This window comes from Canis lupus, chromosome 1 (assembly GCF_003254725.2).
Source record: "Canis lupus dingo isolate Sandy chromosome 1, ASM325472v2, whole genome shotgun sequence".
NCBI classification, from domain to species: Eukaryota; Metazoa; Chordata; class Mammalia; order Carnivora; family Canidae; genus Canis; species Canis lupus.
The window spans coordinates 27,573,551-27,645,639 of record NC_064243.1 but is presented as its reverse complement, the minus strand read 5'-3'; the positions used below and the strand labels follow the sequence as shown (position 1 = coordinate 27,645,639).

The following is a 72,089-nucleotide window of genomic DNA, read 5'->3' as shown; positions in this document are numbered from 1 at the left end:
TTTTCTCTTTCTCTCTCTCAAGTGAAAATAAATAAATAAATAAATAAATAAATAATAAATTTTTAGATGCCTGCTAGGCTGTTCATTTTTCGATGCATTCTTTGCTTTAAAAAACAAAAGGCAACATCCCTAATCTCAGCAGAAAAACACGCATGCAAGCATTTAGCTTAGTTTTCAATTATAAATGCTGTCCCTCTTGTAAGTACTCTTAAAATAATGAAGTTAAATCACTCCAGGGCTTATAAGTAACATTAACAGAGGCCTTTCTTCCCCAGAGGGATAAAACTGATTAAGGAATCTGTAAGTAGTGAGAATAGCAGAGTCATGAATACCCCATTAAGAGGCAATTTGGTGCTTCACACTTTTCCTCTGTTGACCTCTACTGTAGGATTGTTGAAAATTACCTGATACTCCTAAAAAATGATTACCCTGATTCCTTGAAAAAAGGAGATGGGTTTACATAAAATTCCACCACCTGTTCCAGTGTAAACAGCAACACCCACCCACAAGCCCAGTCCTGGCAGGATTCAAGGAGAACCTTTGTGTTTTGTTTTCCCAACAGCAACCACAACAGCCTCCCTGCAATGGCAAATGGGTGTCAGTCAGTGGGTGTTCATTAAATATTGTTGACGGACTAACTTTAGACCTTGAGTGAGATCTTCTCTTCCTTTTACTCTGGCCATGATCACTTTCACACAGTCCACCTGGGCTCCTTCAAGACAAGTGAGCTTCTGAACGTAAGCAATGAGAATGAGATTTTCACTTTTGAGCGTAAGACAACTCTTAGAAGACTAAAAATTGTGTTTCTTACGATTAAAGAGGAGAGGTCAAGACAACCCACTGAGAACCATTCGTTAAACTTCAAGGTTGCCTGACCTTATTTTGACATCATGTATACCCTCTTATCTGCCTCATGATGAGAGTTCTTTGTCAGCTCATGAAAAATATTTTGACTACGGTGAAAGCTGATCTATCTTGTTTTGCTCAAACGGATTGGGAAACAAAATCATGTGAAAGTCTGGGGATAGAAAAGAGGCCTAAATGGATTAAGGTTGCTTTTAGTTTATGAGTTCTATTGATCTAAGTCACCATCTATAAACTAGAAATGCAAGTTGCATTTAATTCCAAAAGGTAGTTTAAACACATGGGGGGTGGGATTTTCAGATCTGTTCCTGAATGTTTACAGACTGCTTTGGAGTCTCAGTTCTGGAGAAATTATAAACCAAGGCCAGTCCCAGCCTTAGAAATAGGTACGGTACATTCAGTAGGCCTCTTAGCTTTTGTCGGCCTGTGCCAGAGTGTTAGGTGACCTTCCTGCTATTGACAGCCTCGGTGCTGTAAAGGAATGAGTGTCGGAGATCATCATTGGGTCCTTTGATAAAGAGGGCTGATCTAGAAGAAAGAAATCCCAGTCGGCCTGAGGAATCACGTAATCAGAGAAACCACAGAGGCAGTGAGGCTCGTAGCCACTGGCATCAAAGGCAGAGTCCACTCAGGTAACAAAGCCACCTTTTCCAAGTCAGCCGATAGGGATAGGCAGTGAATGACCCATAAAAACAGGCCCGATACTAGGTCCATTACATAATTGGCCCTCTGTCACTCAAGATGAGTTCCACAGTTACAGTTTGTGTTCCACGCCCCTTTCTGCTGCTTGACTGTGAGTGGGCTTGCCGCTTACAACCGGCAGAAGGATGTTGGTTTTCCTAAAGAGATTTTAGTGTGTGACCAAGGGGACAACAATTAAAAAGTAAGGGTGATACATACATCTTTGTTCTTTATTCCCATTGTGGCATTAAAAAAAAAAAAACCATTTTAATTTAATCACCTCCTCACTTGGCTGAACACCAGTGACATTCTGGAATCTTTTATTCAATTCTCAATCCCTCATCTGATGATCAGGAGCTTGGTAGATCAGAAGTTACCACTTAATCTTTCCTTTCTCAGACTTGCATCTGACTATGTGAAGGTGCTTAGCAGAGAGACTTCATGTGGGTGCTACAGTCTCACATTTATTAATTCATGAGAGAAACTTTGGTTGATTCTTAGAGCTGGAGGGGCCTGACAGCATCAGTGTTTTCTGTTTTTTTTTTTTTTTAAGATTTTATTTATTTATTCATGAGAGACACAGAGAGAGGGGCAGAGACACGGGCAGAGGGAGAAGCAGGCTCCCTGTGGGGAGCCCAATGTGGGACTTGATCCCAGGACCTGGGATCTTGATCTGAGCCAAGGGCAGATGCAGGTGCCCCATCAGTGTTTTACATTTGAAGAAAGTGTGGGACAAAGACCCCAAGGAGCCCACCAATCCCTGTAGACTGGGAGAGCCCAGAGGTTAATGCTGCCTTCCTCTGTGAACCCATGGCTGGACATGTACATCCACGTCCTCCCTCCATCTTGGGATTCTCTGCCACAAGACCTCAAGAATTTGAGAAACTAATGAGATGTACTTTCGTTTTCTCTTCAAACTAGAAATGAGAATGGGATGTCCTTTATTCTGTGTTATTTGTTTCTTTCTAAGAGCAATGCTAGAGTTTTCTTCCTCATAAGCAATTAAATGGCACCTCTCCGGCCGAAGAACAGACTCAGTATATTTTATTTTATAAAAGATATATTTATTTATCTAGAGAAAGAAAGAGAGAGTGCATGTGTATGAGTTGGGGGAGGGTCAGAGAGAGCGAGAGAGAATCTCAAGTAGACTCCCAGCTGAGTGAAACCCGAAAGGGCTCCACCCCAGGACCCAGAGAACATGATCTGAGCTGAAATCAAGAGTTGGCTGCTTAACCAATGGAGCCACTCAGGCATCTCTGGCCTCAGTATATTTTAACACAACCACTGCCAGTGTATTTAAGCCCTTAAGGGTTCTTAGCCTGGGGTTTCCGTGAGCTTGAGGAACAGTTTGTCATCTTATGATGAAGCTATCATAAGTCTTCTCCTCCAGGTCAGGTCTGGAGCAGTAGGCCTCCTTCCAGGGGAGAGAATAGGTTGGTAATGAGATGGAGTTGTCAGGGGAACTCTGCTGATCTTTGCAGACAGACTAAGGAAGAGGGAGGATGGCACAATGCAATGGGCTGCTGCCCTGCATCTCTGCTGTGAGATGTGGGATGGAAAATGAGCTTCAAGCTTAAACAATTTCAGATCCCCAGATCAAGCTGAGCCTCCTCCTGGCAGCCTGCTGAGAAGCTGTTACTGCAGGCAAATGCAATTGACACATGACTATTTTGGGGAGGGAGGGGGGATCCTCTTACTTCACTTCTGAAGTGTAAAGGCTTCTTTTATAAAATCATCTTTGCCAAAGGCCACATATTTTAAGATTCCATGTATGTGAAAAGTCCTGAATAGGCAAATCCACAGAGCCAGAAAGTGGATTCCTTGGAGAAGGGGAATGGGGAGGCACTGCTTTGGGGAGGGTTTCTTTTGGGGAAAAAAAAAAAAAAACCACCCTAGATTAGACAGTGGTGATGGCTTCACAACACAGCAAATATATATTGAAATGGTGAATTTTATGTTATGTAAATTATATCTCAATACAAAATTAATATAGTTTGTCATCTTTTTAATTTTTAAAAAAAGATTTATTGATTTGAGAGAGAGTACAAGAGTGGAGGGGAGGGGCAGGGAGAGAATCTCAAGCAGACTCCCTGCTGAGCACAGAGCCTGATCTCAGGAGTCTGATCATGACCTGAGCCAAAACCAAGAGTTGAACGCTTAACTGACCGGCCACCCAGGCGCCTTAGCAGTGTATCATCTTACTGTATCACTGGTCAAAAGTGTCATTGGGGGTGATAGGTCCTGCAGCTCCAGCCATTGATTTTCACCTTGTGCATCATCACTACACCCCACCAAGCTGGGTACTATCATTGCCCACATTTTACAGATGAGGGAATTGAGGCACAGAGAGGTCTGGTGACTTGGTCAAGGTCACACAGCTGGGGCATGGCCGAGCCAGCTTCCCTACTAGGTAGTCTGGCTCTAGAGTTTGCATCTGGACTCCAGGGCTGTGATCCTACCTGGATTCTAACAAGGTTACTCTAGGATACAAAAAAAAAAAAAAAAAAAAAAAAAAAAAAAACCCCAAAAAACAAACCCAAATGACCAAAAAACAAACAACCCAACCCAACCCAACCCAAAACAAAAATCTAGAGAGGCTACGTGAGTGTAGGAGCTCAGGGTGGCCCACTTCAAATGTTGCCACAGGCGCGGCCTGCAGCAAAGGTTATCTACCCAAGTAGATTAGCCCACCTGGCTGACGTGCCAACCCTGCAGCTAACGTCAGCCCACTGGGGCCACTGTTTGCTCAGAGCTGGGGCACACAGGCGTCTCTGGCTGCAGATTGGCCCATGCCGACACACCTCTACCTCTCCAGATATCTCTCAGTGGGTGTGATAGAGGCAGCTTGGCTCTCATTTCTGTTGCAATACTGGTAAGCTGTCTCAACATGATTGAGCTTGAGGGTTAATGTGTGCAAGTAACACCATCAAATTTAGGTCTGAGGTAGGAAATAAGTTTTAAAGCAATTTTGAATCCTGCTTTATGGCTTTAAAATCACATACTGCTCTTTGAATGAAAGAAAAATGAGTCACCTTAGATATCTTAAAAGGATCCTGACTTTAAGTCGATAATATATAGAAATAATGATCTAGCTACTTTCCATTTGATTGAATACTTAAGGAAACATAATTTAATTTCCAGTGTTCTAATTTATCTTCAGAATCTCTTTCTTTTGTTAACAAGTGAAATGTAGGTACATACTTAACACCCAGAGCTCTAGGCCATGTGGACCAAGAGGTGAGATGGAGTAGAAGAACAGAACCCATTGTCTGGGTTTGAAGCTCTCTGCCTGGGCACTTAGTGCCAGCATGCCCTTAGACAGGTTTATTGAGCTTCTCTGTGCTGCTGTTCCCTGAGTGTGAGATGGGACAATCACAACCCCTACCCTATAATAGTACGAGGTTTAAATGTCCTAGCAAGTGCCAAGCACATAGAGAACAGCTAGCACAAAGCATGTACCATGCTTAACACTCATATTAAATCTAGATGTTTCAGTCTGATAAATGAACATTTAAAATGGCAATAGCAAGTCATATATTTGTCCCAAGCATTATGTGTTTCAGAGTGTGTTTTCTTCATTATCTCAATGGATTCTAATATGGTTCCTATTGGACCCACAGAGAAAAGTGACAGGTATCTGTTCAAGATCACTGGGCCTCAGCTGGATCCAGAGGTCAATTTTCCACTTTTAAACCAGTTTTGCATATTTTTGAAAAAAATCTTTCTATATAATTTATCATTAAGTTCTTAGAACATTTTTAAAAAGGAAGACATGTGTCAAGAGTCAAGAATACTTGAGGATCAAAAAAAGAGATGTATTGTTTGAGAGATGGAACCTGAGTCCTAGAACGACAGCTTGTTAGTTAGACAGCTTCTCGAGAAAGCCCCTGTGCAGTTGTACTTGTTCATGGATCAGATTGTTCAAAGTAGTAGGGGGATTAGGGATAATCAATGTTAACTCTGCATTTTATGGATGTGGAACCATTTCCAGAGAGCTGATGTGACTTTATTAATAGTGCTAAACAAGTAAGTATAAACTTTGAGAATCCAGCACATTAGTTTAGTTCCAAATCTGGTCTCCTTTCCATTTTAACAAATTCCGTCTCATGGGTGAAGGAACTTGCTTGGACTGCATCAGGATGAGGCAATACCTCCTTCTCAGCTTCCCTGTTCATTCCTCTGCCCATTCCTAAGCACCCTGCTGTAACGGGCTGTCCAGGTGGAAGGGCTGCAGGAAGCAGGATGCTTCCTAAGGCCTGAGATGTTCATATACATGCAGCAGGTGCACTAACAATCCTTCTCCCCAGGGCTGCCAAGGAATGAACTTCTCTTCTGCACTCAGGTCTTTTGTGGCATCTTTCCTGCCATCTCCTGACAGATATGGCAATGTGAATCCATTTTCCCGCTTATAAAACAGGTATAATTCCACCCATTTCGTAAGAGTAAAATGAGATCATAAATGCATGTGACTTAGTACAGTGTCTGTAAAGAGTTCGTTTGGCTGATACTATTATTATTATTCAAGACTGCTCTTTGGATTCATTTTAATATGAGTGGGAACACTTGTCAGAGGCAGTGGGGACAAGAGATTGACTCCAGGCTCTACATTCCTTGGGCTTGGGTCTCAGGGATTCCTCTTCTCTGGTTTACCCAACATCAGTCTCCAGCATCCTCAAGTCAAGACTTCACTAGCCCCTTTCTGCTGAATCCCGAAAGTCACTGGTTTGGTTTCTCTTCTGAGAAGGTATGATAAGAGCTATAAGTCATCCTGAGCCATAGTTGGGCAGAGAATTGCACAGGCCTCCTACTGAAATGAAACATCAGCAGGAAGACACTGAGCAGCGTCCAGGACCAGTGGCAGGGTAGGTTCCGTTTCCCCAGGCCACACGCTTCCAGCATGCTGCCCTGCGGAGGTGGAGCCCCCCCCGGACCTCCCTGCAGCGGGAGGGAGGGCACATGCTGAGGCCTTTCTCAGGAGCGGTGTGCAGGTCTCTGCTGAATTCTCCATGTTCGGTCACCCGGCCCCCCATCATCGACAGCATGCGATTGTCTTGCCTCAGGGCTAAGAGTGTTCGGGACTTTTCACACTCCCCTGTGTGGTCCGCTTACTTGCTGGCAACTCCCACAGGCAGTAGGATCCTCATCGGTAGAGATAATTTCTTTTTTATTTATTTATTTATTTATTTATTTATTTATTTTTAAATTTTTTATTTATTTATTTTTTTATTTTTATTTTTTTTTAAATTTATTTTTTATTGGTGTTCAATTTACTAACATACAAAATAACCCCCAGTGCCCGTCACCCATTCACTCCACCTTTGCATCTATAGCTCCCAGCACACAGTAGGTGCTCAAGAAATGCTTTTAAAATAAATCACTGATTAGACAAACTTCAAAGCAAGGGAGGCATCCATGAACACGAAGTGAAGGATGAACCTCAGTGAACTTTTCAGGCTTAGAAGCCAGGACCCAGCCTGACCTGGCCTCTGTCTTACTTTGCATACTGCTCTCCTGTTTGCCCTCTGTGGAACAATGACTCTGATCTTCTTTCACTGCCCCATGCTCATCATGTCCTTTCTTGCCATGCAGGGCACACAGTACAGTTTGCCAGGTTGTGTAGCACACAGGCCACTCCACCAAAGGGTGTTTCAGCGTTGTCCAGGAGAAATGTCATGCGAGCCACAAACAGAGCCACACGTGTAATTTTACATTTTCTTGTAGCTCCAGATTAAAAAACATGAAAAGAAGAAAGCAACAATAATAAAATCTTTTACCTGAGCCAATATATTTAAATGGTACAACTTTAGCCTGTAATTGATAAATATAAAAAGAATGGAGGTATTCTGTATTTTCACGCTAAGTCTTTAAAATCCAGAGTGTATTTCATACTTAGAGCACATCTCAACTTAGACTAGCCACATTTTAAGTGCTTAGGAGCCAAACACAACTAGTTACTATAATATTGGGCAGCATATGGGCCACTAATGGTCCAGATAATATAGAATTGTATAAACAGAGTTTCTGAAAGGTGACAGTAAAAAATCTTGTTTGAACAAAACTAGCAAATCATGAAATTTTTCAAAGAAGCAAAGGGTCTTGAGGAGTGATATCTTTTTTCTTATTTACACAAAGACGCTTCCGGCCAGTGGTAGACTTGCTACCACAGGGCTTTTGCACATGCTGTTCCTTCTCCGTGGGAGTCCATCCCACTGTGATCAACATGTGCTCCTCTTTCTAGTAAAGCGTCACTCTTTCCATGAGGTCTCTTTTTGTTCCATTTTCTCTCAGTCCTGTTTCTTTGCCTCATCACGCTCATTTGCATTTGTGGTAATATATTCATATGTGAGATGTTTGGCTAATTTCCGTCAACAACACAAAATAGTAAACTGTAGGAAGGCAATTCCTCTTTTGTTTTTGCTCACCATGGAACCTTCAACTCTGAGCACAGCACTTGGTTGCTTAGAAGGGGTCCTAAAGAGGAGCTGAAAAACTGCCCGGCTGAGCACCTGCATCAGTGTTAACCAGCCCCATTGGTTTTAGATGCTCACGTTCTTATACTTCCAAGTACATCTTATTCTCTGCCTTCAAGATGGAGCCGAGACTAGAAGGTCATTCAGGGCCTCTCCAGGGAAGAAAGCTGACCATCCCCTCTCTCATTATTCAAGTATATTTCCTGTTCAAAGTATGTGAATTCATCTGACCATGTTCCTCTGTATCTGTTCCCAGTGCAGCCCACTTATGTCTCTAGAGCTGAGTGACCCTGAGTTTTATCTGGAACTCATTCAGGAGATTTCCTCTTCAGTGGCCACTTTAAAACAAACACATTTTAAAAGCAGGGTAGTTGGTAACACAGAAAGCAGCTCAGGTGATAAGACACTCTGTGTTTTGAAACATATAGGATTGTGCAAGTTCTTATCTGAAATCCAAGAGCTGTCAAGCTGGGAAATTTACTGAGTTGCTTCATATTCTGTCTTCTCCCTTCCCATCCTCCTGGGATTCTCACCAGTAAATAAAATCCACACGTAGGGCAGTTAGGAAGAAAAGCTATAAAATGAATAATGAAAGTAAGGCAAATGCTTGCTGGGCAATTAGCGTTAATAGTATGTGTTTAATGTTAAGTGTAGTGATTAAGATTTGGAATTCTGATGTCATTGGACTAGGTAGATTCAAATCCTGGCCTTGGCATCCATTAGCTGTGTGACCTTGGGCAAGTTAATCTCTCTAGGCTCAGTTTCATCATTTGTAAAATGAAGGATTAAGAAAAAAGAGCTTACCTCATAAGTGTGTTGTGATCCTTGAAAGAGCTTCTGATCATACAGTGCTTGCATAATGTTATTCAAGAAGTTATACCTAATTTTTTCTTTTTTTTTTTTTGTGAAGGAGTTTGCACCCATGTGATATATTAAAGAGCTGGTTAAGAATGACACTTCAGGAAATTATTGTGCAGACAGAGCCTAATTTGAGAGGAAACAAGCAAGGTCCAGTACTCAGTAATACTTGGATTGTTCCTTTAGACTTCTTCATTTAGGCCTTATTGAAAAACAATGTTCCAACAAAACAAGACCTTCTATGAATGAAGTAAAAGAACTGATGGCATCAGGGTGTAGGGCTAGATCTCACTGAAAATATAGAAATATTTCATAACTTGGGAAGTGTTCAGGGCTCATATTGACCAGTCTATTCTAACCAGACTCTCCTGTGCCTAGAAGATAATCTGGCTCATCCAGGGAAGTAGAGCAATACAACACCTGCTTTCCTGCCAGGCCCATCAAGATGCACATAAAGTGGTTTCTCCCAGAGAGATTGCAAGGAAGCTGCCATAAGGGTGTTCCTGCTCAAGATTTCGTCCCTCACAAACCTGGCAAAGTACCTACAAATCCCACCATTAGAGACACACTCCTTTGTATTGACGTGTTGGGATCTGCCACGTTAAATGAGAATTTCCGTCCTCTGCACTTAGTACACTAAGCCACCCCTAGCTATTGCACCTCGGTTAGTCTTTGACAATTGGCAATTGGGATGGTGGAAAGGGCATAGAGTTTTAGGTTAGTGATACTTGACCTTCAAAAAACTGTATTCTCTCTAAAAATTGTCCAAGTCACTGGGGCTTGTTATTTCCTCACTTATAATGAGGGGTGATGCTAATACGCTGCTCTATAGGGTTGTCCTGGGGATTAAATTATGTGATGACTTTGGCATAAGGAACACAGAGTTGCCTATAATAGATGTCATTACCCTGAGAAATGGAGAGGTAAATTATGATGGAAGAAGGCAAAATCCAGGGTAGCAACTCCAGCCTGGACCCGGAGCTCTGGAAAATGGGAGATAGCATGAGGCCATGGGTACTTGAATGGGTGTGTGTGTGTGGGGGTGGGGGGGACGGAGAGGGAAAGGCAGAGCACATGACAAGGGGAAGAGGACACTGAACACAAGTGTCACCAGACTTACAGTGCCCAAGTATATGTAATAGAGTTAATAGAATGGGGATGATAATGACATTACTTTAATCATGAGGAGGGAGAAAAAGAATGTACTCCATGTATGGAAAGAACTTGATGTATGTCACAGTTATAATGTATAATCCAGATATTAATTTATATTCACTTATTTATATACTTCTTGGAGAGCTTGCTCCAGGCCAGGCACTGTTCTGAAACTGGGGATACATGCAGAGGTGCGCATTACAGCCAATTAGTTGCCAGTGAGCTAATCGGAGGGAGATGGACAAAAACCAACAAAGAAATACAAAATATATCAGATGATGAATGCTAAGAGAAACACCAAGTAGGTAAGGATACGGGGAGTGCTGAGGGGTGGTATGTTAGATAGGATGGTCAGAGAAATCCTACTCAATAGCAATTGAATTAAAAAAAAAAACCCTCCTTATTCATTTCCTTTGATGCACCTTTCCTGAGTACCTACTATGTGTTAGGTAGTTTGCTAACAGATGGGAACATAATGGTGGACAAAACTGACAAATTCCCTCCATTTCATGAAGCTTTCATTCTTTGGAGGGGAGAAAGACACATGTAAACAAATGAATAAGCAAGGTAACTTCATAGAGCATAAATGTGTAAAAGCAATAGCCAATAAAGTGGTAGAATATGACAGGAGAGGGATTTTGGGGGCAGGTAGGATAGGAGAAGTGGGTGCCAGCATAAGGCAGAATTAAAAACTCCAGACAACTTTAACATACAAGTGTGCAATAAAAATCATAACTTATTGATTATATATAATGTGTGTCTGTAGCCTTAGGACATCTTTAATACATCAGAACATGTTAATAAAATTTCAATCATAATTTGCTTCTATGTGAGAGAATATGAAAAAATTCTGGAATATTTTATGTATATTCCTCTTTCTTATGATCTACCCATTGATGAAGCCAATTTTCCCTTCTTCATTGTCCCCGATGACTTGAGTATTTATGGTTATCACCCATTTAAAATACCTTAGAGGTCAACATTCTTCAGATATTTCACCTACACGAACAATATCAATACCCTACCACTTTCTCTGATCACTAGCTAAATGAAGTATGCTTAATAAAATAATAGCTTAGGGCATTCTGTTTAGTTCCAGAATTATCTCAGGATTTCTACATGAAACATGGCTACCCTCACTCTCTTAAAATGAATGCTATTCAGATCTATTCTCTGATACTCTGACAATTTAAAAACCATTTTGTAGCAGACTCTAAAACAACAATCCTTCGAAGGTCTTTTCTCAATAGAACTGGCTATAGAGCTGCAGAATGTATTTCTTCTAATCATCTTTGAAAGTGACTCAAAGTCTCTTCTTAAGAGGATTCATTTGTAAGATATTTGTCCCCATGACTTGGTCACCTAAAGACTTTGTAGTTTCTCTATCCCTTTGCTCCTTGGCCTGTCCTTCAAAAGCTTCTCTTGTTATCCTTCATTTCTCCTCTCTTTGGGCTTTATTTGCTCTCCCCGATGAACAGAGCTCTTTCCATAGCTTCATGTCACAGTAAATAACATGCCATTGCTTCCCGCATCTGGGACTGCAGCCTGCACAAAGTCATCTATCAGTAGCCCATTGCAGCTCCGCATGGAGAGTCCAGAGCCTGAGAAACTCTACATCTCAAATGAAACTCTGATGTCCCCTCCAATTGATTCTACTTCCTCTGTATGAGTTTCCCCTGTTCAGTCACTTCAGCTGGAAATCTAAGGGTCATCTTCAACCCTCTCCTTTGTTTCCCCATCAACCGCAGGGGACCCTGTCCTGCTGTCCTATGTCTTTATCATCCACATGGTCTGTCCCCTTCCCCCACCATCCCACAGCTGTTGTCTCCATCCAGCTCTATTCAATCATCCTGTGCTTCTTATAACTGCATCTTTCTCACCAGTTTAGAGCTTGAAATGCAAATCTGATTGTTTTGCACTTTATTACTTAAAATTCTTCCATGACTCTCCATCAATGACTATAGATTGAGGTCCATACTCTGTGGTGTGATGTAGAAGACGCTCCTCCGGCAGGGACATTCCTGCCAGTTTAGACTTGTGCTCTGCCCTTGTGTCTTGGTTCCTGCAATCAATTGTCATTGTGTTCCAGGTACTGTGCCAAGGGCCTTCTAAATACTCTTTCACTTACTTTTCAGTTAATTGTACTTAATTTTCACAACACTCCTATCAGGTAGATACTACTATCACTTCTATTTAATAGCAGGCATAGCGTTCCCAAGGTCACATAGGTAGAGGATTGAACTTTGAATACAGGACTGACTTGTAGAACCTGGGTTTATAACAATTTTTCCCTAAATGATGTCCATTTCACTTCATTGTAGCTCACTTGTTCACCTGCATGGTGCTTGCACAAGCCCTCTCCCTTGGTTGGCTATGCCTTCCTCTGACTTGTCCTCAGGTTTCCTTTCAGGACACTCCCCAAGCAGTGCTTCCACAAGGAATCCTCCCCAGGGGATACATGTGCCCATCTTTGGCTTCTAACTTGCTACCTCTTCTCCACGGTAGCTCCCACAGCTCTTTATGGTGCTGATGTTTTACACATCTGGCACCTCCTCTCAGCTATAAATTCCTTGAGAGCAGGAAGCATATTTTATTTGTGGAACTCCTGTGCCTGGCATAGCACCTGAAACATGCAGGCACTCAACAGTGTTTGTGCAATGAATGAGTATGCAAATGAACAAATCGAGTGTGGGAACAGGGGCAGGGCTGAACTCACCCACCAGCTGCACTAAAGTGAACTGATGTAAGTCTTTACTTTTTACTCAGTAAATTCCATCCCTGGATTCCTCTAGCACATGAATTCATTCATTCCCTCACTCAATTTGGCTTTGAATATGCACTGAGTACTGTTAAGTCCCAGCTAAACTCTTGGAATGAAAAGGTGAAGAAAATTAATTCCTATCCTTGAAGAGCTACAATGTAGAGAAGTGAAGCAAAGTGGTTAATAGAGGATTATAATACAATGAGATATATGCCAACAAAGGGTTTTTATGTAATATGTAAAGAGCAATTTTACATATTAAAAGGGAAGCCTTTACAAGAGAACATAGGAGGGGCACCTGGATGGCTCAGTTGGTTAAGCATCTGCCTTTGGTTCAGGTCATGATCTGGGGTCCTGGGATTGAGCCCAGGGTTGTCTCCATGCTAGGTGGGGAGTCTGCTTCTCCCTCTCCCTCTGCCTGCCACTCCCCCTGTTATGCTCTCTCTCTCTCTCTGAAATAAATAAATTAAATCTTAAAAAAAGAGAACATGTGTGTTGAGTCTTGAACGATGTGTAGACGGCAAGTAGAAAAGGGATGAAGGGATGACTTCAAGGTTGTGGAAATGCTTAGAATGAAGGACATTTGAAGCAACACAAACAGGAATATAAAAGCACAAGGTATACAGGTTTATGGAGGGTAAGAGAGGGCTCTTTCCAAGCGGAGGGAGAACTGGAGAGGCAGCCAGGGTTCAGGTGTAGATAGATTTGAGGTACTCGAACTGGAGAGGCAGCCAGGGTTCAGGTGTAGATAGATTTGAGGTACTCCAAGCAGCATGGGCTTGCCTCTGGAAACCTTGGAGAGCTAGAGGGGAAGTGTGTGCAGGTGAGTGAGGGATCAATGGTGTTGGCTTGTAGGATGGTCACCTTAGGATCTGGGTGGAGAATTGATGAGGGCCCGAGTTAGGACTGCTGCTAGATTGTGGAGAATGGATGGGTCTGAGAGACACTCAAGGGTAGGACAAACAGAACACGGTAACTGAATAAATGTGGGTCCAGCACAGAAAACAGATGTGGAAGGAAAGTGAAGGTTGGTGCCATTGACTGAGCTTGGGACATGTGGTTTTATTTCTTCATGAGTACTAATCACCCAGAGACAATCATAGGCTGAAGAATTTTTTAAAAAATACTTATTTAATTGATTGAAATCATTCCCTTAAAACTATATATATATATATATATATATATATATATATATATATTATCTTTTGCATGTGTTGTATTTTAAATATTTAAATACTTTGGTGTTAGGGATCTGTTTCAACAATCCTTTGGACCAAGTCAATCTCTCTAAATAAATGGTTCTTTGACCCAGGTTAGGGACTGGATGCCTTCACTGGGAACAAGAAAGGTCCGAGCACACAGAGCTGCAGCCCAGCTCTCAGTGATGCCAACTGCAGTATCTCTACCCTTATTTATCAACACCCGGCTTACACTGCGAATTTCAGAAAAAGCTCTGAAGCTTTATTATCTCTGAAATCACCAGTCTAAATATCAGTAACACATGCAATACATTTTCTTAAATATAAGTGCTTGGCTGCAGTTCTGTATTACAGGGTGTTTCTTTGTGTGGTTCTGTTTGTTTTCATGTATTGTTTGTTTCCATCTGGGAAGATGTAGATCATGTCAGAGGACACAGTTGGTAAATCTGGTATGTTGTGCCTGATTGCTCTTAATTGCCAATAAGATTGTTTTCACTGTCACGTATCTCTGCTTCCTGATAAACAGACATCTCACTCACCATGATCCAGGTTTCTCCCAACTGTGGAAACAGAGGACAACACCTGTACCCGGAGTGGCCGCCTGGCCGCGCTGCTGCCTGCAGCCCATCTCAATGAAGTCAAGAGTAAAAGCCAGCCATGAGTCAGCTGAGAATTAACACAAGTTGTTGTTTTTGAGTTTTCCAAATATTTCCCAACTCCCATTGTGAGTTTTTGTGTTTTGTACTTAGAAACCCCTGCCAAAACCTCCCCCAAAGGCATTCCTTCCTGTGTCCTAAATCATTTAGACAGAAAACAAAACTTCTCATAGGTCATTCATATCAAGGAGGTATGTTTGTTAAAATATAAGGAAATGACTAGAACACACATATACTTTTTACCATTTTTGGTTTCACAAATTAATTTTTTTAGAAATAAGAACTTTGCTGGTTGCATTTGTAATCTATTCCTGATTTGCATCTTTAGGACAGTGTTCAGATACTCAAAATGTATCTAGAATGAAATGCTCCTGTGAAGTTAGTAGACACAGATGTTGAGGGCAGGTTGAGAGAACAAGAGAGGATAGAAAGCTAGATAAGCTCAAATAGAAAGTACAAACATATACACATCGCCATTTTCCTAATATACATTTATGTCTGTTTATATATGTGTATTGTCTATAATATGCTGTTTTTCCTGAGACAGAAATATATATGTATATAAATTTTCTTTCTTTTTTTTTTTCTGCCCATGGACAGACTCTTCTTGGGAAAACTGCTCTGCTTCTATCCCTTTTGTTAAATATCACGAATTTTTAGTACGCCTTTTTCTCATTGATGATCATTACATTCTTTAGATAATAGCAAGACAGTTTTCCTTTTTTCTACCTATGCTTATGAGCACTGTATTAAAATTGATTCTAATAAATCATGTGTGCAAAGTACTAATCTCATTTTTCTTCCTTTTTATTACTGTGACCAATGGGATGGTATAGATACGATACCTTCATGCCCCAGAGAAACAGAAAACAGAGGTTGTCCCTCCTTTGCCAAGGAGATTGATGTCTTAGTTGATATCACAGTGGGACATATGGGAAAGCTGCCTTTCTCCTGTCCCACTACTCTTCCCTGATTATCAGCTCAGCCGTGGTTGTGATCTTGTTCCTTTCATTATTTCAGCAAGGGAATGTTAAGCTTTACTAACTCCTTATTCAAAATGTCCTTGAAGAAAGACAATGAAGTGTCAGAAAATAATAGATTCACAACTTCTCCACAAACCTCTTAAATGTCCTTGGAAATGCAATTGTTTGACTCAGTTTCCCTCTCTCTTGGGGAGAATAGGAATTACAGGCATCTAAGGTAAGCTAGATTCTTAGATGCCTTTGCTACCTAGAATGGTCTACACATAATGTATCTTTTCTATAATGTATCTTTTACATTTCATATTGTCTCACTAAAGTTCAAAATATCTATTAAAACCACTAATAACATAATTTACTGTTAGCTCTTGGCTTTGCAACAAGCCAGTTCCATCCTGCAGCAAAAAAAAAAAAAAAAAGAGGGCGGGGAGGGAGTTGTTGTTCTAAATGATAGGAAGTTTATTCATTATTATTTAAAATCCATGTTTCATTTTTTTCTTTGCTGGTTTTTAACTTGAAATCTGTTTTGTGATATAAAGAATATGAAAAGATTTAGAAGGAAAAAAATCTTTGAATACACTACTCCAAATATTTTAAACCCCTTTGGTATGCACAGATAAAATCCATTGTAGTTTGTGTGTGGGATCTTGGTTATGTAGCTATGAATTATGTAAAGAATGTTTATGCAACATAAAGAACAATTGTCCAAAATATGAATACTTGTTTTCTTCCTTTTGAGTTGTAAATTCATTGGTGTTGCTGTCATGGAGGAATACTTTATTGACCATAAGCCTAGTTTTCTGCCTTGCGTTTTGGTTAGAGTTTTGGCTCACATGAGCAGATCAATTAATGAGTTTCCCCACATTCAACCTGTTGTTCTTGGGAACAGTGTCAAGTGTGACAAAACAATGACCCCATAGAACACAAACTTCAGAGTGGCCTCTATGACATCTGGGCTGCCTCTTGTGTCAACAAATGTCTAAAATTATAGCATCTAATTGATCACTTTTCCACAAGGGAAATAGTATAGGAAAATAGCCCCAGGCTCTGAAAGCTGCCAGACCTTTCACTTTGGTTGGCCTTTTTTATATATTAGGGTCCAGCTTAGCTCTGTACTCATACTACATTTTTTGCTTTTCCCTTTTAAAATATCTCATTATATCTATGAACTAATTAATAGGCCAGTTGAATTTTTTACTGCCCATAGAAAAGATTTGTGGGGTGGAATGAACACAGAGTAATATCGCTCTGTTTTTGTCTCTGTCTGGGGGTTGAAGAAGGATCCACTCATTAGTGATAAATATTAAGTCCTATGTTGTGTTTAAAAGAACAACTTAAAAATATACAATGGAATAAGTTTGATTTGATGAGAGCTTAATATGAAGAGAAGTTCCCTCTGGACTGGAGGTGGGTTACCTGTCAAATGTGAGTGAACAGGATGGGGAGGCTATCCGTTCTGCAGGACTGGCCTCAAGGTACATTGAAGGAAGCATCATCCAACAGTTATGACAATCCTTACGGCCTCTTCAGGCCTTCTGACAACTGTCTGTTTGTAGGCCCTCCCTTTCAAATAAGATTTGCCCGAAACTTAGAAAGCCCATTGAAGAATGACCAGGATAATTGGATCTCAAAATAGTGGCACTTGAGTGATGAGCCAGGAAGGATATAATTTAGGATGGTGCATAACTGCTCTTGTAAATATTTGAAGGGTACTGTGAGAAAGGGGTCGTATATCTTCACTGTGGCTTCAGAGAATGAAATTCTGGCCAACAGGTAGAATTATAAAAAGTATATTCCAGCTTAAGGAAAGGAAGCTATTTCGAATGGTCCAAGCTCTTCGAAGTGGGAGTGCTACAGGATCTAGGGAATTCCCTTCACTGGGGGTGAGCAGAGAGAGGATGGCTGCTCCCCTTGTGGAAGGGGGGTGGGGAGTCCCAGTAGGGACTGTACTGGATGCTCTCTGTGGAGACTCTCATCACAGTCTGAGTCTGTTACAGAACACAAATTCTCTGTGTCTCTAAATGTGTAAAGATTTACCTATAATAGGCACTTTACAAAAATGACGTAAAAATGTCCATTACGAAGGCATTGGTTAAGTGCTGGGGTTCTAGAACTAGGCTAGGTGGGGTTACTATTTAGGAGACAAGGTACTTAACCTCTCAATTTACACAAGTATAAAATGCAGGGTAGTAGAATGCATCTCATAGGGTTGTTGTAAGGAATAACTAAGACATATATGTGAAGCTGTTAGAGCAGGGCCTGACACAAGAAAGCTCTCTCTATGGGTTAGCTGCTTTTATGTCATCACGGTACTTGCATATACTAAGTTAACCCTGCATCTTAACTGAATTCAGATAGCCATAGATTCTGGTTGTGAAGTCCTGAAGAATGAGAGTCTACTAAGAAGGTTCTTTGAGTTAATCCTTAGTAGTTCTTGAGACTGAACACAGACCGACTAACCAGAGAATTTTTTCTGCTATTAGTGGACAATGATTTTTCTGACTAAATAGATACCAAAATGCATGATACTCTGGTTCAACTAATTGCTTTCCCAATGAGCCATAAACTGTCTAGTTAATATGTCTCTGTCCCCTCTAAAAAATCAAGTTTTCCAGTTTTCCCAGGCTGGTTAAACTCCTAATTATTATTCTAGTAACAAAATTGGAGCCTATTCAGGAAATCAGTGTGAAATAACTTTGAATTTTAACATAAATAAGTAAATAGTGCCTAATTTTAGAGGTAAATGTATATTTAGCACAAGCATGTGCTGCAAACATAATCCAACAGAGGCAGAAAAGGACATTTTGGATCAAGGGAAAAACGGTAGCATGGTAATGGGTTATTAACTCTGCATCATTTGCCCACTCCCTTACTAATGTTTAACAAGGCTTTATTGATCACAATAGCCTTGATTTGTTCATGGGAACAGAAGATTACATTGTGGGCACCAAACCAATTCTTGTATACAACATCTGCCAGCCAAAGACTTCATTAATAATTGATTTTTGGGGAATTGTACAAGCCCATATGGGCCTCTTTTTTGCCAGCATGTTCCATCATAATATACAGATTGATTTACGAATAATCACAGGATATTAGTTCTGGAAAAGACCACAGATTGGAATTTGGAGGAGTTATTCAGTGGCACAGCCAGAATCAGGTTTTTCTGACTCCTTTTGTAAAGTCTTTTTTTTTTTCTTTTGTAAAGTCTTTTACACAAAAAGTATGTTGAATCTTTCACCAACAGACTCTGAACCTTCGACGCACATATAAAACCTTACAGCTCAATGATAAAAAGCATGTCTCCAAGAGGCTCACTCCAGATGACCTGTAGATACTCTTGACTACATCTTCTGTGAAGTTCCCCCATGAAGCTGAATCTCTATGCCAGACACCATGAAGACTGGGTTCAGAAATTCTTTGTTTAGTGAGACACGCAGAGTCCACAGTTAGTATGGAAAGGTCTCAGGTAGCCCAATTTGCAGTGCAAAACTTTCTCCAAAATTATATAACACTCTTGCCTGGAAACTAGTTTCCTACTCATTAACACCCAGGACATCAGGTAGAATTAGCAGATCATGATTTGCCCAGATGTCTGGCTAATAGCCTGCACATTCACCTACGGGGAAGGCCACAGGTATGCCCCAGAGGTTGGAAGGCTCTCCTAGCTCTATCTTCTAGTGTCTGATGTCTGATTTCTAACCTTTTGCCTTGAATGCTTAAGGATCACATTTCTACCTTGGCCATTTTAATTGCTGTTTTCACATGAACTGCCTGCTTGGTCTTTGGTTTGGCTCTGGTCTTCCTCAGTTCTATGATTTGTGGGTCAGCACCAAGTCACTCCTGGTCCTGCAGGGCCTGTGTCTGGCAAGCTGAACTCTTGCTTGTCTAGGAGGGGAGTTCAGACATTCAATTTCTTCATCACCAGTTGTGTGAATATATCATGACTTACTGCCCAGGGCTGTGGCTGCTGCTGTAGCATTCCTTACCTGGGGTCCATCTACGACTCTGGCTGGTTCTGCACATAGCTGAGCACTCAAAACTCAAAAGCACCCAAGGGGCATGGTCTCCACCTTCCTGTACTTGATAGTAGCTCCTATCAGCCAGATATGAAGATAGAACTCATGCTGCCAGGGGCTTACCAGCACCTTCCAGTTACAGGGCAGCCAACTGCTTCAGGACCACAAAATTCCATAGCTTACCTTGACAAGAGATGGCCAAAAAGACCAGCCACAGGCTCCCTCAGGGGTGCATAGATGCACTTCCATGAAGCCTTGAAATAAAAATAGAATGCAAACTGGAACCACAAGTAAAACCTTGGGAAGAGGATCCCTGGGTGGCGCAGCGGTTTGGCGCCTGCCTTTGGCCCAGGGCGCGATCCTGGAGACCCGGGATCGAATCCCACATCGGGCTCCTGGTGCATGGAGCCTGCTTCTCCCTCTGCCTGTGTCTCTGCCTCTCTCTCTCTCACTGTGTGCCTATCATAAAAAAAAAAAAAAAAAAAAAAAAAAAATTAAAAAAAAAAAAAAACCTTGGGAAGACCTCCTGAAAACTTTGGAGAGAGTGGCCCAGTGCTCCAATCTTCCCAGTTTTTCCAAAGCTCACAACATGAGAATGCAATGATTGCTTTTTCTTGATTCCCTTTTCCCCTCCTGGCATGGCTATTCCCTGCTCCTTCTCCTCTCACAAGGGGTTTTCTTTCTGTAAGTACTCACAGCCTTCTGACACCCGTAGTAGGGACCCTTTGCCATGCTGGGTGGCCATTCTCTACTGGGTAAGGGTCCCTTTTTCATTGCTTAGCCCTTAGAGGTCTTCTCCCTTCCCTGGCTCCTGCCCTGGTCACACCCTGGTTCTTAGTCTCAGGAAGAGGTGTGTCCCACCGCACTGAAATAATAGAGTTGGGTGGCATCATTGACCAAGGTCAGATTTTGTTTCTACCTGCCGGTAGGCATGGACCCCACTACCTGTGTGAGGAAACTAGTGGTCTGTGGGAAGACTATGTTGCAAGGTTTCATCATAAGCTGCCCATGCTTCAGTCTGATCCCTGCAGTGGCCCAGCTGTCTTGTGGAGAATCATCCCCTTGCCTTCTGTCATCAGGGATGCTTCTGTCTCCAGGCAGCATCCACTATCACTGAAACCATCATGCCAGGGGATCCTGGTCAGACATGTCCCTCGTAGGAAAGCATTTCTAGTTGTAGAGCAAGAAAAATTGACCGGTTGTCCCAAGTGCTATTGTGAAATGACACTAGTACTATGGTTGGATTTTCTGCTAAGTGGATATACTCTTCTGAGTCTGATATTGATGCGGTCCATAAATAGGTGGGTGCCAGCTCACAGAGGGGGTTCATCATGCTCTCCATCCCTTAAAGCAAACATACAACTTATGAGGTTACTTGCCCTGGAGCGTCCTAAATGCCTAATATTTGGCATATGACCTCCTGGTCTGAAGGGCCATGATGTACTTGAGAATGCCTTCCTAACATTTCATAAACTGGGTTCACATAGTCTCTATCAACCATTGCAGGAATTCACAAACTTTCCAAAAACAGCCAGATAATAAATATCTTAGGGTTTATGGGTCAGTGCTTTCTTTCTTGTAACTACTCAGTTCTGACATTGTAGAACAAAAGCAGCCTTAGGTTCTTAGGTGACTCAGTGGGTTGGACATCTGCCCTCAGCTCAAGTAATGATCCCAGGGTGCTGAGTTTGAGTTGTGCGTGCACTGGGCTCAGTGGGGAGTCTGCTTCCTCCTTTGCCCCTCCTGCTCATGCTCTCTTGCTTGCTCTGGCTTTCTCAAATAAATCAAATCAAATCTTTTTTTAAAAATCTTTTTTTTAAAGTGGCCATAGAGAATATGTAAATGGTGGGTGTGGCTGTATTCTTATAAAATTTATTTATAAAATCAAGTGGTAAATAGTTTGCAAATAACTAAGATATTACAATCCTCTTTCTGGTTGCCCCTGAGAAATATGCTAATCAGATTTAACTGAGTAGAGTTTTGGGGCCATATTTTGTACAGGTAAGCAGGCCAATATAATGGTAGATAGGCAGAATGTCAGCTGTTCCAGAATGGCCTAGGTCAATCAAAGACATCTAATAATTTTGGAAGCTGGGAGATTCATCCCTTTGTCTCTGTGCCCTAAGGACTCTGGTTCCCTGTACTCCTTTCCCTTAGTCTGTTTACATACCAATTCTTCTGGGAGTAGATCAGTAGATTCAGACTCTAGGCTAGTTTAGCTTTTTTTTTTGGGGAGGGGGCTATATATCACCTGTAAGTTCAAAGAGAACAGGATGTTGATCATTGTTTAACACAGTGCGAGACTCATGGTAGATGTCCATTTATGTTTTGATTTTTTTTTTTTACAGTTGTTCAGTTGAACTCATTCCTCATACATGCTTCTCAGAAAAGGCTGTCCAAATGAATGAGAACTATTCTACTTCGCAATGACACTCATCTTGTCACAGCCACCCTTGAGGTGTGGAGGCTCCACCTTGTAGTGTGCTATCACATAGGGCCAGGGCTACCAATAGGCACAGAATCTCACTACACTCAGTCCCACATTCTGTTTTGAATGCTTATAGTTTTCATTCTTATTTGTTAGGCGGTGAAAGCCACAGAGCAGATACCCTCTCTCGGAAGGCCAGGTGTGAAGAAGAAACTGCAGCTGAAGCTTCCGTGGTCTGGTTCTGTTTACAACTGACGGAGGTGAGCCAACATGGCCACAGGCTGACATCTACATGTTCCCGGCTTCAGGCCTGTGAGGCAGCTCTGAGAGGGGTAGAGTGCCAAGGGAGCTGCTTTTAGTAGAGTGGGAAGCTGGGAGGCAGCCTGGCTGCAGATTATTCTCACCTTCCTGTGGTCCCACTACTTTTCTAAGAGAAGAATTTAGAAACGACACATCCAAATCTACAAGTTGACTCTTGAGCTGGGCCAACAAGGAGCCATGTAAGTTCTGCTCTTCTTTGTGGTTTGGCAGTTTCAGAAGCATGGCAGTCCATTTTGTTCCTTTTCCCATTGGGTATTTATTTGATGAATGGAACGTCAGCCTCAACATAATATACTATGGTAACAGCATTGGCCAATGCACTATATCATACGACTTTAGTTCTTAGCTCTATGTGAAATGTCTGGCATTCATTTGGAGAAGAATGTCAGCTCAGACACATATCTCCTATTGTCTACTGCCAAGGTATGGAAAATGGAGTAGAGCTTTGTAAGATCTGAAACTTCAATGAGCATAGTTAATAAGAGAAACAATAGCAGGTTTGGCTGAGTTATCTTTTAGTCAAGATTTTAGTAGGTAGATTAACTATTTGTATAAGCAAAACAGAAATAGAAAACGCTAGCCCTAGTTCAGAAACAAAGTTCTTGAAAAGAAACGTTGACCTCTTAACCACCAGTTTATTATTATTTTTTTTAAAGATTTTATTTATTTATGAGAGACACAGAGGTAGAGACACAGGAAGAGGGAGAAGCAGGCTCCATGCAGGGAGCCAGACATGGGATTTGATCCCGGGTCTCCAGGATCACATCCCAGGCTGCAGGCGGCGCCAAACCACTGCGTTACTGGGGCTGCCCTTAATTACAGTTTAGAATTAGTTGACAAGACTGTCCTGTAATGATACTAGCATTCTAATTTTTCCTCTAATACCAATGGGACTGGTATCTTCACAAAACCAAGAGAAATAGACTTTTCTAGAAATCCTCACACAGCTGTGCTTTTCTGATACTTAAGATGATTTTTCTAACTCCTTTATTTTTTGGCTAATGGTGATTTACATTTGACCTATTCTCCTTTACCGTATCTTTTAGTCTGAAAAATTTCTATTTCTCTTATGACTGCTTTTAAATAGGATGCCTATCAAATTATTTTTTCATTTATAAAGCCGGCACATGTTGAATGAGGATGATATGATGAGAAGGGACCATTGTGAATATTTAAATGTAATTTCAGAGGATTTATACAAGAATGAAATTGGAAGAAAACCCAGAAAGTTTCCAATTTTAAATTATTTTATTTTCCTAATAAGTATTTCTTGCTTTTGATTAGCTCTTTATTAGAAAGAAATGGATTGAGACGCAATAGGTCTGAGTTTTTGCCCTAACATGACAAATAATTTATACTCAGAGTCTCAGCTACACCAGCACTTCAATGAGGGTGCCATTTTAGGAAGAAAACAGCTTCAAACATGGCTGGAATAAATAATGTACTTTGTTTCTTGGAGACCTCAAAACAGTCTTTTTGTTGTGACACATGATGTGATGGTATCTCATTGCATATAAAGTCCATGTTCCCGAAGATAGCATCTAAGCATCTTTGTGTTCTAATTCTTAATTCCTTTGCCAGATCGCTTCCCATTTGTCTTCTTGGGCTCTTTTTTTGTGAATATAGTAGACTCTTTGCTGACCCTTTATCATACCATGTATTTTCCTGACTCTGCACTTTTGCCCTTGCTCTTCTCTCTGCTAGCCTCAGCAGAATGATTTTTCCCCTTTGAGCTCACTAATAACACAGCATTTATCATATAGGGCAAGTATTTGTTGATGAATTTTATTTTTCACCTCCAAAGTTAGGGTCCTGAGGGTAGGGGACATGTCTGGCCTCTGGAACCCTGGTACATGGTTGAGAACATGAAAGACGGATGAAGAGACGTCCTTGGCTGAAACTAGTCCATATACTTATTCACAGAACTGTCCTGAGGCATACCTATAATTATTTCAAAGGCAACAAAAATGTCCTTTCTCTGTCAGTAGGAGGGGAAAGGCAAGTGTTATATCAGGATGCCTAAATGAAATGCATAACCTGGATCTTGAGAAGAAAGGAGAAAATTTCTCTGATTAAACACATCAGTTGGCAGAAGGCCTGAAATCATGGGTAAGAGTGTTATTTTGCTGAACACTTGAATCAAGAAACACTCAAAAGGACATCAGCCACCACAGGTATGGTACCTGAAGTGGATATTCCTGATACCTGTTGAAAGCTTGGCATGAGAAGCCTGAAAAGTACAAATGGGCAAGGAGGTGGTAGAGGAGTGTCCCGCTGATAAATGCTTGGGCTTTGGAAAATCTAGGGAAGGGAAAAATATCTCAAAGTGTTGTCTTGGGCAGTCAGGAACAGCAGAAATGGGTGAGCAACAAGTTGTGAGGGAGGGTTGAATGGCAGCTCTTCTAGATGACTTTGATACATTGCCAGTAGATGATGCTGTTTCCTCATCAGGCAAATGCAACCTGTCCAAAGGAGGCCTCACACCGCAGGAGCCAGAGTACAGGGTCTGTCCCAGTGCTGCGCCTCACTCAGAGGCCTGGAGGGAAGAGACCTCTGAGTTTTCCAGGGAGTCTTCATTTGTAAAACCAAGAAATCCCAGACTGAGTGATTTTTGAAGCCTCTTTGATTATTTTCTTTTTTTTTTTAAGATTTTATTTATCTATTCATGAGAGACACACACAGAGAGAGAGGCAGAGACACAGGCAGAGGGAGAAGCAGGCTCCATGCAGGGAGCCCAAAGTGGGACTCAACCCCGGATCTCCAGGATCAGGCCCTGGGTGGAAGGCGGCGCTAAACCACTGAGCCACCCGGGCTGCCCGACTTTTTGGATATATTGTTTATCTTTAACATTCAAACCTTAGAGATGCCTTCTATGCAAGCATACTTTTTTTTTACAAAAATATTAATTTTTATTTAACCAAATCTCACTTAGATAATTATATGTTAGATCAAATGCACAATGGCACACCTGTGTGTATTGGTGTACTTCCTGGACCTAAACAACAATCTCATGCTAAATCTTATTTCTGTGAGCAAGAATTGTAGACCTAGAAAGAATCTTACAGGCTGTACCGTTCTATCCTTTACTTTTCCTAGTATTTAAGCATTGGCTTCTTGGGAATGGGAAGGGGGATCCTTGTCATTTTTTGTTATTCCTTTTTGGAAGCTGCAGTTCTAGAACTCTGGACTTGTCTGCCAAGTCAGCTCTGCACTACATCAGCTCTTCAATGAGGGTGCCATTTTAGGGAGGAAACAGGGCTTTCATGAATTCTGAAAGCCCTGTTAAAACATATGGGCTCAATGAATAAATGACTGACATAGAACTTCCAGCTATTGTATTTGAACTACTTTTCTTGCCTACTCTTGGAACAGGAGTCTAGAAAGACCTTTGCTCTGTATTTGCTTCAGATGTTTTCAGTTACATGGGAATTCAACTCCAAGGCAAGAATATGGTGGTAGATCAAATGCTAGAATTGTGCACCTCCCTTCCCCTAATCCAGAGGAAGTATTCAGCTCCACGTCTCTGCCTCCTGCTTACCATTGGTGAAACCCAGATAATTTTAACAGACAGAAGGGCTCGCTACTCTTCTTGGCGAGTCTTGAAAGTCATTCTCTGCTGTTTCTTACAGTGATTGCAACAACGATTCATCATAAATAAAATAGCATACCCTGAACCTATGAAAAAATAGTTAAAACCCTCTCTTAGTAGGACAAGACAATTGCTGACTATTAGAATTGGGAAAATAGGGGGGAAAAAATCAAGGTTTGAAAACTCATATGCTCCAGTTTATAACTTACGTTAAGTGGACGATATGCATTTTTATCTGAAAAAGATGATGGCCCTCAATTTTGTTCTCCCAAATGAGGACAATGTTTAGTAAATATTTAGGTTCTCTTGCTTTAAGAAGAAAGTCAGAATGGCAGTGACCTCTGAATGCCCCAGTGACCCCTAATAACCTCCCAGTGACCCAGCAAATCATCTCAGTAGATCTGTTCGGCTGCAGTGTTCAGAGTTAACAAGGTTTCATTAGGGCAGAAAAAAAATTTGCCTTTGCTTCCAAACATGAGCTGAGAGCTCTGATAGGGCCTCCACAGGGGAACAGATTTCCCTTTTTTATCTTTCTGCCTCCCTGGTGTGTAATCTTGTCTTTTGAAATAGTGGCAATCAGAACAAATTACCTAAAGAGTGGGGAATGAAAAGATTTCACAGTCGTTCGGGGTATTTTTTAGTTTTCTTTAACAATTGGTACCTTCTCTTAGTAATTGAAAATGATCCAACGACTCTATATGTACTTGGTAATGCTTTTCTAAACATGTGAGCTGGAGAGAACACTTAAGGTGACAGAGATTGTTTCAACCAGCACTCAAAGAGCTCTGGAAAACCAGCAACCTGCCTCCTGGCCTGGTTCTTTCCCTGAACAAGGACCCAGAGGTTGGGGACAATGACTTCTATGGTTGGGAGGGAGTCAGAGCCTAGAAGAGGACAAATTTCTGTGGCGCTTTTTGGCTCACATGCCAGATATAGAGTTCAGCGTGGTTATCGTGTTCTTTGCAATCTTTTTTTTTTTTTTTTTAAGGATTTTAATTTATTTATTCATGAGAGACACACACACACACACACAGAGAGAGAGAGAGGCAGAGACACAGGCAGAGGGAGAAACAGGTTCCTTGCAGGGAGCCTGATGTGGGACTCGATCCCAGGACCCCGGGATCATGCCCTGAGCCAAAGGTAGACACTCAACCACTGAGCCATCCAAGATCCCCTCTTTGCAGTCTTGAGAAAAGATAAAGAGCAATGTTACTCAGAATCCATGCCCCGATTCTTGGTTGGTGCCCCTGTCTTCCCAGGACCTGGGTGCCTGTAAGGAGGGCAGCCTGAGCGCACCTCTGAAACATGGAGAGTTCACCGAGTTGGCAGTTCCAATCATCACACTCTGACCTCACATGTATGCTGGAAAACATGTTCACTTCCAGAGTTTCAGGGAGATGAAGAAGGTGCCCCAGTCCACTAGGACTAAGAAGGATTTGATACACTGAGAGGAGAAATTGCAAGATTAGGGTAGAGGAGGAGGTGCTGACATTCCTGGGGCATGCTTGGAGGGAACACCTGCCACCTTGGATGTTGTTTCTGGAGGTTTAGAGCTGATAAATGAGACATGTGTGGACAAGCAAACAGCCAGCCATGTGAAAGGTCACCTTCTAGACAAAGCAGCAAGGCTTCAGCTTCACTCAGAAGACCACGAGAAGCTCTAAGAAGGCAAAGTGGTCACTTCGCTACTAGAGAGTCGGGTGGAGAAAGGTGAGCATCTTGTGCCTTGCAGATATTCCCATTGATGGATGAAGAAATGAGCAAAGATTGTAAGAACCCTCTCTAGGGCTTGAAACCTTCTGAGTCTCATGTTATCCAAGATGAAGGTGCTTGGGGGATATCAGTAAAGTCTGGGGAGACTTCCAGAGGTGATAAGGTCTCCATCGTGTGTAAGTGATAAGGAGTTAAACAAGAAGACATTTTCAATAGCAACTCAAGAAAGTGAATACCAAAATCAGTAATTTCTAATGGGTAAGGCCGTGAGCTCCTTGAGCTTGAAGGATATGATAGCCCCAAGTGGAGGTATGTGTAAGTGGGAGTCAGTGCAGGGCATCTCTGCAGGTGTATCTAATCAAAAGGAAGCATCAGGGAGCTGCGTGAGTGCTGGGTTGAGGCACAACACTCAGCCTTAGTGGCTGAGAGACTGGACGCCTGCCAGCAATTCAGTCCTTAGGAGATGGAGTGCAAGGTGCACAGCCTAGACCTTGTTGTGGACTTCAAGGTCAGAGCAGAACCATTTTTATCAAGGATACTAGACCAAGTTCAATATAAGGCCCATTCCGGTGCATGGAGCCTGCTTCTCTCTCTGCCTGTGTCTCTGCCCCCCCTCCCCTCTCTGACTATCATGAATAAATAAATAAAATCTTTAAAAAAATATATATAAGGCCCAATGACCTCCCTTCTCCCTTGGAACAATGCAGAAAGTGTAGTTACTCCCTGAGCTGCTTTATTTTTATTTTTTAAAAAGATTTTATTTATTTATTTGACAGACTGTAAAAGAGCACAAGCAGGGGGGATCGGCAGAGGGAGAGGGAGAAGAAGGCTCCCCCATTGAGCAGGGAGCCCCACTCTGGGCTCCATCCCAGGATCCCCCCACCCCATGATATCCTGAGCTGAAGGCAGACGCTTAACTGACTGAGCCATGCAGGTGCCCCTCCTTGAGTTACTTTAAAGCTGGGCAATTCAAATATTCATTTCTGTTTTCCATTAGTCAAGTCAAATTTTTCACGTGCTTGGCCAAAAGCTATTAAAAAAATCAGTATAATAACCAGGGTTCAGAGTAATTTTTAAAAAGTACAACAAAGTTTACAAATTATGAGACCACTCCATAAACATACAAACAAGCAACATTACCAACTCACGTTCAAACTCAGCATCAGAAAAAGGAAGTATAATTGTGAATTTTAACAGCTGCATTTGAACTGCATTTTGCATGGGTTTGTGGAGCAATTGTGCAAAAAGAGTTCATGAGTCATGAGCATGTCTACATCAGACTACGAGTAGCCCATCAATTTCTAAAATTGATCTTGAATATATTCATGTCAGAGTCATCTCAGGATGCTTCTGATATGAGTCTTGTGCTAAAGAGTGGAGTTATTTTGGAGATGTTCTAACTAGGGGACCCTCTTGAAGAAATCCCTGAAAAATCCTCCTCTATCTACCGTGATGATGGCTGCACAGTCCATCCTGCTTCACAAAAAGCAGTTAATGTCTGGTGGGCCAGAGAGGTGCTAGAGGTGGAGATGAAGAATGGGGAGATGTTTTGGGCAACTAAAACAACTTTTGGAATTTACCTGTATTTAACCTTACTTACATTTTTTCAGAGGAAAATATAGTGGCAGAGTTTTGACAATTATGGAAGCTTGGTGGTTGGTCAAGGGAGTTCATTATACTGTCTTTACTGTTTAAAATTTTCTATAATAAAGTTAAAATAGTTCTCTAAAGTAGTTCCTAGAATTTTTTTTTAACAAAAAGAAAATGATTTAAGGAATTCCTGATTCTCATTGATTTTATTCATTGAAAATCAACTTAAGAGAAATAGATCTAGTTATATATGCCTATTATTTTGCCTATTTTGCACATTTACATATGCCTATGATTTATATTTCTAGGGAGTAAGAGAAAGAAAGTGAACAAATGAGGATTTTTCCTAAAGACATTATGTATTTTTTTCACACTACATTAATGCTTATAATCTGAAAAATTCCATTAAGATATGTAAAGTAGACAACTAGAGTCTAGTTGTCTTTCCACTTGATGCAATAGGCTATGGAAATGGCTCTTAATTGAATATACATGCTCAAAAGTACACACACCTTTCATTACATTGTTATCTTTTATGTAGGAAAACTCCAGTGAGCATTGATTCTAATCCTGGAGTGTGTTCTGAAATATTCAGTACAGCCAGATTTCCTGATAACTCATTCAAGAGGGAATAGCCCTTGGCTTAGCCACCTACATACCATCTTCATTTTAATAATTATGTATAGCTTATAAATTAATAACCATGAACTCTCATGCCTGGTTATGTATTTTAAAGATCTGTGTGAAAACTCATTAAGACAGGCTGTGTGTGTGTGAATTTGATTGTGTTTTCTGTTCGTACAGGAAATACAAGAGCTTAGACAACCAAAATGGCTATATTTTACAGAATATTAAGAAAAACTTCAGCACTATTGATATAGTAGTTTAATAAAGTCATTCAGTGAAGAAATATCTATGAAGTACTTTCATGAGTCTGGCATGGTGGTAGGTGCTATGAACAGTGAAGAGCAAGCCAGGTGATTACTGTCTTCATGGGCCCTCCAGACTAGAAAGGGAGCAAATGTTAATCTAAATAACACATCCATGTGACTGTGTAATTACAAATGCCACCAAGTGCTATGAGAAAAGCATAGGGTATTTTGAGAGTATCTAACAGCTATCCCCATCTAGCTAAGGGTCAGAGAAGACATCCTTGAGGAGGTGATATTTGAACTCAGATCGAAGGTACAAAGGGTGCCAGATTGAGGGAGATGAACATGGGAAGTCTCTGATTCTAGGAAGAAACATGGCACTTTGGAAGTACTGAGAGGCCAGGGTGGCTGGCGTGTAAAGGGCAGGGGGGAAATGGTGAGCAATGAAGCTGGAGACGTAAGCTCAAGCTGAATCCTGCAGGGCTATGCGTGCCATGGAAAGAATTTGGTCTTTATCTTAAGAGCAATTGGAAAGTCTATTAAGGGTTCTAAGCAGGGGGAATAAAATGATCTGATTTATGCTTTTAAGGAAATCACTTTGACTGGAGTCTGGAAAATGGACTAGCGAAGGGCAAACATGCCTGCGGCCCCTGGTGATTAAACTATTAGGGCCAGCCTCTCGGCCATCCCTTGGGAATGTGGAGGTGAGTAGAATATTATCCCGTCCTCTTCAAGATCACAAGGTGTGGAGTCAGACTTATAAACAGATAAGGATGATGCAGCATGATGAGCTTCATATGAAAGGTGAGTAAAATCCATTGTGTGAGCCTAGTGGCTAAGGCACTTAATTCTGATGTGGAGGATCAGAGGGACTGCACGAGGAGGTATCATATGATCTGCATCCTAAAGAATGAGCAAGAACCAAAGAGGAGATTCAGAATTATTCCAACAAGAAGGCAGAGCAAGAGCAAATTTAAAGGTAGTTTGAAATGCTCTGAACTTCAGGGAATGGGAATGGGAGTGATAAGCAGTCTGATATGGCTGCCACCTTGCCTTCAGCCCAGTTCAGATGCTTCCAGATTCCTGTCTTGTGTATCTGTACTTCAATAATTCTTTGATCACACCAGGGCCAGAAATCCATCGACCTCTATAGATGTTCACTGGGTCTCACTCCCCTATGTCCTGAGTTGTCTGAACTAAATTCCATGAGCCATCATTAGCATCATTTCCTGGTATAAAGCCTCAACTCTTCTGCCCTTCTCTAACTCTTTCTTGAAGACTCAGTGGCCCTCAACCTCGGTTAGCTCCAGCTCTGCCTATTGCACCCTCTGCTTGAGCAGCTGCCCTTCGCTGGAGAAAAACTCATGTCCATGGGCTTTAGAATATCTGGGGTCACTGAACTCAAGGCAGTGCTCAGTGTAGAAATATGGTCTTGGCACATTTTCTTAACTGGTTCACCCCACTAGCTGGGAGGGTCCCAAATGACCATTGTTCACCTTTTCCTTTCTCCTCAAAATAGCCACACTTTCATACTTATTCTCAGTGAATGACCTAGCCTTCTGTTCATTGAGAAAATAGAAGCAATCAGAGGAGACTTTCACATGCTTCCATATCACAGCTACTCATGAACCAGAGTCTGGGCCTGTAGGCTGTTATGGATGAACTAACTGCCAACCCTACTCCTGTGAGAAGCTAGCTCCCTTATCTATGCCCATGTCCTTCCTCCTCTTCAGGGACATGGCTCTATCAATTCTTCTGTTCCTTTACTCTATCATTAATTTCCCCCTCTCTACTGAATCATCTCCATTAACATGAAATAAATTATAATACCTCTCATCTAAAGAAAAAAATAACTCTTGACCCCACATCCCCAAACATCTGATCATTTCTTGTCACCTCCACTGCCATAAGTGGAGGCTCCTAGTCTAAGCCATCAGTGTCTCTCGCTTTGATTTTTGCAACAACCTCTTAACCGCTTCCACATTTGTTCCTTTCGACTCTACATAATATCTCAGCATCCAGAGTGATCCTTGCACAATGTAACTAATATCTTGTCACTTTTCTGTTCAAAATCTCCCAATAACATACTGTCTCATTCAGAATAATATCCAAAGATGATATAACGCCCTGAGAAGCCCTTTGTGATTGGCCCCCCTGTTTCTTATCTGACCTCAACTCCTACCAGAAATCCCATTGTTTGCTCTACTTCAGGCCTCCTGACATGATTCACATTGTGGATGTTCCCTGGACCTAGCAGGCATACTACTCTCTCTGAACCCTTGTTCTCACTATTCCTTTCTGAAAAGCTTCTCCCAAGAGCTTCATTTGACTCCCTCACTTCCACTCTCCACTCATGCTACTTTATCACTAAGATCTTCCTCAATCACTCTGTTTAGATTAGCCACTCTTTGCCTGTTGCATTTCTCATTTCCATCTGTGCATTATTTTTCTCAATAGCATTATGGCATCTGATATACTATATTAGTTAGATTCATGATAGACCCTATAAATATTAGTCCCAACATTTCTGTAATTTAACATATTCCAAGTCCATCCCATATGCTCCCTTTATAGTTCACTGCTAATGTTCTAGCTAGTGGGTGGCTTACCTTCACCTGGGATTCAGGTGCCCAGATCCTCTCATCTTGAGGCTCTGTCTTAAGAACCTTAGTCTTCTGTGTGCATCAGAAACCAGGGGAAGAATAATAAATGGAGAAGGCACAGCAGGTTCTTAAAAACCCTGTCCTGGAAATGAAACACATCACTTCTGTTCACATGACATTGGAAAAAGTTAGTAATGTGGACACAGTTGGATGCAAGGGAGACTGTGAAATGTAGTGGCAGGGCCTCTTCATGCCAGTGACAACTCCACTCTGGAAATGTTGTTGGACAAAGGCCATCTCTACTGTACACATTATACATTTACTTGTCTAGGTTCAGGGTTCCTTCATTACAATAGAAACTCTATGGAGAAGTGATATTTTTCTGTTTAGCTCTCTTGTAATTCCAGGACATAGAACAGTTCCTGGTTCCTGGTAGATCCCCAATTATTTATTTATTTTTTTAAAGGCCATAGAGGGGAGGAAGGGAGGAGTTCCTGATGGAGTGGGAGTGGAGGCTGAAAAGATAGAATCAGATCATGAAAGACTATGGCTATATGTACTTACAGTCCGCATAAGCATGGGCTTCTCCAAAGCCTGAATATGACCAGATCACAGGCAAATTGGACTAGAACCAAAGCATTTGGCCCACTTTTTTTCCATAAAACCATTTGGACAATAGTTGCACAACAGGAATTTCTCTATTGCCATCCTGTGGCTTCGTAGATAAGCAGCAGTGAATCAGCCAGCACCAAAAAAATGTAATTCTGTTTGATTTAACTGCACTTGTATACACATGGACTATGTTCCTCCATGGGAAAGTTTTACTTTGTTCAGTGGACTGCGTGTTAAATCTGTGGCATAATTCCAAATTATTTCTTTGGCTTTTTCCTCTACATGCTCTCCTAATTTAGGCTTGATCTGTCATTACACAGGTAAGTATAAAGCATGAAATACCATTAATGTACTCTGGATTGAAGGGATATTATGGGAGTGACTTCGGACTTCAAGCCAGATTCTGAGACTCCTTTGAGCCTCCCTGTTATGTCATCATTTGAGAGCACACATTGAATTGAGTGAACTGTGTTTTTGATTTAATAATTCATGGTGGGTTCCTTTAAAATACAACATGAGCATGATATATCAAACTAAGAGAAGATACACATATATATTTGGTCAACATATTGCCAAACATTCAGGTACTGGAAATGTTATATAATCGACTAAACACTAGTTATGTTGACATAATCTCTGTACACTGTGGGTGTCATTACTTGGTCACATAGCTTATCATAAAAACGACTTGCATCATAAAAATCACTCATAAGATATATCCCCAAAACAGGTTTTATAATGTGAACTGTCACATATGCATAAAATGCTGGTTTTATAAAACATTTTATTAAACATTGGAAAGAATGCTTATTATTTGAAGAGAAATGAGTTCAAAGGACTTGTCAACCAAAACAGTGGGTGTGTGGTTGCAAAAATGACATACAGAACTATCTGAGAGAAAGAGAGAGGGAAGTTGGCAAATGTCTGACAAACCCTTCAAGCTCTTACTCCGGAGTATTTTTGTTTAAACCAAGACATGTTAAGTTCAATTTATTTTACTAAATAAATTGTATCTTGAGGCTAAATTCTTTCTGAAACATCTACATAGACTTTGGGACCCATCATATGGTGTTCACTGTAAAATTGAAGAGTAACTACTTCTACACATCTGAGTGGGAGATGGGAAAAAATATGAAGTCTCCTCAGCCCAGAAGCCTGGGAGTACCAGGGTATAACATTGGGGGTAAATGGAATGAAGCCTTGGCTCGTGATTATCTATATTATACAATTCCTTGATTACAGTAGAGACATACAAATTGATGCTCTTCTACTAAATAGTTGGGAGAAAAATACTAAGGGTAGGATGTGTAAGGATATTTAACTTTTTCACTCTTTTATTAGTACTGTTATTCAAAACACCAAAAAAAATTGAGTGAGCAGCTATTTCTCTGAGTTAATTCATTGTAGAGATACTTCTATCTTCTAAGCACTATGATGATCACAATTGCCTTTCAGAAATATTTTGATAAGTAAACTTATTTTTTTTCATCTAATGGAAATATTAACTAGAAATCTGTTCATGCAAGTGGGAGTTATATCCCATGTGTTATATTGCTAGGGGTGCTGTAACAAGGTACTACCAACTGGGTGGTTTGAATTATAAAATTTATTATCTCACAGCTCCGGAAGCTAAATCAAGGTGTCAGCATGTTGGCTCCTTCTGAGGCTGTGAAGGAGAATCTGTTCCATCCTCTTTCTGATTTTGTTGGTTTGCTGGCAATCCTTAGCATCTCCTTGGTTTATAGAGTCATCCCAATTTCTGCCTTCATCTCCATATGTGTACATATGTACAAATTTTTCCTTTTTATAAGGACACTGGTTATATTAGATTAAGGGTCCACCCTACTCCAGTATGATCTCAGCTTAACTAATTACATCTGCAGCAATCCTACTTCCAAATAAGATTCCAATCTGAAGTACTGGGGTCAGGAAATCCACATATGAATTTTGTGAGGATACAATTCATCCTCTAATACTGTCCAACCAATTATCCCAGAGAAAGGAGAAGATGGGGGGGGGGCACATCCAGTGAAATTTATATTCCTTATGGTGTATATCCAAACCCAGTTTGGTTTTCCTAGGTGATCCATTTTTACCTAAGAAGATGGAAGAAGAGAATTCAAGTTTCCCTCCTTTTATTTGTTTCTCTTGTATCAAAGGAGGATAAAAATATCTGCTCCCACATCCCGCCCAGTAGACTTATGCAGATAAGATGAAACAAAGGATGTTGTAATATTTTGGAAAGCATAATGCATTGTGTCTCCAAGTGGTAGTGTTGCTTTTTATCTCTACTGCTGTAAGAGTCAATGGCTCCCTAATTGGCTGATTATGAAAATTGTCTTGAGAGCATTCTACTTAGGGGGATTCCTGGGTCCATCTTCAGAGATTCTAACTCAGTAGTTCTGCAGTAACTAGGGCCTAGGAAATGTTTTAAGTGCTCTCCAGGTAATTTTGGTGATTAGCCAGGTGTGGAACTACTGGTTTTGGAAAATTTCTCCTTTAAGAATGAGCATTGTCAATAATGTATATTTAACTTTATTATTCATGTAAAAGGGAAAATATTGATTGATGATTCTAAAAATAGCCACTATCAATTGATTTTAGGAAAACAATATGTGTTTAGTGGAAAAGTTCTGGGTTGGGCATTCCTGGATTTGAATCTTGATTCTATATATAGTTTTTAGTGCTTGCTTATATATCTATTTTAGTGCTTATATATCCATTGTATACGAAAGTTGGGGTAATTTCTCTGAGCTTTAATTTCATTGCCTATAAAGTAAGGATAGTAATGCATACCTTGGAGGGTCTTTGGGAGAATTAAATTGGATAGCTTATGAAAGGCTGCTGGAATAAACAAGTGTTTATTAAAAGGTCATTTTTTTCTTACTCTTCTAATAATTGATTTATTTTGAGTCACTATCTCTAAGTTTTTGAAAATGAGAAAGAGTTAAGATAGATTAATTAGAACTATACACAGTGATCCCTTTTGCTCTACCTTTTATCTTTTTAATTAATATTTCTTGGATTCAAAGTTTTAAATGTGTAATTATGATTGCTGGATGTTTTCAGAGTACACCAGGTCCTAATAGTGCTATACTAATTTTGTGGAAGAGTGAGAATGTTGGCAGTAAATCCTGAATTCTAGGGAAGTGGGTGAGCTCTAGTGTGATGAATGACCCATTAATTTATGAGAAACTTGGGTACATGCTGTAGGGCAGGACAGAGCTGAAGGCACTGGACCATAATGTGGTTTAAGTATTAAACTTTGAGTAGCATGTAGAAGAGGTCTCCATAGCATTTTTGTGGAATGTTTTAAGTAAGCATCTGGCTTTTAATGAGTCATCATTATTAATGAATGGCCGGTCTTTCCTCAAGGATCTTCATGTCGGTCTTCCAACGATGCCACTTGTGTACTAAGAGTTCCCAAAGTTGGAAAGAAAATAGTAAGAAACAGGAGGAAAGTACACAGTTTATTTGCAATTGTGTCTTAGGGATAGGGAATCAATCTAATTGTTGGATCTAGTATCTTTCCAAATTGGTTCAGGCATACCTTGAGGTAGCCAATGGGAACTTTCAAGAAATTCTATTTAATTTCATTTTCCTTCTATGCACATTAATGGCAGATGTTAGCACCTGTTTCTGTTCGAAAGCCTCCCTTAGGAGATTTCTCTGCCTCTTATGGTATTTGCATTCTTGTATAAGACCACACAAAACAAGCAGGAAGCCTACCCAGAATATGGACTAGCATACTATTTCATTATTGATCAAGAAATAATTATAATTTGGCTGGAAAAACTCAAATAATGTAGACCTTTCCATATTTATTGGGTGGTTCTAGTATGCCTTTCAGAAGTTATTTCTCCATCTTCCTATGTGTGATCCATAATAATGGATGCAGCAGGACAACGTTGATAGATGTTAAAAAATGTCATCAGGTTCTTCTCCAGTTCTAGACAGCCTATGATGACCTTTCATTCTTGCTGGCATACAAGAGTAAAGGGAAAATTTTTGTAAAAGAAATGAGGGAAAATCACACTCAGAGAAAGGAGCAGATCTTTGTATGAAGACTCTGAACTAAGCATTTTTTCCTCTCTAAATCTATAGGGGCGAGATAAGTTGCTAGCACCTCTAGATGTACTGAGAAGGGTCAAGCAGGTTATGGGGACCCAGAATCTAGAGAGGAATCATCTAAGTTACTGATGATGCCAGAGATTGGAATTTTCAGATCAGAGGAAGGTAACAATGTGAGACAAGATTTGAGATGACATGGATCTATGTATGTTATGTGTGCAATTTCAGGCAGAATGTTTGGGATGTCACCAACAAGACAGAGAAGCTTGATTACTGAAGATTTTGGAACTGTGGAGTCAAGGGTGGGGCTCTTTGGTTGACCAGGAGGCCTGGCATTTTTGTTTAGGTGGGAAGGGGCCAAAGTCAAAGCTTCTCAGCGGGTCTAAAGAAAAGCACATGAGGGACCCTGAGCCCATCACAGAATAATAAAATCTTTCTTGAGCTGAACTGTTGACCTGGCCACTAGCCAGAATAGCAGTAGCAGAGAGCCTCTCAAGGTCAGACACATGAAATGGAGAAGCTAGGAGGACCTTTACAGCTTATCCACATTCCAAAGGTTGACAGCATAGGTGGGAGAAAGAAAGAAATCCCATTTAAGAACAGATCCTAGGGGGATCCCTGGGTGGCTCAGCGGTTTGGCGCCTGCCTTTGGCCCAGGATGCGATTCTGGAGTCCAGGGATGGAGTCCCATGTCGGGCTCCCAGCATGGAGCCTGCTTCTCCCTCCTCCTGTGTCTCTGCCTCTCTCTCTCTCTCTCTCTCTGTCTATCATAAATAAATAAATAAATAAATAAATAAATAAATAAATAAATAAATCTTTTTTAAAAAAGAGCAGATCCTAGAGTTTTGCTTTTAGATACTGGCTTAGAAAACTCAGGGCTTAATTTTCTTAATTTCATAAAAATGTAATTACTGGTTAAACAACATGTTGTCCTACCATTTGAAGTGAGCAGATACTGGGAATGCTGCAAATGCAACTCTTTGCAAGGCAGATTGATGCCATGGGTGCCTTTTGCTCAGATGTCTGCTATCAAATGCTTGTGAATGTCTGTGAAATTGTACTGTGGTTGTGGAAGGGAGAAGTTTCCATAACCTCCTGGTTTTATATGTGGGAATAATAACTCTTAGGTTAAATGTTATCTGGAAAGCCATCTCTTATTATTCCCAAGTGAAATATACTTTCTGCTAAAACAACTCATTGCTTCACTGTTGAACTGTTTCATTCATTCATTCATTCATTCATTCAGCAATTTGTTCAACATTTATTTATTTATTATTTTTTATTTTTTTATTATTTTTTGTTCAACATTTAATCTGGGCACTCACTGTCAAACAGGCATAGTACTTTCTCGTACTTGCAGATTGCACTTGCATTGATCCTTACCCTGCGACTTGACATTTAATATATTTAAACAGGGACAGGATATAAATGTGGGGACAAGTTATAGATGAAGCCTTTCCTTCTTAGAATGACAGATTCTAGAGATGCAACAACATCAGTTAATTTTTATGAAAAGCCACAAACGTAAATGGCTATCTTCTAACAATGTAATTTGAAGAAAGAGATTTATTTATAGATCACCAGGACTCATGATCTGGCTGGATAATTCATCTTTCACAAGGAAATCTCTGGAGAATGCCTAAACCAGGTCTTTTCACATCCACAGTTGGAGGCTATATCCAACTTTATATTTATTTTGTAAAAGTCTCTCAACCATGCATAGCTTTTCTAGAGTACAAACCTCAAAATGCTTTCTATGCCTCCAATACAATATTAAGAGAAAACATGAAAAAAAAAAAAAGATGAACTGTTTAAATTCTACTTTTCTTTTTTTCTTTTTTTAAATTTGGAGAACAGCAACCTTTACTGGCTGAGGTCAGCCCTTGTCTCCCCTTGTGTAACCAGTCAGTATTTACTGCGGATTACCATGTGTTAAGTGCTTGACACATACTAAATCATATGATCCTCCTGGCAGCCCTAAGAGTTTGGCACTCTTTCCCTATCTTACAGATGAGGACCAAGAGGGGCAGAGGCCAGGTAAAGTGGTCGAGTTCCTATTGCTATAAAGTACTGTTTTGGGGTGTGAACATGGGCAACTTGGCTCCAGAATCCATGCTTTTTGACCACTGCCCTAGGCTGGGAGAGGCAACAGGGGCAAAATGGGTGCTAGTTCCTTCCTACGCTCACATCTGCATTTATCTCCAGAGGCTATCTTTGTCTAGTTCAAAATGAAAAGCAAGTTAAAGTTAAACTGTAAGAGCTAAAGTGACACCGAGTATTCTTTTTCTCTTTTTTAAGGATTTTATTTATTTATTCATGAGAGACACAGACTGTGAGGCAGAAACACAGGCAGAGGGAGAAGCAGACTCCCTGTGGGTAGCCTGATGCAGGACTCGATCCCAGGACCCTGGGATCATGACCTGAGCCAAAGGCAGACACTCAACTACTGAGCCACCCAGGTGCCCGACACCGGGCATTCTTATTATTCTTTGGTCAAAGGTTCCAACGTGTGTTGAGCCTGGAGTGGAAGCCAGCTTTGGAACAAAGCCCTTTAGGCCAGATATCAGCCCCAGGATATGATAATATATGTGTGAGCCCTCCAAACTTACTCACTTACTTACTTAATTAATTTATTTTCTGTCTATTTTCTCTTCTTTTATTAATTAATTTTTAAAATTTACATTCAGATTGAATAAAGAGCAGGCATGGTCTTAGCTCATTGGTTTATTTCTGACCTACCTCAATGTTCACCCTGGTGGTGGTAGGGGTGATGGTGGGGGGTGGGGTGGAGGGAGAAAAGAAGAGAGAGGACTAATGGAAGACTAATTCAGATCGGATTTCAACAGAGACATATGGGAAATCCAGCATGCAGTGTAATGGCAGAACTAAACAATGTCTTTATTCCAATGACACTGAGAGAGACATGTCTAAACATCTTTTTTTTTCTTTCTTTTTTTCCTACTTAAGGGAGTTGAAACTCATTGGAGAGGCTGGGGATAATCCTCATTTCTGTAGGACTAGAAATGTGTGTGAGGAGCATTAGGTTAAGGCGAATGCCTTTCATGCTTTCTGGAGAGGAGAGTGAGCAGGCAACTGGGCTGTCTGCAGCCAGGCTCACATCAGCAGCCTGCTAATGGCCCTCAGGGCCATAGCCAGAAGGGATTCCTTCAATAGAGGGCTTATTGAACTTGGTGATGCAAAGAAGGGAAGAGACCTGAGGGAGGAAAGTAGCCTCACCGAAATGAAGCTTTTTGGTGGCTTTGGAAATAGCCATGCCAGTCAGCAGGTGTGTGAGTCTTGCACCCATGACACATATTACCTAAATCCCCTTGAGAGCACCGCTGGACCCTTCTGAAGGCTGAATCGCCTTGCCTGCCTTGCCACTGAGTGAAAAGTAAAGCACTATATGTGTTATTTTTTGTTACCTGCACAGCCAATAGGCTTCCTGTAGAGAGGTCTCCTCCACATCTGTGCGTCTTGAACGTATTATCTGCATCGTCTTTACGTAAAAAGGAAATTTTCATCTCCTGGAAAGCCATTGTGTGATCTGTGAGAAGTTGGCCTCAAATCTGGCAAGCGGGCTTTCAAACAAGGTGATTATCATTGAGTAAAGAAAAAAAAAGTCAAATGTTTGTTTTATTTCTTCATTAATATCTACAATGTTTGCCTTTTGCCATTCAGGATTTAAGTAAATATACTTAGGGATGGCCATTTACGTCAGTCACTTAATTTTCTTCTCGGAGTCATTCCAGCCTATGAATGGGGCTAGAATGAAAGTCAACTGTTTTATCAAGGTCATTTCTTCCCTGACTGCCTCTGATCGTCTCTTATCTCCTGAGATTCACTATGATAGGAAAAGCCACTTCCCAGTATTCCAGGTGTACCTCATTTTAAGAGTAAGGAGATGTTACAGTGTTCACAAGAATCTGCTTTAAAGGTACTTGTGACAGGTCTGTTCTATATAAAGCTTCTCTTTTGCTTTTAAAAATCTTTTGCAGGCACTTTTTCAGGAATAAGTTGATGTACTATGTGTAGCTTGGGCATGAGAACTTGTCCTTGGAGAGGAACTCTGAGGTGATCTGAAGGACACACAACCCTGTTGTGGCCTTACTGCTCTGTGATAAAATCCTCACTGGTCAGCATTGTCTGACCCTCATTTCTTCTTTCTTTCTTTCTTTCTTTCTTTCTTTCTTTCTTTCTTTCTTTCTTTCTTTCTTTCTTTCTTTCTTTCTTTTTCTCTTTCTTCTCTTTCTTTCTTTCTTTCTTTCTTTCTTCTTTCTTTCTTCTTTCTTTCTTTCTTCTTTCTTTCTTTCTTTCTTTCTTTCTTTCTTTCTTTCTTTCTTCTTTCTTTCTTTCTTTCTTTTTAAGACTTTATTTATTCATGAGAGAAAGAGAGAGAGAAAAAGAGAGAGAGAGAGGCAGAGACACAGGCAGAGGGAGAAGCAGGCTCCATGCAGGGAGCCTGACGTGGGACTCCAGGACCATGCCCTGGGCCAAAGGCAGGCGCTAAACCTCTGAGCCACCCAGGGATCCCCCTGGCCCTCATTTCTAACCAGACATTTCCATCCTGTCAGGTGTTTCTCTGAGGACTGGGAACAGGTAGAGAGGGGAGGTGCAGCTAGAGGCCTGGCATGGCGCAAGGAACCAGCCCAGCGTTGGGCTTCAATTGCCCTGAGGACCAAGACCATACCCACCGCTGACTGGATTTGATACCAGGAGTCTTTAGCTTCTAAGAGGCTTGATTATCTTCCTAGGAAGGTAGAGCCAGTCATACATCCTTCACGGGGTTCTGGTCAAGATTAAACTCTTCCCTCCGAATCCTCAGTTTTGTTTGAATAATTCCTGCCCAGCCTTCAGTCCCCAACTGAGATGTCACCACTTCCAGAATCTTCCTGTATCTGGGTAGGAATCCTCCTGTAGGACCCCAATACCCAATACCACTGTTTTCTCTGCCATATCACATTGCATCTTTTACCCATTAAACAGCAAGCTCTATGAGGACAGAAAACAGATTTATCTTGCTTATATGGCGCACATCATAGTGCCAAGCACGTGGTCAGCTCCTGATATTTGTGGAATGACATAGAATTAATACCCGTAAAACACCTAGTGCACATGTGGCTATGGTGGCGACCCTCTGCCTATCCTTGCTCCTTCTGGAGCACAGCCCAACTATAGGTGGAGGATTCATACTCCAGTGGCCATTTGCTCACAGGGATGGATTTCTCTTCTGCCCACACTGATGCCTAAAGCTAGAACTTTTTGATTTCTCTGTTTCCATAGGCCATTTATGCATAAAACTGCTTCCTGTTTGCATCAGACAGTCTTGTTTTAGAGACTCCCTGAAGCTTTATTAAAAACTGATCCTCTTAGGAATGAGTGGTTAGGGGGTGAGACCCCGGATCGGTGGTGGTTAGGTGGCACTATGCCACATAAGTGAGTCTCAGTGGTGGGGAGAAGAGGAAATGGAGGTGGGGGGCACCAGAGGGAGAGGCTGGGTTAGATTTTGGGGACCTGGGGAGAATACTGAACCAGAGACAGGGGAAGAGGTCAGACACAAGGACATCTGACCCAGCATATGTGTTTGGCAAACTAAAATACATAGAAAATAAGGTGATATGTGATAGTTCATCACTGATATGTTCCTCTGTATAAAAAGGCCAAAGAAGAGGAAGAGTAACATAGAGGTGTTGTGGCAAAGATGGAATAAGACCAAATGAGGCCTGTCTTGGAATAACCATGGTGCTGGTTTTGCTCCATATTGCTTGGCCTATAACTAGCTAGCTGTGATCTCAGCTGGGCCTGCCCATTCCTGTCACCTGCCTCCCACTGCTGACTTAAGGGAAAGGTTTTTGGATGGCTGCAAAACTTGGCCGGGTTTTGAAGGCTTTAGGTTCTTTTGAGAAAAAGTTCAGTTCTATTGCCAATTCTAAGTTATAGTGACCTCCTTTAAGAGTAATGATTAACTTCATGGCTAAAGATTACTGAGAGAAGAAAATTCAAGTAATTCTCAGGCTATTAAAGTAATCCCTGCCTCGCCCCAAGGATTACTGGGAAAATTCACTGAGGAAGGGAAAAAGGGAAAAGGAAAATTAGTCAGTATGCCCTTAGAGGATGGAAAATTAAGGAGTTTCTCTGTAGCTTAAGTTAATAAACAGAGTTCAAACCACCTGCATTAAGATCCAGGTCTTAAGAAAAAGCATATGTGGAGGAGGAATTTGAGTGACCAGGATTTCTCTCAAGGGAGCTGTGGTTGACAGGTTGAGTAGTGAGCTCTCTGCTGTTGGAGTATGAACAAAGGTGTATTCAGGCGGGGGCGACTGCACCTTTTCAACCCTTGACATAAAGTGTAGGGAACACTACCAGCCCAAACAGCTCTCATTTGCTTGCTTTGGTCATATTTACCAAATGCTTATTTCTATTTGTGTGTATGTGTTTGTTCCACCAATGTCATCTGTACTACCAACCAGACTGATCTTCTTCTGGGTGTATTTGTGTGTTCCAAGGATCATGGCCACCCCCACCCCCACCCCCACCGCTCAACCCTATAGTCACCATCGTTAGTTAGCCCTTAATATCCTCTCACCTTCTCTGACTCAGGGCACCTTCCTACCCGATACCCTTGAAATTGTCACCTTTAGAGGGTGGTTTCTCTGGGCTAAAGGCATTGAATCTGGTTTCCAATATCAACTCCCAGTGACGGCTCCTTTGTCTCTTCCCAGCTTGTCACATCTGTAAATCAGCTCACTGGGTATCTCAGATCTGGGGACAGAGGGAGTGGGTGGGGGAGAACGGGGAATCTGGAATTGTTGCTATGAAAAGTGCAGGGCTCAGGAGGCAGGACGTGCTGTGTGGTGGGCACAGGAGCCCCTGCCCAGGCGCCCCGAGGCTTCATTTAAGACGGGGAATAGAGTGTTCAAACCCATCGGAGAAATGGACAGTTTGAATCAGCAACAAAGCGTTGGGTTTTGAAGCGTGGGTCAGCAGCTGTAAACGAGCGTGCCCCACACCCTCGCACGCAAGCGCGGCGATGAGAGCACAGCTTCACGCTGAAAACACAATAAGCTTCCCTGTAAAAGCAGCACCTTTGGGAGTTTCACGTGAGTATTCTCTCCTTCTTCCTCACCCTCCCTTTCATCAGAATCCACAGCAGCCTCCCCCTAATCCTCCTCGGGGCCCCCACGTTTGACCTGCTATGTGCCAAGTGCGCCTTGGCTCATGGGTGTGTGGGTGAGGACGCGGGGACCCAGGGTGTTCAGAGGCCCCTGAGGACTTGGCTGCCCTTCAGAAAGGAGTGATCTTATTCTGCAGTTCCTCCTGCAAACTGCCTTTTTCCTTTAGGAAAGCTTAAATGAAATTTACTGGCTGACTCCCTGGCTGGAAGTTTTGTTCTTCTGCATGGAGTAAGATATTCTAAAGCTTTGAAACCTAATCATTAAAAAACAAAAACATAACACATATCACTTAAATGACTGAAGACTGAGGGTGGATTCTCCTTTATGTATACTGGAAAAAAAAAAATCCTAACAGGGAAAATGTCAAGGTCCTCTGTCAAGAAATTAAGAAAGGAAACAGGAAAATACAATCTCTTCATTAAAGGGGTCTCTCCTGTTGTTCCTTAGCTCCCCCTCTACCCCCCCAGTTTTGGGTATGAGGAGGTAGAAAATGAGAGACAAGATTAAGGAGGTGAAGGAAAGATCAGAGAGTCTACGCCTCTGGCATTCTCCAGGATGGACACAATCCCAGAGTGAAAAAGCAATTCTCCCAATATGGGATAGAATTTGGTTGTGAGGCCTCTTGCCCTGGAAAGTCCCTGGGCAATTCTGGGTCAGACCTCTATGTTCTACTTCTTTGTTTTTATTCCTTAGCTAATGCACTTCCTAGCATTATGCAGTGGCTTGCTCCTGTTCACTGTTTACCACATAGAGCTTACTAAATCAGAGCATCCTTTTCTAACTAAATGCTTTTACCTAAACTGTTATCTAGGACATATTTTTAAAAATTTAAGCAACCTGTAAGTGAGAATCAGGATCAACTCCTCTTAGTTTTCACCATTTGGATTGGGGGTGAGATAGACATCATGATGCTTGCTGTAATGTTCCCAGTTTAAATTTTCGTTTTTCAGTCAACAAACATTCATTGTGTGCTTGGTAAGTGCGTGACCAGCACAGGGCACAACAGTGTGCAAATGAAACACTCTGCTCCCCCTTTGGGCACATAGGTCAGGTTGGAAGAAACAGATATTGTTAAATAATCACACCAGTGTATGATTACAAACTGTAATAGGTACAATAGAGGGAGAGTGTCATGTACTCACATATTTCCCTGGAGAGCAGAGAAACAGAGCTGACTTCATAGCAATGCCAGGCCCTGGATGGAACAGGCTGGGCTCTGTGGAAACCTACATCTGAAGGTTATTCTTTCTGCTATGAAGTTGGAAAGAGGAGAGTGAGGGTGAACTCCTCTAAACTACTGAAGATTTGGGTGGACAGTAAGAATTTATTAGACTCAGGCAATATTGCTTTGCCCCATAAAGCTGGTGGTAATCCTCTTTGTGGGTCACTGAGCATCCAAGTGAAACTGACCTAACTTTGGATCCAAGTCTATGAGGTCGAGGCATTTTTAAGATCCATCCTTGGAGAAGAATTAGCTTTACAAAGGCTCCACCGAGTTTCAGATGATATTAAACTGCCTTCCTTTCATTAGGAATTACATTCAGTGCATTAAAATGAGTACTAGCAGTAAAAAATTTAATTAAAATAATAACTACTGGAATAGCCCAAATAAAAAATGATTTAAAAAATCTAATTAAAAGAAGAGTGGCTATAAACACATGTTTTAACCTTTCTGTGGGATTTAAAAATGTCTTCCATAAGTTCTCAGGAAATTAGAGTTCCAATTTTATGGCAAAATGATAAACTCTTAGTACATGAAAGTGATGGTATTTTGTTTAAATTCCAGAGTTTATACATAAACTTTACAAACTGAAGTGGTCATGCAGAATTTTTCATACCTAAAACAGACATGAGAAAGTTGATTTGAAGACTAAAATCTATTACTTCCTTTATGATCATATTCTCATAGGATTTTAGAACTTTAAGTTCATTGTGTTTATATTTCCAGTGTCAGTTTTTCTCTTCAGGCTGCAAAAACTTCACTTTCCCTTTCTCCTGGTATCTGAGCCCACCCCCGCCATCTTTTTACTGTTCACTACTCCTGTGTTATTTCACACACTCATCGATATAACTTGATTTTAAGGTCTACAAACTAACAATGCAATAAAGGACTTTGTAATTCATTTTAGTGGTAGATATTTACTGATATTTCTCTACAGTTCTTAATGACACTATGTCTGTAAGAGGCATTGATTTAGTGCTGAAATAAGAGCTTAAGTTATAGCTACATTTGTTAAAATGAGCTCTTTGGTCATGTCTTGGGTTCTGCTTAATAATTTCTTTAGCATCAGCATCTTCATGCTGGCCAGGCTGACATTTTATTTATAGGCTGAATCATTTACATGAATCCAGAGGGTCTATACCTGGTTCCAGGAGACCACCAGTCCAACTGTAGTCACTGGTGCAGGTTTGGCAATGTCTAGCATCCTTTGCATTACCCAACTTCTACTCTATGTATAAAAAAAGGAATATTTTCTTTCCAAAAGATGGAAGGTGAAGATGGTTGCCAATCTCATGAAGAGCAATAACATGTGTTAAGGATTTGATCTTCGTATGGGATCCTGTTCCCTTAATTATGGGCCATGTCTATTTATTCTGTTTTTGTTGCAGCTTGACATAGTGTCAGATAACCAATCAACAGTAGACCTTGTCTCCTCAAAGAGATTGTACAGGGATCCCTGGGTGGCCCAGCGGTTTAGCTCCACCTTCGGCCGAGGGCCTGATCCTGAAGACCTGGGATTGAGTCCCACATTGGGCTCCCTGCAGGGAGCCTGCTTCTCCCTCTGCCTGGGTCTCTGCCTCTCTCTCTGTGTGTCTTTCATGAATAAATGAACAAAATCTTTAAAAAAAAGAGAGAGAGAGAGATTGTACGATGCTTACTAGCACGACCCACACAATCTGGTGTCTGTGTCTGCCTGTTCACTGTCCCTACCGATTATCAAGCCCTGTTGTGGGAAAACACATACTATATACTGTAGTTCTATATAGTAATCACCAAATAGGGAATGGAATCAGAGATGTGAATTGGCAGAGAATATAGATGTATTATTTCTGTTTTATATTTTCAGTTGTCCTTTTGCCTTTTACTGAAAGAAGCCATGAGGAGCAGCCAAAGCAGATTGTCTTGGCATCTTCCCCCAAACCTGACTAATATTAGGGAGGATATTGTCTGTCATAATTCCTCACATCCAGGTGAGTAATTTCCTTTAGACTTAAGTACTGAATATGTTTTGCTCTTTCTAGGAAACTGGTATTTTTCTCCTCATGGAGAAAACATGTACATGAAAACATGTACATGACAATATTTCCATTTTTACTTTGAGGGCAAAAAGCTCAGAAACACTTCAGAACCAATTATTGCTACTCTGTTGGACCTTTTGGCTTATGAATTTGAGTCCTGTTTTTTCCCTCTGATTCTAACAATATAATACAATGTATACCTTTCTTGGTGTTTAATTTTATTCTTATTTGGCATATATTACTTTTAGGTCATCTCAGAAGCTTTGTGATTTAAAGAAGATTGTCAACCAGTTAATAAAAAAAGCTAGAATAAATAAATAAATAAATAAATAAATAAATAAATAAATAAAGCTAGAACAGTAGTTTCTGATCATTCCCACAGGTCATTTTCCTATACCATTTCTGACATACGGTCAGGTCCTCTGTGTTTTTGGATCATCATGTCAGGAGAAGGAGTTGAGGAAGAAAAAGTCAGAGTTCCCTGTTGTGATTCTCTTGACAACTCCCACTATTTAAGAGAGCAGCTCATTTGTCTCTGAGCCAAACTGCCAGGGTTCTCACAGTCCTGCCTTCTTCTTTTGGAAATAAAGGGACTGAGGTTTGAAAGAGGCAATTTATCTCTTTTATGGAAGCAGAAAAAAAAAATCCTACTCTTGTGGTATAAAATGTTGGAAACTTTAGGATTATCTTGTTTTCCTATTTCTATAGTCAACCTAACTCAAAACCTGTATTTTGTCTGAAGGGAAGATCAGAGTTATTTTCATAGTTTCACACCTTCTGTAAATAGAGTTCCAGGTTTTCAAACAAAAAGAACAACAGCAATAATGAGAAGTGTACTGGATGAAGTGGCACATTTGCACATGACAGATTTGAGAGCAGCATCACCTACTCTCCTGTGGGGGTCTGCACTCAATCCCTGAGTGTCTCTCCTGCCACCTCATCCCATCTATGCCCCAGGGAATGGGACTTAAATAGCAAATAAAAAATACTATGGCAGGTTTAAGGGGGACCACAGAAGAAAGGAGAAAATTCTACATATTAGTATTCTCTAAGGCATTTTTTTTTTCTTTTTAAACAAGAAGACCTGCATTTTCTTTTTTCCTTTTTTTTTACGTTGAAGAGTAATTGACATACAATATTGTATTAGTTTCAAGTGTACAAGTGATTTGATATTTATATATAATGAAATGGTCATCACGATAAGTCTAGTTACCATCAGTCAACATACAAAGTTATTATACTATTATTGACTGTATTCTCTATTCTGTACATTGCATCCTTGTGTCTTATTTATTTTATGACTGGAAGATTGAACATCTTTATCCTATTTACTTGTTATGTCCAGACATTCACACCCGTCTCCTCTGGGGACCAGTTTGTTTTCTGTATCTCTCAGTCTGTTACTGTTTTGTTTTGGTGTTTTCCTTTGTTCTTTAGATTTCATATAAATGAAATCATATGGTATTTGCCTTTCTCTGTATGACTTATTTCATAGCATAACATCCTCTAGGTCCATCCATATTGTTGCAAATGACAAGATTTATTTCTTTTTATGGCCAAGTAATACTCCATTGCCTATATACTCCACTGGGTTTACTACAACTTTAACCATTCATTTATCATCTGATGCTTAGGCTGCTTCCATATCTTGGCTATTGTAAATAATGCTGTGTTGAACATAGGGGTGCATATTTTTTTGAGTTAGAGTTTTCATTTTCTTTGGATAAATACCTAGAAATGGAATTGCTAGATTGTATGGTATTTTTACATTTAATTTTGGGAGGAACTTCATACTGTTTCCATAGGGGCTGTACTAATTTACATTCCTACCAACAGAGCATAATGGGCTCCTTTTCCTTTACATGCTTGTTATTTCTTGTTTTTTTGATAATAGCAAGGTGTTAAGCATTTGCAGTTTTCATTTGGCCCAGCCAATTATGCAGTTGGAGGCCTGGGAATTTAAAAGAGAATAGTATCTCCAGCCCCATCCTAGATCTAAATCAGATTTCTAGGTAATTCACCTGCATATAAATGTTTGAGAAGCACTGATCTAGAGGTTCCTATCTAATATGATAGTCACTGACCACATGCAGGTTACTGAGCACTTGAAATGTATTTAGTCCAAATTGAGATGTGCTTTAAGTGTAAAAAACATACCAGGTTTTGAAGACTTAGTATGAAAACCGAATGTAAAACATCAGTAACTTTTATACTGATTAACATTGACATGACAACATTTTGGAGATGTTGAGGTAAATAAATATATTATCTAATGTAATTTTACCTATTTCCTTTTCTTTTTTAATGTAGAAGCTGGATAACTTTACATAGTGGTCTGCATCTGTGGCTCATATTGTATTTGTATCGGACAGTACTGGTTAGATTCCCCCATTCTACTTTCTTTTTTCGTCTCAGCTTATGTATCTTCTGTCACATTCTTTCAGGAACAGGTTAAATAAGTGCTATATTAAAATGGTAAGCTAATTCCATCTAAAGTGCTACTGTCAGTCCAGTACTTTAACATGTTGCCATTTCTAGATATCGTTGAGTTTTAACTGGGATCTTTAGTACCTTATTCCATTGCAGCGTTCTAGAAGCTTAGCTTACATCAGCATTCCCTAGAGGGCTTGTTAAAGTGCCAATCAGATTGCTGAATCCTGCCCCCAATGTATCTGACTCAGTCTGTCTGAGGTTGGGCCTAAGAATTTCATTTCTAACAAGTTCCCAGGTGATACCAAAGCCTCTGGTATGGAATCCATACCATAAGACCAACTATTCTCATGGCTCCCAACCCTGGCTACACGTCAGAATTGCCTGGGTAACTTTTAAAAAAATCACATGGGTGCCTATACCCCACCTCCCCAAGCTGGAATTTAGTTGTTTTAGGATATGACTCTGGGAATGATATTTTATTTATTTATTTGTTATTTATATATTTAAACAGCTACCTTTTATGTTTGTATATTTATATATTTAATAATCTGCACCCAACAAGGGGGGCTCGAGCCCAGGACCCCAAGATCAAGAGTCATATGCTCTTCTGACTGAGCCAGGCAGGCGCCCCAGGTAATGATAAGCAGCATTGAGAATGAATGCTGTAATTAAAAAACAGCAATAAGTGGGAATTATAGGCATTGGGACAGGGCCAGCATAGAGACATTTCTCTCTTCTCTTTTCCTTTTGAAGGAACAGAGAGCAAACAAGATGCTCAATCTTCACCCTACCCTGATGGGACATGGAGGCTAATTTGCACCATTGTGAATCAGATGGGTTTCAGGGAGAGGTAGTCATTTGCCCATACTGAACAAGAAGGTAACAGGAACTCAGTGTTTCCTCCTTACTTTGAACACCCTGGGAAGCTCCTGATGTGTTAAGAGGCCAAGACTTGGCATCTGAGGTTTCTGTCCTGTGTTTCCCTGTGTGGTTGGTGTCCCTCAGTGTGGCTCCTGGAACACACACAGTGCAGAGGTATTTGATTTACTTCAGGCAAACTTGGCACCAACAATATCATTTTCGTTTGTGACTTCAATGTGTTTCTCAAGAAGATGCATTTAAGAAATAATTTAATCTCTTGTGTTTGCCTTCAAGTGATGAGAAAAACATGAATATGAATTCAGTTTAATGATGAATCACCAGCTTAGCCTCGCCTGGGATTTGACTGACTCACTTGGTGTATGACTCATGTGTTATTCGATTTATATTGTTTGAAGATGGATTGCTGTGGCTCCTGGAAGTATTGTATTTTCTTCTGAACTTTTGAAAACTGTTCTTTACAGTGGATAAAAAAAAAAAAGAAAATAGAAATGATTAATAATGAAATGTTACACACATATACACTTGTATATACCCAACAGGACTTTGGCAGGGAGAGATGCTGTAGTTTCCAAGCATATGGCAGTAACGTAAAGTAGGTTATTTGTCTTGACTAGATTAATATGAAATATATTTGTTTCTTGACAAACATGATTGATGGGCATGAGCAACCATCCCCAGGTTATTTATTTTGATTTGCTTCTCAATAATTGGGATGACTTCAGATGGCTGTTCATTTGTTCCTGTTTTTTTAGTCCCAACCAGTGGTAAGAATTCCCAAAAACTGTGAGCGTGAAGAATGCAAATATTTTTAAGTTCAAATTTCTTTTTTTTTAAAAAGATTTTATTTATTATTCATGAAGGACAGGGAGAGAGAAAGGCAGAGACACAGGCAGAAGGAGAAGCCGGTGCCATGCAGGGAGCCCGATGTGGGACTCAATCCCAGGACCCAGGAATCACCACCTGAGCCAAAGGCAGATGCTCAATCACTGAACCACCCAGGTGCCCCTAGTTCGAATTTCTTAAGGTTATTTCTTGAGTTACTATTTTCTCTTCTTTTTTAGATACACACAAATGCATTCCATGTTTCCTGAGTTCTAAATTTAACATCTCACCACCACTCTCTTGCCTCCCCTTCTTTCTAGTAGAGGTTAGACATACACTTCAAGCCAGGTATGCTTGCTGCTGATATGGTGCTGTCCATAGCTCTGATCTTTGGAACAGTTACTATTTTTTTACCTTGATAATTATTCACAATATGTTGATTGAGAAGATATTCCTTCACAAATCAAATGGTAGGTTATTGGATGACAGAAATCTACCTTGTATATCAAAGCAGCCAAAGTCATATGCTGATAATTTTAACGGGATCTCTTAAATGACCAAACATACATAGAATTTTCTTAGGACAACCCGTAACATATAAGATGTTTTAAAGTACCTGAGCATTCCAAGTATTAGTGATGCAGAGGCAACTGCATTGATTTGGAAATCTAAGATAAGTACCCAAAATGAAGTTCTGTAAAAAATTTACCACATCTAGTATAATGGGTACGCAAAATCCCTAAATCATACAGAAAACTCATTTCACCTCATAATATCTTTCTTGATATTAAAAAGTTAATAAAAACTGTGGAAAATGGTTGGTTTGAATTTTGTCCTTCTTTCCACAAATTTCTATTGATGAAGATACTATCCATCAGTAAAAATGTTTGAAAGGACTCTAGTAGGTATACAAAAGGCTTGTGTATATTTTAAATAAATAATTTAGAGTTTACCTAAAAGAATTGAGTGTGAAAGTCTTTGTAGACATCATCTAAATAACTCAATGTAAAAAAATTGTGAAAATAGTAAGTGTGCTAAAACTATCTGGAAAATCTTTAAAAACTGTCTAAGACCTAACTATACACAGGCAGGTATCTCTGATTTTCCCAGAATGATTTTTGGTATTTTTGTTTTCTGGTCTATAATAGAGACTTTTAGCTTCAAATAACAAACCCAACATAAACATTAGAAAGCAGAAAAAGAAAGCAGAAAAAGAAAGGAATCCAGGGTTCTAAGTTCGTTCTCAGAGCTCTGTCTCCATCTTACTTCTCTTGACTTCTTTTTTACATATTGGCTTTCTTTGTATTTATTACCTAAATAAAATGGCTTCTGGGGTACCTGGGTGGCTTAGACGGTTAGCATCTGCCTTTGGCTCAGGTCATGATCTCAGGGCCCTGGGATAGAGCCTGAGTCAGGCTGCCTGCTCAACAGAGCGTCTACTTCTCCCTCTACCTCTCCCATCATACCCCCACCACTCCTGTTCATGCTGTCTCTGAAATGAATAAAGAAAATCTTTAAAAATAAATAAGTAAAATGGCTTCTTTTTATGGTTAGGAAAGATGGCAATAGGCCACTCCAGATTTCATTTTTCTTATAACTTGCCACTCTAGAGAGCAGGAGACCCTTTCTTATTGTACTTCTATGTAGGAAATCTTGGCGAAGGTCCCTGCTGGTTGATCCTGCTTGGGTCATAGGTTTATTCCCGAATCAATCATATTGGAAGTGGGAAGGATCACACTGGCCTCTCCTATTAGAGAAGAGGAGTGGGTATGATCAGCCTCATTAAAACCATATAAATCATATTCCTTTTAGGGAAAATGTATACTTTTATTAGAGAAAAGAGAGAAGGAAGTTAGACAGACAAAATACAACAGATGTCCACTAGTAGGCTGCTTTAAGTTATTTTTGTTTTTATAAGTTGTAAATTAATGGCAAGTTTGTCTTATCTGTTTAGTGATTTCTACATATGTTTTTGTGTGTATGATTGTTTATGTGTGTGCTCATTTTTTGTTTTATTTTAAATATAGGATCATATTCTTTAAAGGAAAGTTTAACTTTTACTGGGAAATATATTCACCCATGTCCTGAACTCAGCATGTTTCCAGAGTTTGTCCTTGGCATTGCTTTGGAAGCTCTGAACTGTAAATAATCTGTTTAATAACCACATGGAAAGGGAGAAGAAAGAAATATAAATATGGGAGAAATAATTCTTCAAATGATTCTATAATGCTGCCTTACAGAAAGTCCTAAATGTGGGCAAGCACTCCACTTACTGCATAAGCCCCCAGGAAGCCTGCTTTTTCCCCTCCTCTCCTACTATAATCACCATCACCAGAGATTCCTTTGCTTGTTTTTCAATTTATGTAGATTAAATCATATAGTATGTACTCTTTTGTGTCTGGCTTATTTCACTCGGCACTGTTTGTGACATTTCTCTGTGTTGTTGAGTGCAATTTGTTCATTTTCATTACTCTTTGGGATTCCATTGTATGCATATGCCACATTTTATTTAACATTCTGTTGTTGATGGATGCTTGGGTTGTTTCCAATTTGGGGCTACTACGAAAAGTGTTGCTATGTACATTTTTACATGCTGTATAAGAAGCATATGTACACATTTCTATTGTTTATATACCCAGAAGAGAAATTACTGGATCATAGTATATGTATATATTCAGCTTTAGTAGATGTGTCAAATTTAGTTTTCAAAGTGATTTGTACCAGTTTATATTCCTACCAACAATTAATGAGAATTCTAATTGTTTTCACATTCTTACTAACATTTGATATTGTCAGAGTTTTAAATTTTAGCTATGTTCAAGGATTTGCATATTTCTTTTATCATGATTTTAGTTTGTATTTCCCTGATGACAAATGGGGTTAAGCATCTTTTAATGTGTTACTAGGTCATTTGCCTATTTTGTCCTGTGGAGTGCTTGTTCAAGATTTTTGCCCATTTTTTTCCCCCAGATTTTTCTTCTTATGATTTGTAGGAATTCTTTATATGTTCTGGAAGCAAGACTATACAAACACACATACATATTTGTGACTTGTTTCTTCAGTCTTTTTTTTTTTATTTTTATTTATTTATGATAGTCACACACACAGAGAGAGAGAGAGAGAGAGAGAGAGAGAGAGGCAGAGACACAGGCAGAGGGAGAAGCAGGCTCCATGCACCGGGAGCCCGATGTGGGATTCGATCCTGGGTCTCCAGGATCGCGCCCTGGGCCAAAGGCAGGCGCCAAACCACTGCGCCACCCAGGGATCCCTGTTTTTTCAGTCTTAATGGTATCATTAAATGAAGGGAAATTTTTATTTTACTAGATTTTAATCTACCTCCCTCTCTCTCTTTTAATCATTAGTGCTTTGTACATCTTTAAAATTCTTGGGCATTGTTGGACCTTTGCATCTCCATATACATCTTACCAATAAGCTTTTCAATTTCCATAAAAAGCCTGTTGGTGTTGAGATGGCTTTGAATCAAAATTTTTGGAAGATCTCCCCTGGGAAGTTGTGTTTAGGCTGAAGACTAAAGGAATAAAAGGAGCCAGTTATGTATGGAGGGGGTGGGGAGAAAGAATTTTCTAGGGCAAAGAAACATAGTGTAGAAAGGTTCAAAGTGTAAAAAAAAGGTAGCAAAATTGAGGAACCGAAGATGGCCTGTGTGGCAGAAGCAAAGTGGTAGGTGAAGCTGATCTGTTAGTCAAAGCCCAGATCCTGCAGTCTTAAGGCCATAGTAAGGGGTTTGATTAACAAGTGATTTGCAGAGACTCAGAAACTGTTGCTTTGTTTGTATGCTATCAAAATGCTGTTTTTTTTTTTTTTTGTAAGATTTTACTTTGGCATTTATTCAAATACTCTTTATTTTTTTATAGGTAATTTAATTTGAAAGGCCCTTAGTAATTTACAAAGCTATAATTTGATTCTCTTTGACTGAAAACAGAAGTTTTGTTGAATTCCATGACTCAAATTTGGTCTGAATATATCCATGGGTACTTTCTAAATCCATTTAACTCTCACAATTCCTTGTATTATTTGAACTCAGTGCATTAAATCATTTCTTTGAAAACTAGGCAAAAAGGTCCCCCACATGACTCAGTATATGTTCACTTCATGTCTACTTTCATTCTTTTTTGTTCACTGGGAAGAATTACAAAAAAGATGAGTCAACGGTAAATGGTAAATGCGGGAGTCTGAATCTATGCCCATTGTCCTCAGGCATCCATAGAAACACTTGTAGCTTAGAACTCTTATCAAAAGGCCTTTTGTTATTTCAAGGGCAGCACTAACATGCACAGTGACTATATGTTTTTGAATGCTTCAAAGAATCTTTGCTATTCTCCAGAAAGAATACAGCTGCTTTAGCAATTGCAACAGGGCTCCATGTATAAAGTGCTCTCCAAGTGAGTCCAAACGGTTTTATTTATGTCAAATGGTCAACCTCTACAATGGTTCTTTATATCAAAGCAATTGCATGTGGCTCTAGAAAGTAAATCCTTGTTACTTTGTCTTACTACCATAAAAAGAATGCAGTTCAATAAATAGTTGAATGAGTTTATGGACAAGATACATTGTTAAGCTCTTCTGAGCATGCAAAGATGACCAAGGCTGGAAAGCTAATATCAAGGGTCTTAACCATTCCTGAGCACAGGGTGGTGGGGTACTCTTACAGAAAATGCTGTGGAGCAGAGTAAGAAGAAATGGAAGACACAATGGGGGAGTATTTAATAAGCTCAAATGAACCATAAATAAAATGGTGTTAGTCCTTTCTTTATCAAGCTCTGCTCTGCCTTGGTAGCCCTGGCCTCACCAACAGGTGTGGTCTGGAAAAGTCTTGTCACTAGAGGTCACTTACTGAATAGATTGGGGTAAATTTCTTCAGAGTACATAGTTAATTCTGGCTCTGAGCTCCTGAGCTCTTGTTAGGGTCTAGCCTTTTTTTCTGAGGGTATGACCCTGTTCCCTAAATACTCAGCTATCTTCTGGGGTTCTTCACAAATGGGACAGTCCCTGGGATTCCTATGTTTCTTCCTGCTTGATTTCTGAATGTGCTTTTGGCAAGAGACTCTCTTCTTGCAGCCCAACTGCCAGGCCTAGGGCCCCTTGGGAAATAGTACTGGCATCCATAGGTTGCCAAATTTCTTGAACGAGGATATGAATGATAAGCTTACTTCCTTGCAGTAGGGTCAGCTTGGCAGCTTTGTGTGTCCCTTAGCCCATCAATTTTTTGTTTTCTTTCCATTCCTTAACCAGCCATAATGAAGCCTCCTTCAATTTATCCTCACTTCTTTTTTTTTTTTAAATTTATTTATGATAGTCACACAGAGAGAGAGAGAGGCAGAGACACAGGCAGAGGGAGAAGCAGGCTCCATGCACCAGGAGCCCGACGTGGGATTCGATCCCGGGTCTCCAGGATCGCGCCCTGGGCCAAAGGCAGGCGCTAAACCGCTGCGCCACCCAGGGATCCCTTATCCTCACTTCTATAGGTAATTATTCTGGATTTAGATTTGCCTTCTTGGCCTTTTAGAGTTCTACCACGTATTTACCAAATGCTTTCTATATATTCTTGGTGTCCTATATTCTTTGCTTCTGATCCAGGAACTCACTACATAGAAAAATATTTAAGTCTGCTTCAGGTTCATAGTTCTTATGAATCCTTCTCTCGAAGGTACTTGGCCTCAGAGAGCAATCAAAAAGCTTGCTGAAAACCTAAAACACTAGATGGAAGATATTGTCTTGCCTAGTTAGTGTTTGTCCTGCTTGATGCAGCATATACTATGAGTCAACAAATAGTACATGGTGCTATTCTTCTAGAAACAGAAGGCACAGGTGTGTGTACCAGGGATGTAAGTTGAAGCGGTTCCTTACATAAAAGTCTTAATGACATACCTCCTACAAAAATCTTTCATTTAATCTCTGTAACTCTGGGCTCAACTGATTTAGAGATTTCAGATCCCAAGAGACACACGTGTCCATCAGGAAACACAATAGTGTTTCCACTGAATTGAAAGCTTAGTCTATTACTTGGGCTCTTCTTTTTTTGTTTTTCTCCAGTTTTATTGAGTTATAATTGACATACAATATTATGTAAGTTTAAGGTGTACAATGGGATGATTTAATATATATATTTGATATATATATATATTTGATATATATATTTTGCTATATATATATTTGCTATATTATTTTGCTATATATGTATATATATAGTACATATATATAGTATATATACATTCTCTCTATATATACATATATATAGCAATATATATATATATATATATATATATATATATATATAGCTACACAATAAAGTTAACTCATCCATCATCTTGCATAGTTACCTTTTTGTATGTGTGGTGAGAGCTTTAAAGATTTAACCTCTTATGAAGTATAGTCACCATGCTGTAGATTAGATCCCCAGAACTTACTTGTCCTACAACTGAAAGTTGGTACCCTTTGACCGCTTTCATTCATTTCTCGCTGACGCCCACCCCTGGCAACCATCAATCTACTCCCTGTTTCTATGAATTCAGTTTTGTAGATTCCATATATAAGTGGCAGCATACAGTATTTGTCTTTGACTTCTTTCACTTAGCATAATGTTCTCAAAGTTCACCCATGTTATCCAAATAGCAGAGTTTCTTTTTAATGGCTGGATAATATTCCAGTGTGTGTGTGTCCATGTGTGTATGTGTGTCTCTGTGGAAGACAGTATGGAGGTCCCTCAAAAAATTAAACATAGATGGGATGCCTGGGTGGCTTAGCGGTTGAGTGCCTGCCTCAGCTCAGGGCGTGATCCCAGGGTCCAGCATCAAGTTCCATATCAGGCTCCTTGCAGGAATCCTGCTTCTCCTTCTGCCTATGTCTCTGCCTCTCTCTCTGTGTCTCTCATGAATAAAAAAATAAGATCTTAAAAAAAGATTAAACATAGAACTATCATATTATCCTATAATCTCACTTTTGGGTATATAGCCAAAAGAAATGAAATCATCATTTTGAAAAGATATCTGCACTTACATGTTTATTAAAACATTATTTACAATAACCAAGGCATGGAAACAATCTAAATGTCTTTCAACAGATGAATGGATAAAGAAAATGTCACACACATTGGTGCTGCACCAATTTATATTCACCAAGAGTGCACAAAGTTTCCCTTTTCTCCACCTTTTCACCAGCACTTGTCTCATCTTTTTTTGAGAATAGCTATCCTGTAACACCTGAGTGGCTCAGCGGTTTAGCGCCTGCCTTCGGACCAGGGCATGTTCCTGGAGTCCCGGAATCGAGTCCCACATCGGGCACCCTGCATGGGGCCTGCTTCTCCCTCTGCCTATGTCTCTGCCTCTCTCTGTGTCTCTCATGAATAAATAAATAAAATCTTAGAGAGAAAGAGAGAGGGAGAGAGAGAGAGAGAGAGAATAGCTATCCTAACTGGTGTCAGGTGATATTTCATTGTGATTTTAATTTGCATTTTCCTGATGATTAGTGATATTGATCACCTTTGCATTTAGCTGAGGGCCATTTATATATTTTCTTTGGAAAAATATCTATTCCAGTCTTTTGCTTATCTTTTAATCAGACTATTCATTTATTTGCTCTTGAATTTATGAGTTTTTAAATATATTTTGGATATAAACTGCTCATCAGATTTATGATTTACAATATTTTCTCCCATTCTGTAGGTTGCCTTTTCATTGTTGATTGTTTCTTTTACTGTGTAGAAGCTTTTTAGTTTGATGTAGTCCCACTTAATTATTTCATTTTGCTTTTGTTGCTTGTGATTTTGGTGTCATATCAAAAAAATCACTGCCAAGACCAATGTCAAGGAGAGTTTTCCTTATGTCTTTTTCTAGGAGTTTTAGGATTTCAGGACTCATATTTAAGTCTTTAATTCATTTCAAGTTAATTTTTGTGAGTGGTATAAGATAGGGCTCCAGTTTCATTCTTTTGCAAGTGGTTATCCAGTTTTATGAACACCAATTATTTAAAGAGACCATCTTTTCCACATTGACTATTCTTGGCTCACTTGTCCAATATTAGTTGACCATATGCATGGTTTATTTCTGGATTTTTAATCCTATTCCTTGGTCTATGTGTGTTTTTTTATGCCAATACCATACTGTTTTGATTATTATAGCTTTGTGGTATTGTCTGAAATTAGAATATGTAATTAAATCTAACTTTGTTCTTTTCCTCAGGATTGCTTTGACTGTTTGGAGTCTTTTGCGGTTCCATACAAATTTCAGAATTTTTTTCTATTTTTATAAAAAATACCATTGGAATTTTGGTAGGGATTGCATTGAATCTGTAGATGGCTTTAGATAGTATGGACATTTTAACATCATTAATTCTTCAAATCCATGAACATGTGCTATGTTTTAATTTATTTATATATTTTTTCCATTTCTTTCCTCAATGTCTTATAGTTTTCAGTATATAGATATTTCAACTCCTTGATTAAACTTATTTCTAAGTCTTTTGTTATATTTGATGTTACTATGAATGGGGTTGTTTTCTTTATTTCTCTTTCAGATATCTCAATATTAGTATATAGAAATGCAACGGATTTTTGTACACTGATTTTGCAACTGATTTTATATCATGCAAAGGTACTGAGGCTGAGTTGCATTATATTCATTAGAAATATTTATTAGTTATTTATTATTTTTGAAGGAATGGTTTGGACATAAAAGCTTATGAGAATATCAGGTAGCCAAAAGTGAGAAGATGAGGTTTTCATTTGTTGTGTTTTTTTGTTGTCTAGAAAACGAAGCACCTTTCCTATTTGGGGGGAGGCTTCATATTGGGTTAATCTTGGTGAGGGCAGTACCCCGCTTCTTCTTAAGGGTGCTGAGATGCCTACCCCAGGAAGGTTGGTGTACAAGACTGTTACCTGCCTCAACCAGTCCGAAGCTTATGGAACGGTTTGGAATCCAGAGTGAGTATGTCAAAGGAGAGATGATGGCTACAATTCATTTGCATCAGTGTATCCTATATTTTAGGTATCTTGAATAATATGGAACAATGGAAATAATCCAGAAACTTACTTGATAACTAATTAAGATTATTTTTAGTTGTTCTGATTTTTTAAAAAGTATCTCCTTTTTCCCCAAACGGAAGTATGGTACAATCAAAATAATTGTAGAAAAATTCTGACATGCATGCTGTGTTTTTTCCTGTTTATTTCCAGCACCTGATCTGACATGTTGCAAGTATTTGACAAATGTTTGTATAAATGGATTTTAGGAGAAAGAAAATATAATATTATTAATGAAAAGACCTACTTTGTTGCATTCTTCAATTAGATTTCTCGTAAAATAAAACACTGACCGTTTTACTTCACTTTTGCATATTTATTAACAGTATTATCACCTTTATTATTACTCTTTGGTTATTTCTACAACAAATACTCTTTACTTTTTAAATTTCCTAATATTTTACCATTCGGATCTGACTGGTAGTTCTAACAAAAGTAACCATTTTTCTTTAGTTTAGAGATTAAACTGTGAAATTTATTGCCAGAATTCTTTAAAATATCGATGACCCAGTGATGCTACTACATATTAATGAAACCATCACTGATTTGGAAATCACTAGTGTGTTATTTTGGCTCATATCTTTAAGGGAATTAAAGTTCACAGCTCACTGGCTTCAAAATTTCAATAGAATAGTATTACAAAAACAGTTTGATTAAAATGTCTAAGAGCCATCAGATTGAATATCCCCATCACCTCCCTGAGAACAACTTTCTTGAGAGATATAGTAGCCTATGTACAACTCTCATGTAACAATCAGAAAAAACAAAATGGGAAGAAGTAAGAATTGAAATCGGTATCCCACATTTATAAAGTTTAAATATCTTCCTTTTGGAAAAAGTGCCAGGATACTAAATGTAGAAGTTGTTTTTCACAGCAGACAAACCTGGTTGGTATGTTCTTGGGCTATAGAGATACTCATTAGCATTGAATAACCTTGCCCATGGTAAATATTTAGAATGTGATTTCTAATTCTAGTCAATATACCTGAAAATGGATATGTGACTTGACCAGGAAACTTACAGAGTTTCATTATTTCTTTTTTTGGATTATATTTAATGGAATGTTACAGACTTTTCATAAAGAAAAATTGCTAATAATTTCAGTGTTAAGATCCGGACTAAAAAAAACCAGCACATTTTCCTTCTAATGCTTACCTCCCATGTAGCATACATTATACAAAAGTACCTAAGTGTAGAAGAGATCGGTAAAAATCCAATAAACTATATGACTTGAATATACTTTTCCCAACAAAAGAAGTAATTGTAGTAAAGCTAAAGCAATTTAATTCCAATCATGGAATTTGCGATTGAACTGCTCCCTGATAACAGGTGGCAATGTTTGCTACAGGATTGGAGGGAAAGGAGCCAGTAGAAACCACTCCTGGCACCTTCTGACCATCTGCAGTTACCTCTTAGATTCCTATTAAATTACAGCATCTGATCTGCAAAATTAAATTTTCTTTTTAAAAGTAAGAGGAAGAAAGAGTCAGAGGGAAAATAAGAGCTCAAGCAAAATCAGTCTTTGCATCAGAGAGGCACAGAGCAACCATTGAAGGATTAAAGATGACCTTCTCTGAGGACATGCTCCTCTCTTCCCAGACTGCTCTCATGCTGCCCCAGCAGACGCAGAAGCAAGTCACAGGGCCACGGTCATAGGAATGCTGGGGTGTGGGGCTTGCTGGCCTGATGTGCTCATGGAAGCCCTGCATGTGGACTGTCCTGCAGCTGAACTGAGAGGGAGAGCAGCATGGCTCCACTAAGAACCAGTGGGAAGGGCCGGGCACTTCGATGGGCTTCTTTCCAATTCTAGCTGTGTCCTTCTAGTTAACTACACAGGTCATTTGTTTCATTTCTCAAAGTAACAGTTCCCTAGAAAGGTTGACATGAAGATTGGGTATAAGGGATGCAGCACAGTGCCTGGAGTTAGCAATGTTTTGAGTAAATGGCAATGATGATGTTGCTGGAGGTGATGAGGAAGAGGATGAGGGAGTGAATAAACATGAGGAAGAAGACGATGATGAAAAGAACTAAGCACTGGGGCACCTGGATGGCTCAGTTGCTTAAGTGTGTGCTTTAGGCTTGGGTCATGATGTCAGGGTTGGGGATAGAGCCCAGTGTCAGTCTCCACACTCAGTGGGGAGTCTGTCCCTTTGCCTCTTTCCCTTCCCCTTCTAGTGCTCTGTTTCTCTCAAATAAATAAATAAATAAATAAATAAATAAATAAATAAAATCTTAAAACAACAACAACAACAAAACATCAAGCATTGGCTAAGGCTGGTTTTTACTTCAACTTTGGGTAAACCAAGCTCACTATCCAGATGAAAGTATTTTCTTCATGGCATGGAGTTGGACCAGGCATTACAATGTACCTTCCTGTTTTTTTTTTTTTTTTTTTAAGATTTTATTTATTTATTCATAGAAACACACACACACACAGAGAGAGAGAGAGAGAGGGAACCTAATACAGCCTGGGTGGCTCAGTGGTTAAGTGCCTGCCTTCGGCCCAGGGCGTGATCCTGGAGTCCCCGGATTGAGTCCCTCATCGGGCTCCCTGCATGGAGCCTGCTTCTCCCTTTGCCTGTGTCTCTGCCTCTTGCTTTCGGTGTGTCTCTCATGAATAAATAAATACAAATCTTTAAAAAATAAAACAAAAACAAATATTAACAGTGCTGTAAGCTAATGAGTACCATTAAGAAAGGGAAAAATGCTTTGAGAAAATTTAATAATAAAATTCAAGATTTCCATCAAGTTTACTGATTCCTTAAAACTCATGAAAGTTACAATTTTCAAAAAATCTTTTTTTCCCCATTGTATACTGACAGTTAAAAACATAGCAGTAAAATTGATAATTAAGATTACTGGGCATGTAGAGCTATTACATTAGAACTTTCTGAATGAGTAATATACAGATAAGCTTTATTGCAGGAACCTGATTAACAAGTTTATCGTCTGTATAGTAGATGTTCTTTCTGCCTGCCGAAGCTACTTGGAAAACAAGCTGGAAAAGACATTTGAAACATTCTTTTTTGCATTCTTTGATTATGTCTTGTTTGCCTCGAATCCTTATTTATGGATGAGATAATGTCTGAAAACTTCCCCTTCTTTATCTTGAGATAGAAGTATTTTTCTCCTTATGGCCTAAGTCAGCATTATTTTGGAGGACTATACAAGTTATTTTGAATTCATTATTTTCTTCAGTCGCTTTTAGACTGTTATCAGCTGTAAGTTGTCACAGACCTTATTTCAGAACTAAAGAAAAATAAATGAAGAAATGAAGCTTGAACATAGGATATGATAATCTTTCTCAAGGATCATTTTTTCCCCAAATCAGCCATTTTTAAAAAGATTTATTTATTTGAGAGATAGAGGAAAAAGAGAGAGAGACTGTGCATGAGCAAGGGGAGGGGCAGAGGGAAACAATCATCAAGCAGACTCCCCGCTGAGCATAGAGCCCAAGGTGGGGCTCAATCCCATGACCCTGAGGTTATGACCTGAGATGAAATCAAGAGTTGGTCACCTAACTGACTGAGCCACCCAGGTGTTCCCCAAATCAGGCATTTTTAATGGGATTGTCAGAGAAAATTAATTCTTAAGACATTTCTAGGATTCTGAATCCCTCTTATCAACTGAGTGTGAGATTTGGGCAGTCTCCAAAAACAGTATAGCAAAATGTCTATCATGCTATGATTCAAGGAAGAACTTCTTTGACTAAAAGACATGACAATTCAGAGCAAAGAACTAAAAATATGGTTAGTAACTCACTCCCTTTGGAGTGCTACCTACAGAGTTATCTTTCCTTGCTGAACTTTTTCATGCCATCAAATTTGTTACATGGTGTTTGATTGTTGCCTAGTGGCACAAGAAAGGTCTGAGTAGAGGAGATAAGTAAAATCACAGAACTGGACCATAATCCTAATTAATTCTTTAGGCCTCCCCTTATATATTGTGACAACAAGTTATGGAACAATGAAAAGACCATCATCCTTGAAATTAGAGTACCAATGTTCTGGCCCTCCTTCTGCCACCTGGAAACCTTGGGCAAATAACTTAAACAGGCCGAGACTCAGTTTTTCCATCTGCTCATCAAACAATAGAATTATCATAAACATTAAATGTGGTAGCATATCTATAATTACTTTGTGAAATATAAAAGGTTGCATAAATCCAATATATTATTTTCTAAGTTATAGTGAATCTTATCTTGTGTATATGTTAAAAGGTTACATAAGAATGTTTTTACTAAATTTCCTTTTGTGACACATCTACTTTGTCTTAAAGAAGATTCCATGATAATCTGGTTAGAAATTTTCCAGAGCAGAACTAGGGAATGTTTTCCCTAGAATGTTTTAATTTCTCTAGGTCATTGTGTGAGAAATATCTTCCTGGGCCTTTGTCACAACCCCATAGACTTGGACAAGGAGCCAGAAGACCTGGGTTTGTGTCCAAATTCATCATTAACTGTACGACTTTGAGCTGATTCTGTTACCTCTCTGAGCTTGTTTCTCAAACAGTAAAAAAAAAAAAAAAAAAAAAGCAGAAATAGTATTACCCGACTTGCTTATCTCACAGAAGTATTATGGAAAGCAAATAAGAAAATGGACATAGACCACTTAGTAAGCTATAATAAAATTCTGATCAAACATAAATTCTGCATTATTCCTCTGACATCACTAATAATAGTTTGTTATATCATAAATGTACTTGACTACAAGAATAGCTTTTTATTTGGAGGGTATTTTTTTAAATCAAATGTACAGTTAAATGAAAGCATAATAACAATGTTTGCTTACAAAGACCAACAAGAAATGGCAGTAAACTACATAACAGCTTCAGTGAAGTAGCTACTCAAAGGGGAATGAAATGCATTATCTCAAAATATTTGAAGATAGACCATTAGCTGCTTGGTTATTACTGCTAAAAATAGTTTTCTCTCCATATAAAATTATCTCAGTATTGTAAGCAACCATTTTAAACTTTAAAAAAGCGTGGCTCAGGTGACCTAACTTCTTTTATACAATGTGAGATGAAATGGAAAAGAATACATTTCCCAGAAAAATTCAGACAACTAATACAAATAGTTTAGTGCCACACTCCACCTACTGAAGTTCACAGCATTCCTTTAGTTTCCTGAGTAACTGATTCAAATCACCATTCAAAAGGCTCTTTGGGCCCTGTGTTATCCAAACAGACTGTATTGATCTAATAAATCAGATAATTGGTGAGTAAATACAGAATTTTCTTTGTGCTATGCTGATATAGCTTCAAAGGTGAAATTTGTCTCAGAACAAAGAAAAAGTCCCACAGAGAGACTAGCACATGTGGAAAATGATTCTTCTCCCCACATAAACTGGACCTTTGACATTTTTTCATTTTAAGAAGAAAAAGCATTTAATATATCAAAATTACACATTCATCTGCATTCTCCAGTGTGCTTCTAAAATAGTTTACTGTGAAACTGCCTTGCGGTAATATACTGACGAGTTTTGTGTAAATATATACTATCACCAAAAAAAGTTATATATCATAGGATATTTGGCACCTTGCTATTGACTAGTTTTCATTAGACTGCGTGGGAAAGGGCCATAAGCAATATCAGAATGTTTTGAACACTTAACAGAGAACCAAGAGGAATGTTAAGTAAACCAAACAGCTTCTTTTGAACGTGTCAGTTTATACCAGTTCAGTTCTGGAAAGCAAGAGTTAGAGATTTCCTTTCTTATCAACTAAACACTCTTTCTGATCTCGTTCTCTTTAATAGGCAGCACCAGGCCAGAAGACTTGATCCTCCTGTCTATCACCCTGACTGACCACCATCGATAGTTATGAAGACGTATCAATGGCTCCCAACAAATATAGACTGTAGGAAAGACAGTAGAGTATGATGTTGGCAAAGCAAGGTGTCTTCTGCTTAGCCTTGAAAGCAGCTATAAAAACAACCCTGGCAACTCAAGACTGAAATGTTTCAAATGGAGTAGGTCATGGACATGTGATGAGCCTCTTGCTGGTAATAATTTTCTGTTGGCTTCTGAGGGAGAGACCCATAAACATGGTTAAAATTACTTTTTGGTTATGGTTTATGTGTGAAAGTCACAAAACTGATTGCACTTTTGGCCATTCTGTGGGACAGGAAGTTAAACACAATATTTGGATTGTTAAAAAATTCAGTAAGTAATTGGAGTTCACTTATATATGATAAAATCTGTCAATAAGCACTAAACTTGCCATCAAGAGAATTTTTTTTGCAAAGTTTGGGGGAGGGGCCGAGGGCAAAGGAGAGGGAAAATCTTAAGCATTTTCCATGCCCATTGCATGAGCCCAATGTGGGGCTCAATCTCACAGCCGTGAGATTATGACCTGAGCTGAAATCAAGAGTTGGATGCTTAACTGATTGAGCCACTCAGGTGCCCCACTATCAAGAGAATTTTCAACGTGAATTTCCAACTATAAGCTGCCTATAAAATAAAGATCACATGGTATTGATTCATTAAAGCCAGAAATTGGCCACAAGAGCTCTCCGTGTGATGGACACTAAGCAGGAATTGTGATTTAGATGCTTCCATTTGATGGTGAGTCTCAGTTTTTGAAATATTTGAAACTGAGAACTTTTAAATAAAAAAATGCATTCATTATATTCTGTTGACTTCTTCTCTGTCTCTGCCTCAACAAAGGCTCACTAAAAGCAGGCTGAGAATTTACTTAATTCATTTAGTCTGAGACAATTGAAACTATAGCTCTAGTTTAAAATTCCAAGTATTTGCTAAAATTCTATGTTACCTGCATCAAGTGAAACTTCACTATAAAATATTGAAGATGGCTTTGGCCCCCTGGCCACCTCACTCACTTAAGGTTCTCTGAGAAATTCTTTTGCCCTGTCCTTGGACTTCTGTGATAGCACTTCTGTTAAGCACTACTTCTCAATCTGTCATGTGCATACAAATTGCCCAGGGACTTTGTTAAAGCACAGATTCCAATTTAGGGAGGAGGGGGTATTTCCAAGATGCTTTCAGATTATCATGCTAGCCTGTAGATATACTTTGAGTACCAAGGCACTAAACTTTGGCCTTTTTTTCTCCACTACTTACTCCACCCATGGAAGGAAGGGAGATTTATCTAATTGGTGTAGTCAGAATCTGACAGTTATCACCCATGATCATCCTATCGAGATATGGGGGCAGAGGCCACTTGTTGCAGGTGGCCGCCTCTTTTGCCCTCTCCCCTTGTAGGTGCCCTGCCAAGAGGGGGGAGTGTCCTCCATCTGTTGAAGTTCCTGGGAAGTTTCTGCTGGTAGGGCAGAAAATGTATAGCAGTGCCTATCACAGCCTGGTCTGTAAAGTCAGTGTCCTTGGGGATGCTGTAAGCCTCTTTGGCAAAGGATCCAAATATTGTTCCCAGCCCAGCTCCACCAGCAATAAAGCAAACCTTCAGCTCCTTCATTTGAATCCTGTGTATGTTTCTCAGTTTGTTACAAACCTAGTAGAAAGAGGGCGGTAATTAATTGGTCCTCTAAACTCTAAGGAATGCTATAGAAAAGTCGGCCTTCTGATATGGGAGCTCATCCTGGCTTCTTGGATAGTAGAGAGTAGTTGTCTCCTGTAGAGGATCTGCAGCTACTTATTACCTCCATTGTCAAGGTTAAGGCACAGATGAAGGTTATTTTAAATAGAGTTTGAAAAATTGAGTCAACTGTCCTGCTGTTGCTGGGCTTTTTACATCCTCAGAATCTATTGAGCAGGAGTAGGTTCCCATTAGAAAGGTGGGATTCAGATGAGAGAGGGACCTGTTTTTACCTATGGACTTCCTGGGAAAGCCCTAGAACTCAGAGCAATGCAGGTGTGGAGCTTCTTTCTAAGGGAGGATAGAATACTATTTTAAGGAGGTTAGAGATTCCAAGAGTTATGCCGTAACAATAATGACTCAAGTTGTATTTAATTCTAGCCTACTTAGTCTCCTACTCCTCCACCCGCTTGTCAGTTTGCCTGTCACCGAGCCTTACAGAGTGAATTACCTTTAACATTGTCTGACCAAAAGTCTATATCCTTAAGCAACCATGGCCAATGGCCCAGGTCTGAGTTCTCTTTCGTGGGAATTGTCTTGGCCTGAAGGAGCTTACAATGCCAGGATTGATGGCATATTTGTTTTTGTTTTTGTTTTTGAAGATTTTATTTATTTATTCATGAGAGACACAGAGAGAGAGAGGCAGAGGGAGGTGCAGGCTTCATACAGGGAGCCAATGTGGTACTTGATCCCGGGACCCTAGGATCACACCCTGAGCCAAAGGCAGATGCTCAACCGCTGAACCATCCAGGTGTCCCTTGATGGCATATTTGAAAGTGTATTGGCTATTGTGTCAGACCAACATTCAAATACTAGCTCTGTCAATTATTAACTAGATGTTTTAGAGTCTAGACCTCGTTTAATTTCTCCGAGTCTTAGCTTTTCTCTGTTTATTCATCTAAAAAATGAGAAGCCTGTTTAGGGTTAAATGAGATAGCAGAAATAAAGTATCTGGCATACAATAGACAACCCGTAACCAGCACATATTATTTTTATTTTTTTGTTTTTGTTTTTGTTTTTTTACCAGCACATATTATTAATATTAAACATTCAATCTTTACTTCCCATCATCTTCTTCAATATCTACTTTTTGTCACGATCTCCAGGAAAACACATATACACACCTATATATGCACATGCATTATTTGAATTCAGTTGCTCACTGATCTTAATGTTAACCTATACAAATCAAGTCAAGTAGTAATGTGCCTCAAAATACCATGTACCAAATTCTGGATTATATATGGCGTTAATGATTCTACTACTTTCATCCATTTTCTTGAACTTTGAAGTATGGTAAAATGTCTCTGAGGACTTACCATTTGAGGTCAAAAGCAAGTCTATGAATTCCAGTCTTACGAAGCAGCCAATTTCATGTAAGTGAACTCACCCATCAGGAAATTTGAATCTGTTCATATTGAAAGAGATACTCAAACTTGGTAACAGGATTGAAAACATGAGGAAGTTATTAAGCACTTCGCAATGTGACCTGACAGGTTTGATAGTAATATGCAAAGGAGTATGTTTCAATGGGAACCATCTTCCCTTCCCTTAAGTGCCCACAAGGAAGACACATAACTCATCTCCCAAACTCATTTCAATTTCTTTAACAACATGTGTTACTATCTCATCTTCATGGAAAAGAACACCTATGGAAACCAATAATAGTACTCGCTTTTAAAGACTTTCTGGTCAGAAAATATAAAATGGTTATAACCACTCCAAGCCAAAACTCCAATTTTATAGAAAATCAATTTAGCAAGATTTCTCTTTGGAGGTGGAAATGTGGTAGATAATGCCATTTGATAAAGATTATACTAAGCATAAAATTAGAACTGTTGGAGAAATAGCTTCTTTCTTAAAATACTAAGTATTCAAGAGAAAAATTTTAAAAGAGGAGTTGATTTAAGATAATTTCGGCATTGGCAGAAATGTATGCTCCTTCAGGGCAGGGCTTTCTGTTTTGTTCTCTGACATGTGCCAAATGCCTGGAACCGTATCTAATACTCAGTGGGTTTTAATAGATACTTACTGAATGAACTTATGTACCATTTAAAAAAACTATATGACCAGTCACACTATGAAGTCATCCCAAGGAAGAAATTATTATTGTTCAATCATTTTAGGACAAAAAGCAGTTAATCTGTTTTTTTCACTTGCCAAATTGCTAGCTTCTTTTGCTCTTTTCTTAAAAAGAGAGAGAGAAAAAAAGCAAAAGATTTGTACTTTCACCAATGTGACTATTTATTCCTTTAAGTGAAATGTGAGAATCCATTCAAATAAGTTCACATCTAATTGCAATTCAGTTCTGTCCAGAACATGGTACTTAGCAATGCAAGAGAACATTCAAAAGTTAATAAACAACAACAGCATCAGCAGGTACAAAAACAAGAGCGAACAATTCTATGTCCTTGAAGGATGAGATTAGACCACACCTTCCCTTGTGCTCAAGTATGTGTATCTTGTTATAGACTGACCAGAGTGGTTGGTTTGTTTTTCCTTTCTGCCCGGAGTGGTCTGAAGTGGTTCTGTAACTTGTGTCTGTCCAGGTCTCAAACTCTGGTTTTATGATTGCTTGTCTTTTTATCAATCGGAAACTTTTTCCTATATTAGTGAAATTAATTTGCAACAGTGATAAAATATATTACCTTAGCCTAGGCTAAAATTCTGATCTGATTACTATGTGATCATCACCTCTTCACCTTACACATAATTTATGTGATTGTGTAAAGAAGCTTTGAAGCTTATTGATAATCCCTGAGTTCCAGAGAATCTGATCAGCACACGAACCTTTACTTAACTTATTTGGAAATGATCAATGACCCCAAATATAAGGGCAGGCCGGCAGATGCTCTTATTACCTTTCAACAGATTGCCCTTTTCCTGTTTTCATGGTGCTTCAAATTGACTTTCTAAGTTGAAGGCAATTTTTGGCACAAGAACTCCAGCTTTCAATTTCCTGCATATTTTCTTGGTTTAGAAAATTTAAAGCCTTGGATATTTAAGGCTATCTCCTTTGGTTATATTTTGAATATCTCTTAGATATACAAATATTTTTCCTTAGATGCATGTCTACGTATCAGAAACTTGCTGACTTTCATCCTTTTCACTTCTTTTTTTTTTTTAAAAGTCAATGTAGTATTTTTACTTCCAGAGATTTCCTCTATATATCCAGTGCATTGTCTATGCTGAGCCATCCTGTATTTTAAACTATGTATCACAAGCTATTGAAAAGATACTGAAGTACTTGTGGTAAGGCACAATCTGGAAACTCCAGGGACCTAAGAATTGGGCACATTTACTTCTCCTCCGTAGAATAGTGGTGGTATAAGGGAAAGAGAAATTGAGAAACAATGTGACAAATTTAACATAGAAATGTGCTATGAAGATCTGATAAAATGAGTAGAAAAACTTGAAAGTTGTTAACTTGAAAAATGTTAAATAACATGGCATATAAATCTATTTGCAAAGTTTTTGGCTCAGCGATAATAGATTTTTGACGTC

The 72,089-nt window shown here is 39.6% G+C and overlaps 2 long non-coding RNA genes across 4 annotated transcripts; one reads left to right on the top strand and one right to left on the bottom strand.

The window, feature by feature from the left end:
- Positions 1-16,643: 16,643 nt before the first annotated feature.
- On the top strand, positions 16,644-68,440 carry LOC112644154 (uncharacterized). Of its 3 annotated transcripts, XR_007412130.1 has the most exons (8): positions 16,644-17,099; positions 22,228-22,331; positions 24,381-24,566; positions 30,746-30,860; positions 47,686-47,809; positions 57,312-57,480; positions 60,841-60,932; positions 66,790-68,440. It is a non-coding gene; the product is annotated as an uncharacterized LOC112644154 (long non-coding RNA). The 3 variants fall into 3 exon arrangements; XR_007412129.1 differs by lacking the exons at positions 16,644-17,099; positions 22,228-22,331; positions 24,381-24,566; positions 30,746-30,860 and adding an exon at positions 43,490-44,542; XR_003126176.3 differs by lacking the exons at positions 16,644-17,099; positions 22,228-22,331; positions 24,381-24,566; positions 30,746-30,860; positions 57,312-57,480 and adding an exon at positions 43,490-44,542.
- Positions 29,543-33,462, bottom strand: LOC118353134 (uncharacterized). Its single transcript, XR_004811439.1, has 3 exons — positions 33,324-33,462; positions 32,766-32,901; positions 29,543-31,059 (listed from the first exon to the last, which is right to left on the bottom strand). It is a non-coding gene; the product is annotated as an uncharacterized LOC118353134 (long non-coding RNA).
- Positions 68,441-72,089: the final 3,649 nt, after the last annotated feature.